The 72,089-nt window shown below is 33.2% G+C and overlaps 2 protein-coding genes and 1 pseudogene across 2 annotated transcripts; 2 read left to right on the top strand and 1 right to left on the bottom strand.

Moving 5' to 3' along the window:
• Nucleotides 1–42,366: 42,366 nt before the first annotated feature.
• LOC150023065 (uncharacterized) lies at nucleotides 42,367–42,979 on the bottom strand (annotated as a pseudogene).
• A 1,491-nt stretch (nucleotides 42,980–44,470) lies between these two features.
• On the top strand, nucleotides 44,471–46,078 carry LOC137834200 (uncharacterized). The gene has a single exon (XM_068642265.2). It carries the CDS (start codon nucleotides 44,681–44,683, stop codon nucleotides 45,776–45,778), a length of 1,098 nt encoding a protein of 365 aa, XP_068498366.2. The 5' UTR covers nucleotides 44,471–44,680; the 3' UTR covers nucleotides 45,779–46,078.
• Nucleotides 46,079–70,302: 24,224 nt separating this feature from the next.
• On the top strand, nucleotides 70,303–70,917 carry LOC137826347 (dirigent protein 23). Its single transcript, XM_068632285.2, has one exon. The coding sequence runs from the start codon at nucleotides 70,311–70,313 to the stop codon at nucleotides 70,839–70,841; it is 531 nt and encodes a 176-aa protein (XP_068488386.1). The 5' UTR covers nucleotides 70,303–70,310; the 3' UTR covers nucleotides 70,842–70,917.
• The last annotated feature ends 1,172 nt before the right edge of the window (nucleotides 70,918–72,089 follow it).

Raw genomic sequence — 72,089 nt, 5'->3', positions numbered from 1 at the left:
TACAATTTAATAAGTAATAATGTGAAGAAAGAAATTAAAAATAATAAGAAAATACATTAAAATCTAAAGAATAGTAATAGAAAAAAATTAAAATAAGTTATAAGTTGCATATTACTTGAAGTATTGAAATTTATAAATTATAAGTTATTAAAATAAGCTACATTGAAGTATTACCAAATTCTTCTTTATCAAACTAGCTTATAAGATGGCTAAATAAGCTAGTAGTTGGCTTATTGATATTAACAAATACATTCTAAATCTTAATATACTAGTTTGTAAAATAAAAGATTATTTTTTATCTCTTTCCAACATATAATACCAGTTTGTAAAATAAAGGTGTTTTTTTTTCAACACATTTTTTTGTTTTGTTTTTTGTTTTCCTTTCATTCCATGTCATTTATGCATATATGGAGCAATCTTGTAAATGGAAGAGTTTATATTATCTTATGATGACTATATGGAGTGTGTTTGATAAAGCTACTAAGTTATTACTTATTTAACAAGCTAATTCGACCAACACAAAAGAATTTGAATTATTAAGTTATTTTTACTATAAAAAACATTAAATTAAAATTATTTTTTTAAAAAGTAATTAGTTATTATATTAATTAAGTTAAATATTATTTTAAAAATTAAAATGATTAAATTTGGATACTAATAATTTTTTAATCTTTATAGCAATTAATTATTATTTTTTGAAATTATTTTTTATTTAATGATTTTTTTATAGTGTTTATAAACTTCTAACTTATAAAATAAAATTATTTGAGCTATTTTTAATTTGTAACTTATTTAATTTTTATTTTTCATTATAGTATGCATTGTTATTTAAGGGGAAAGATACCATACATTAAAGGGGGAAAATAACTTTATTTATTATTTATACCCAATAGTATTATTGTTGAGACACTTTAAAGGTTCATGCTGGTAATTGATATTTAGATTTGGTCATCAATAAGACATGGTTATGTCCTCTTAAATCTTGTAATAAGCTTAGAATTAACTTGAACTTAGAAAGAAATCAAAACATAGTTTTTATTTTATTTTATTTAGTTTTACAAAATCATATATAAGTTTTAAAACATATTGGTTTGTACTGTTCAGGGTTAAAGTATTAGTTATACTAAGTATTAGTCATACTGATAACAAGAGAGTACCACAACTATCAAATTAATCATGTTTAAGTTTTGATATGTTTAATAGGTTCACATTACTTGAGATCAACAGTAATTTAAACACATTTTTTTTCCTTAACATTTAGATACGCCTTTTAAGAAAAAAAACTATGATGAAACTTTGAATTCCAAAGCAGATAATACTTTGAATACAGTGATTGCCCTTAACGATGTTATCTCAACGGACTTAAGATCAAACTATTGGCATCATTTGTGGGAATGGAAATGCAGTTCCAAAGATGAATCCTTATTCCTTTAGTCTTAGATTGGAAGGAACGGAAAGGTGGTCCAAAAAATAAACCCTCGTTCTCCTTGGACCTCAACTTGGGAGCTTGTTCTGGTATGTCCAATAGTCTCACATCATCTAGGAAGTGCAATTTAAATACATCTTTTTCCCTTAACTCTCTAAGGAACCTTTTAAGGACAAAACAGTGATGGAGCTCTGATCGTGGACAGTACATTGATCCTAAAGATGTTATCTCAACGGATTTTGGATAAGAACATTATCGTCATCTGTGGGAATACAAAAGTTTCTTAAAAGAAAAATCATTGTTCCCTCAACCCTTGACTGGGAAGAATGGAAAAGTGGTTCTAAAGATAAACTTGAGCACCTCATGCTTAGTCTCGATAAGGACATTTGGCGTCCACTATGAAACATGAGTAAAAATATTCTCAGACCATAGGTCTTAAGGTACTTTACTAGAAGCGGGACTATCACATCAACATCATCGTATCATGAGATGGATCCATCAACCCTCAATACACTCAAAGCCTACATGGAGACTATCCTAAAAAAATGAAGAAAATGTCCAAAATGTTATAACTAGCATGCAAGACAATTCAATAAGGATCTTAAACTATTATCGAATCAACATTGTGTCAAGTTAGACCCAACACCAACAACTTGCCATATTGCACTAAGATTGAACCACACACAAATTGAGTAGAATTTGCAAGCACGAACTCAACATACTAAGAAGGTCGCTAAGTCTCTCACTACAAAAAAAAAATCACTTTTAGCGACTACCAAATTCGGTCGCTAAAAGCACTATAATTGGTCACTAAACATATTCGCAACCGAAACGGTCACCGAATAAAGATGGAAACGAAAAACCCTAGTCGCAAAGCATTTAGATACCGAATTATAAATTAGTCGCAAATTTGTGATCGAAATTTTGGTTGTTATTCCGTCGTAGAAAAAATTAGTGACCAAATTTTTATAAAAAATTGGTAGCTGAAATAAAAGGTGATACCGACCATCATTTTTGGTCGCTAATGGATTAAATTAATTAATTAAAAAAAATTGTGGTGGCTAATTCGGTGACTAAATGGAGACTCCTATAATTTCGGTGGCTAAATATTTTTTTTTTAATTGCAGCAACCAATTATGTTTCGTTCTCTAAACAACAACTTTGTAAATATAGTCACCAAATCAATTTCGGTGCCTATTTTTATATGTTTTATTAATACCTATTTAAAATAGTATTTTGACCTGTTTATAAAAAAAATTCAAACCTGCTTATAGATGCTCAAAATTCATTCAAGCTAAATAGGAATGAACTTCAAATACATAGTTTGAGAAAAAGTTGTACACAAATTAAAAGTAAATCATATTACACAACGAAAACTATTGAAAACAAGTTAAAAAAAGTCAAATTTATTATATAAATCAACATAAAACTAATTTATTCATTTGAATGTGTTGTTTGCGGATCAACTTATCTTGTTTGTGCATGCGTTCACTTTGCTTTTCATTACTTTTCATCAATACCTCCATCTTTTATTCAAGTGTTTGCTCCTTGGCATCTTTTGCCATAAGTTCATCATTTAGCTTTTGAATAATCTTACACATTTTTTCTATTTGATGGGCTACTGGAGCTTGACTTATAGCAAAGTGAATAAAACAGTGCCTACTAAATAACATTCTTCAGCTATGATTATTGATGTTGATCATTTGTAAGCAGTATCTTCAGGATCTTATTTAAAGATAAAAAATAACCTTTCGTTTATTAAATATTTTATTAATGTATCTCGATATAATTTCTAATACAATTTTAATCAATGATAAAGAAATTTGGTTTCATTAACTCCATGACTAGGATTATTTTTTGACAAAATATAATTTTTTAGCAATTATATTGTTTAAGTTAGTTGAAGATATAAAAGTGGTTTAATTTGTCTTAATAATAATTAATTGTATGCTATGTAGTACAAATATTGACACATACACTGATGCGATAGAGATGCGTGTAATCTCTAAAATGTAGGACGCAGAGACACAAATCTATATATTATATACTTATGAATTATATAAATTAACAATAAAGATTTATGTCTACAAGTATGTTTCATATTTGTTTTGGAGTAGAAAAATGTTTTTCATAGCTGGTTCAAAATGATTTATTCTTTATTTTTATAATCATAATAAAAATATATACAATAACTTTGAATTTTTAGAAAATTAATGTATTTCTGCTTTTTAAAATTACTTAGAACCTTGTTAAAATTATCAGAAATATAACAAATATTTTTTAATTGAATTTTTCACCGATACGTATCGTACGAGTGTCGATATTAAATACGTGTATCCTATGTAGCACAGACACTAACACGAACACTGATACGACACAGACACGGACACGGATACAGATACGGAGATACGTAAAATCTCTAAATTGTAGGATATAGGGACACAGATCTATATATTATATAATTATGAATTATATAAATTGACAATAAAAATTTATGTGTACAAATATGTTCTAGATTATTTTTTTGGAACAGAAAGATGTTTTTCATTACTGATTCACAATGATTTGTTTCTTAGTTTTATAATCATAATAACAATTTATACAATAAAGTTTGAATTTAGAGAAAATTAATGTATTTTTCCTTTTTAAAATTGTGTTAGAACCGTACTAGAATTTTATCAGAAATTTAACAAATACTTTTTGAATTGGACACTTCACGGATATGTGTCCTACAGGTGTCATACGAGTGTCGGTGTCCAACGCAAATATCGAACACCGATATGCCATTTAAGATGAGTGTATGAGTTTCATAGCATGTATCTGATCCGGACACACCACATCTAATAGAAGTGTCAGAGTCTACTATGTGGTTTCAGATACCAACTTTCTCAGCAGAGTTTGATTTTTCGTTTATCTTCAATTTTCTCCAACTGCAAAAATCTCGGAAAATACAAATGAAATTTACCTGCCAAATTCCAGGACTATTAAAGTTACGCTATTCCATTGTGCCTTTATCCAACATACGAGGCTGCTATTAAGAGACTATGAAACCGGGCCCCACCAGGTAATTGATAGATATCGCTTCTAGATCTCAGGAGGATTCAATTTAAAGGATCAAAAAGCCTTGATATTTTCTCTGATCATAATTTTTTATATGATAATTTAGAAATAAATATATATAATAAAAAGTAAATTTATAATTAAATAATATAAAAAATATTAAAATAATAATATTGAGAGTTGTAATATGATTTTATAAAATTTTTGGATTTTCGATATATCATTATCCAAATTTCACAATGACATTATCTTACTTGATAGCCATGCAATTCATTCTCACCATGGATCTAATGTAGTATACAAGTCTCCTAGTACATATACTAACTTCAATTTGAAAGTGGAACGAACTTAATCTGAAGCATAACTATTAAGTTAGAATGCCACAAAGATACCTTCCAAACCATGATTAGTCGCTTAGTTCTTTAGTGGCTATAGCCTATAAGTAAATGGGGGAAAGATGTATTACAAAATGAACTTTAAACTTAACTCAATCCCATAAAATTGGCTTATGCGGTTGCCAATTCGTGTGTGGAACTATATATTATGAGTGGTCCGATAGCGGCCCGTTAGCGGGTGGCACGATAGGCCCAACACAAACATTCGCTAGTATAGACTCGAAATGACTCTGATACCATATTACAAAGTGGACTTTAAGTCTAACTCAACCTCATAAAACTGGCTCATACGGTTGAGGTTTGCACTCACTTATATACAATGAAAGACTTTAATCTCTAATTGAGATCTCCAGGATGTCGTTATAGAATGTACACGAGATGGAAAAACATAGTCAATACAAGTATATCTATCAAGGAAGTCGAAAATTGTGGCATATTCATATTTTATGCGTGGTAATGTAACTCGGCAACTGGATGAAATTAAAGATCAAGATGAACATATACACAGTCCTATAGGCTATATGACTTTAACATCTTCAAAATTTTAAGATTTGCATGATTTCTTACCTCATAACCAATGTGTTCACGCAGTAATATTGCAATTGTAATTGATAGTAATCACTTTACCTAGTACTATGTTGATAATTTGTGAAGGAGACACCTTGTTGATAAAAGCATAACACACATTACTCTTATTCTGCAAGAAAAAACAGACATTAAGAAGAATTAAGTCATCCTAGGATGAAAAATCCCCCAATCTTAATAAAAAAAAAATGTAGGATGTGTATACCTTAAATTCAATTGACAAGTAAAGAAAGGCATATGTACCCTGTGATTCTCATCAGTTGCAGCAAGCAACATGTTTGAGGTATACCTTAAAACCAATAAGAATAACACAAAATCATCAAGAAATTCACCAATATCATCCTTGTTAAATGAGTAGTCAATAACATTTTTGGAACCCCATCTGTCTAGACATTATACTGCACCTAATTGGCTATGTTTCCAACTCCATATTTCAACACCTAACTGGAACAACATTTTGACGTTCTGCATGGGTACTGTTCTTGAGTGCAGAGGCAAAGGTAGAAGAAGATGAATAGTAGGAAGGAGAGAGAAACTGAATATTTTATCTTTTATTGAGTAGAATGCTTTTTACAAGTTTTCTTATTTTACATCTTTCATGGGTATATACACGAAGAGTGCTTCTTCGTGCAACTCCATCCCTTCTTCAGCCACCTCCATACACTTTTAAGATTTTAAAATTGTCCTTCACTAAAAAAGATAAAAATAGAAAATTTGTTTTACCTTTCTTCGCATAGTGAAAACGAAGGTGTTTGGTCCTTGGTGCTTGGTGCTTGTTGTTGCTGTAGTCGTGGTGATAGTGGTGCTTGTGGTGGTAGTGGCAGTGGTAATCGTGGTGGTGGTGTCAGTAGTGTTGTTGTGGTGGTGGTCTTCACGACTTGTATTCTCAGGTCGTCATTCTTTGGTCTTCATTCTAAGGTAAGTCTTCGATGCTTTAAACACTTATTTTTTTGGATTGGGTTAATCCGCTAGATCATCGGATTGTATAATCCGTAACAATTTATGCAAAGCAATGAACTTCATGTTCTCCACCCCTATAATCTGGAATGTTTTTACAATCCATAAGACAACATTAAAGTGATCCGGATTAGTTAAACCGGAGGTATATCGGATCCGGAACAAACATACTCACTTTTCCGAATTGTGTAATATGGTACAAAATGAACTATGGATTACATAATCCGGAAGTCATTTTAGAACTTCAAATATGACTTATGGATTATGTAATCCAGAATGCAATTTGTTGTTTTAATTTGATTTATAGATTACACAATCCGGAAGTCACTTTGAAGTTGTGAAATGCATTACGGATTATCTAATCCGGAAGGTACTATTTGACTTAAGGATTACACAATCCAGAAGGGTAATTGAATGTTGTTTTTATTTTGCATACTTGTGTGAATTTATGAAAATTAGAATAAAATAGAAATTTATGTTTTATGAATGAAGGTGTAAGTATGGACATGGAGGTTGGATTGATTACAAAAAGATCGGATGAAGTAGAAATGGTATATATGGAAGAATTAATGATATCTGTGCATCAACATGAATTAGTTGGAGAGGATTATGGTACTCATTTTACAACAAATGAGGTGAATAAAATTTCATTCTATTTATGTTTATTGCTTTATAATTTGAAGAAGTGATTTTGTAATATTGTTGGAATAACTTTGTGTAGGTTTTTCCTTCGCGAGAAGACTTACTTGAATGGGTCCGTAGGGTTGCTTATAGACTTGGTTTTGTTATTGTCATTATTAGGTCTGACATAGCAAATGGAAAGCAAGGGAGAAAAACATATGTCTTGTTAGGCTGTGAAAGGGGGGGTAGTTATAGAAAGTACAAGGATGGTTTGGAGGTTACTGTAACTGGTACTCGAAAATGTCAATGTCCCTTTAAATTGCAAAGTAAACCTATTGGAAAGGGTCAAGGTTGGGTACTTAAGGTAATATGTGGTACTCATAATCATGACTTGTATGATACATTAGTTGTGATCGAGTCAATGATGTGGGGTTTGATAGTGAATGTTGTGGATGTGTACTTAGAAGGACTCACAGATTACCATGTGCTTGTCAATTAGCTAGATATGCTATGGGTGTCATTCCTCTTAATGAAGTTCATGTTATGTGGACGAGACTGAGCTTTTCAGATTTATCTGAATGTGATTCATCATCTGAGTTGTCAATTCAACAAGAATGGGATGTCATTCTATCCCGATTCAAACAGGTTGACATGTGTGGCAAAGTGACAATTAAAAACAAGTTGCGTGAAATTGCCTACCCAGACATGACAACATTTTGTGCACCACTTAATGTAGTTAAGACAAAAGGATCCCAAAAGAGTCAAGCAAACAAATTTCAGAGGTCTACAAAACGCATCCCTTCATATTTTGAGCATGTAGATCGCATCCATCTTGTAAACGATAGCTCATCATCTTTGAAGACTCCTAAGGGAAAGGTTAAGGTGACGACCAACACCAATGCAATTCCCATGCTTAATCAATTTCATCCGAAATGTCACCCTTATATTTTGGATGTAATAAATGTTAAAGCGGATGAACATTATGGGTTTCGTGCTATTGCCTCCTTGCTGGGGATGGGTGAAGAGTCATGGCCACTTATCAGAATGGATTTATTCAAAGAAATGTCTCAGTGGCGTGAAGAATAGGCAACATTGTTAGGTGGTCATCAACGGGTAGAACATATCAAGAGATCCCTACTAGTGGATGAATTGTTAGTGGTAAGTGTATATTCATAAGAGTCATTGCATTGATTAATTGAACTTGCATGCTATCTAATTTCATTATTGTATTTTGCAGGCTAGTGTTGACAAATGGATGACAATACCAGATATGGGATACTTAATAACAAGCAGATACAATATTATCTTAGTCTGTTTGTCTTTGAAACAAAATATTACTATTTTCCCATTGCATACTGCACCCCCTACCGATGTTAGTCTACATCGATTACTATGTATTGGCCATGTATATGATTCACACTTTGTGCAGGTAAAAATGGTTGATGATTGTTTCATACCTACCGCTGACATTTTAAGGTGTACACATTGTTACCCAGAGGCAAGGTTTTGGTTATCATATTACGTTAGTCGGATACAATCTTTTACCCAATTAATTAGTATTAGTCTGACATATGTGAACCTTGGAGACGATTGATGTAGACATAATTTATTATGTGGGGTTCTTATTCATAATTTATTACTTAACTTCTGATTCATAATTTATTACTTCAGTTCCGATTCATAACGAATTCGTGTTTATGCCAGACAAAAATAAAATTGCAAACACTACAACATAAATTAATTAAACCATATTGTACACATACAAAGTTACTATTATTACAATCATGTAATAAAAAAAATATCAACGACGTCCACGAACATTACGTGATCATCTAGTGTACACCACCCCGTCACCTGTCACACTTCGGGCTAAATGCAGAGCTGCCTATGTACTTTCATATGCGTCAGTGCCTTCAGTGACCTGACGACAATCTATCATGCGTTGGAGAATACTAACAACGCGCCTAAATATACTCTGCACCAACTTCAAAATAAATTAAACTTCTTAAATATATTGTTTAATCACATAACAATAAAAAAAAACTTACCGAATGTGCACGCTCATCTTGAGACGAGAGACCTGCCTGCTCAGCATTTGGACTACGAAGGCGACGACGTGGTACAACACTAGGTCAATCTTCAAGCTCACCTCTGCAAATGTATGGGTGTGACACCGTCCTAAACCAAGACATGTACTCAGGAACACATGCAGATGGACTAGAAGCATTTGTCAAACCTGTCACCAAGTGATGATCAAATTGCAACCACCTTTGATCAATGACATGTGCACTAGGACTCTCATTCGATATCAGTGATGGTGGAATGCTCTGCTCGTAGCCAAATTGGCGCAACACACACTCGGGCATATGTCTCTGTGATAAGCTGCCCAATCATAGGTGATCCGAGAATAAATAAATGGTCTGCTTAATCTGTGGTCCTCATATGGAGTCCAAATGACATCATCGTGTGTAAGCCCATCCAACTACACCCGCACATCACCAACCACACAAATCTAATGGGCAACAACGTATCGTGCTACCCGCGGATGTACCTCGTCATATGAGGGATTAATATCCCTTCCCATGCCCGAGAAGTGCTCATAAATCCATGCCTGCGTAATTCGATCATATTAATTATAAAATATTTAATACAAAAAATTATGGAATGTAACATGTGTTGCTAATTATTTGTATGGTTTTCATACCTGAACAAGTGTCACATAATTGCCAAACTGCTTTGTGTTAAAGTAGGAAGCATCCCTCAACTGCTCATATAGATGTGTAAGTGTTGTTGCTCCCCATGCATATCCACCGCACATACGAAGATTGTTGAATGACAACAAGTACGAAACATATACCAATGTGGCACTTTTATCTGCAAAAATAGTGCATCCAACAACATGCAACAAGTAAGCTCTAGCAGCACACTCCCAAGCCTCTTGAGCGCAACATCCTGCATATATATCTCGAAGCCAACTCAATCGTACGTGGACGCCTCGATACTGCCTATTCTCAACCTTCCCACGAGCCTCCTCCACCCCTAGTAACTCAGTTAAAATAGTTGCAGCTCAGTTGTACTCTAAGGGCACATAATTGACCCAAAATGGGGAGGTGTAAAAGAGATGACACATCATCAAGTGTGATGGTCATCTCACCTATGGGAAGGTGGAAGGAGTTTGTCTTAGCATGCCACCTTTCAACAAAGGCTGAAATCAACTCCCTGTCCCCCACCTCATAGCTTATATTGCATAGACTAAATAATCCAGAATCTTGTATAAGAACCTCAATCTCAGCATGAGGCATCCCAAATTTACTTAATTTTCTACCGTGGGATACCAATTTAAGTTCTCTCCGATCCTAATACAAAATTTGTATATATTTAATATAATTAAATCAATTTAAACAATAATTAACAAAGACAATTTAATTGAAGGTTTTTTCGTTCTTACCTCACCCTCCCAAAGCTTAACAACATGGTAAGCAAAATTTACCAACAAAGACATATCAAAAGGTCCTCCAGGAAATCCTTCTCCCTGGTCCACTTGCCCATCATCATGTAATTCTTGTTGATTATCATTATCAATATGAACATCAACATCAATTCTTTCCTCGACAACACCTCGATCTCTTCTACAAACGGATGTCGTCGGTCTTATGCGATCATGACCATGAGATCCACCACCTCTTGTTTTAGCCATATCTGTCATAGTTGAACCATGAAACATAATCTAAAAAAAGGTTCTTCAGCGGGAAACAAAATAAACTAAACACGGATTGCATAGGTGAAACTCCAAAAAAAAGTCACTTCCGGATTAGCTAATCCAAAATCGTAAAACTAATATTATAGGATTACCTAATCCGAAACCAACTTAAACAACAACACTAATACATAATCCGAAACATTCAAAAACACATACCAAATTATATAATCCGGAACTAATTAAACACTACCAGATTATTTAATCTGAAAACCTATGTAATCCGGAACTCACGCAATTTGGAACTATTGAAAAAGACTACCGGATTATTAAATACGGAAACTACACACTACCGGATTTAAGAATCTGTATGATGCAAAACAAAGAGAATGCATCTTTTAAAACAGTTCCTCTACAAAGAATCCGGAACTAACCTTTTCAGTGTTGGATGAAGAGGCTCAATGCTTGAATAGTGATTTGGAGTTTAAAATGGAAGTGAGTGGTGCTGCTTTGAAGGGGAGGATGGGGGCTGCTGGGAGAGGATGAACGTTTGTTGGTGGTTTGAAGAAAAGGGGGTAAACGTGTTGGTTCTTTGAAGGAGAGGGGTGGGTGCCGCCGCGCTTGTGCTGCTGTTGGGTAAAAGGCAAAGTGTTAAAACAAAATGTGGAAAGGTAAAATTAGGTTTACTTTTAATTTTTTAATATTATTTACTGAGTGGCATAATAGTAAAATCAAGTTTACTATGGGGATGGTTGAAGAAGGGATGGAGGTGCAGGAAGAAACACTCATACACGAAAAGAAAAGAAAAAGTAAGGGCTCAACCCAACTAACTCATAGGAGGGCCCAACAGGAAAAACAAAAACATCAAAACACCCCCATCAAGCTGGTGGGTGAATATTTAACATACCAAGCTTGGAAAGGAACTTGTAAAATATCTCTTTGTTAAGAGATTTGGTAAGAAGGTCAACCGGTTGATTTTTTGTGATGATAGGCAGCAAATGCAAAAGACTCTAACGAAGCTTCTTCCTCACAACATGACAATCTATTTCTATATGTTTAGTTCTCATGGAAGTTGATATTTTGTGCTATATGCCTTGCTGATTGACTATCACAGAATAAGCTAGCAATTCCATTAGAGGCAACATTAACATCTTCAAGCAAGAAACTCAGCCACTGAATTTCACAGTTAGTAGCTACAAGAGCTCGGTATTCTTCTACTGATGAAGAATGAGATATGGTGCTCTGCTTCTTGTTTCTCCATGATATCAAAGATTCACCAATGAAAATACAAAAACTTGTGGTTGAACGACGTGTTGTGATGCACGATGCTTAATATGAATCACTGAATGCCTTGATTTGTAGGCTCGTATCTTTGGGATAGAATAATCCTTATGTTGGAGAAGCTTTTATGTAACGAAGTATTCTCTATGCAGCTTGATGATGTGCCTTTGTAGGTGCTTGTGCAAACTGATTGAGGAACTGCACAAAAAAAGCTGATGTCGGGCCTTGTATTTACCAAGTAAAACAATCTTCCAATGATTCTCTTATATACAGAGATATCATGAATTGTTGTATCTTTGTCAAACAGTTTTTCATAATTTTGCACCATGGGTGTAGTTGCTGGTTTTGCACTCAGCATTCCTGCATCTGCCAAAATTTCAAGAGCATACTTGTGTTGACAAATATGTGTTCCTTTCGTAGTCCTAACAACCTCTAGTCATAGGAAGAATTTTAAATGACCTAAGTCTTTTATTTTAAAAGTTGCATTTAAGGAGTCCTTTACAATATTAATATCTTTAGCATTGTTTCTAGCAATAAGGATGTCATCTACGTATATAAGAAGCGCAATGAAAGAACCCTCAATGTTTCTCACAAAAAGAGAATTATTAGCTTTTGAACGAGTGAAATTAATGGAATGAAGGAAAAAAGTGAGCTTATCATACTAGCGTTTACTCGCTTGTTTTAAACCATAGAGAGACTTCATAAAACGACATACATGATGTGCCTTTTTGGAGACAATTCCTGGTGGTAATTCCATATAGATTTCTTCTTCTAAGTCACCATGAAAATATGCATTGTTAACATCAAGTTGTTCAAGGTACCAATTCATGGTGGCTGCTACTGCAAGAATAGTACGTATCATGGTGAGTCTTCCCACGGGTGAGTATGTCTCCATGTAATCAATACCTTCATGTTGAGTGTAGCCCTTTGCCACAAGCCTTACTTTGTATCTCTCTATGTCTCTATTAGCTTTTCGTTTAATTATGAATACCCACTTGCATCCTATGACTGTCTTGTTTGGTGGGAGTTCCATTACTTTCCAAGTTTTGTTTTCTTCAAAAGCCTTTATTTATGCTTCATCCACTTAGGATATTGATTTGCTTCCTCATAGTTTCGAGGTTCAATTTGACATGAAACAAACAAATCATATTTTAAATAGTTTTATGCTAAACCCTTGTAAGATATGACAGAGCTAAGAGGATATGTTACCTTGTTCTTCTGTGTCATATTACTACATGGTGATGTCATTATGTTGTGATGATAATCCTCTAGATAAGTTGGTGGCTTCTTGATTCTTGTGGATCTCCTAGGCCCTTCTTGTTCAATACTTTCCTCGGTTATAGTTGGTTTAGAAGAAGCAACATCATACATTATAAAACCAACATCTTCTGGTGCAATTTCATCATCGTTTTCGTTTCTTGAGTTACAAAAATAGGTTTCATAAAATATCACATTTTGTGATACAAAGATTTCTCTTAAATGAATGTCCATTACCATATAACCTTTAGTACCGTGCTTGAAACCAAGGAAGATGCACTTACGTGCCCTGGGATCAAACTTATGTCTACTTTGCTCAAGAGTAGAAGCAAAACAAAGGCATCCAAACACTTTAATGTCATATAGACCAGACACACTTTCATACAAAAATTTATATGGACATTCGTTTTGAATTACAGAGGAAGGAAAATGATTTGAGGTGCATAGAATGTAAAACAGCATAAGACCAGAAAGTCTTGGGCAAATTAGATTGATATAAAATGCAATGAGCAATATTAAGGATATGCTAATGCTTTCTTTTCATAGTGGAATTTTGTTGTGCTGTTTCATTACAAGATATTTGGTGAATTAGGCCATGTTCATCATAAAAATCGTTCCAACAGAACTATTTTCCATTATCGGTTCTAATAGCTTTTAAACCTTTATTAAACTGATTCTTAATGTCAGCAATGAAACATTGCATGTAATCTCTAGTTTCACTCTTACTTTTCATTAGATGAATCCATGTATATCTACTATAATCGTCCACAATAGTTAAAAAATATTTGTATCCATGCAGAGAATGAACATTCAAAGGACCCCATATGTCCATGTGAATCAAATCAAAAGCATGTTCACTACTTATTTTGCTTAACGGGAAAGGTAGCTTATGTTGTTTAGAAAGATGATACGGAATGCACACACCTATATCAACAGAGTGTATATCAGTGTATTGCTTAGTAAGTTTTTCTTATACCTTTTTTATGGATGACCCATTCTATAACTATTCAAGATGGATGACCCTTAGTAAGTTTCTTCATTCAATATTTCTTAACAATTTGATAACTATACTTCAGATTATCCAGCTTTTTCTAGTTCAGATTTTTTGAAGTCTTCTCTCAATCCACCTTAGACAGTTCACCCCCAGTCTCCGTAAAAACAATAAGTATAAAAATAGTAAAAAATTATTTCAAACTATTTTTTATTTATTTTCATATTGTAATTTTTAAATTATTATATAATAATTTTCAATTTTTCATAAATTTTCATTTATAGAAATAGATAGAATAGAAATAGAAACTAGATCAAATATAGAAATATTAAACAAATGGAATTAGTTCGTGGATGTAATATAATGAAATAAAAGGTAGATTGAGATAGCCTATGAAATGAGTTACGGAAAAAGTCAGTCCAACAAATTTTAGGAGGTACGAAGAAAACTTTCAACTCTTATTAATCATGGGTTGAGAATGACGATTGAACTATAAAAAGAGAATTAAACATTTATTTCCTTACCCTATTAATCAAGGAAGAAATTTCCAAAATTTTGTTTCAATAAAGTTTTTATATGTATATAAATTTTATTTTTGATTTAAATGTATTTTTAATTAAAGATATTAAATTTTGTTTCAATAAATTTTTTACAAATATATATATATATATATATATATATATATGTTTTTTTGTTTTAAATGTATTTTTAATTAAAAATCAAATCGAATCGAATTGCACCATAAACACCATATCCAACTACTAATTCAATTTTACATTGAGTTTAGTTGTCAATTTACTCTTACTAACACTTGCTTCTATTTTTAACTCTTAAATAGTTTTAAGTTATATATGTTTTTTTATGTATAAAGAGACAACTACAAAGTTTAACTTAGAAGTCTATGCAAATTATCCAAAACTTATCACCAATTAATCAATTTCGGTGTTTTCTTAATTTTGTTATTCAGTCATTTGAGTGTGATATTTTTTCACAAAAGAATAATACTCAGCAACTAAATTGAGAATTTACAATTTATATATTTAACAAGTTGTCAAGCCTAAAAACTCATTTAGGAGAGGCTAACATCCCTTTTCACATGGCTGTATGTATTGAATCAAAATTTAAATTTCTAACTAATTTTATTTATTTATTTGGTATTTACAATTCTTCAAACAAATTGTCTATAAAAGAGCTACTCTTACACTTTTTTTTTTAAATAAGTATTAATAAGTTACATAAGCTATGTTTAGTAACACTAACAAGTTAATTACATTTTTTTTTAACTATTAAGTTAATTTGACAATCAATATAAAAGTATTTGATAAGTATATCAAGGTAACTACTATTTTAGAAGTTTTAACTTATTATACTTTGTAATTTATTTAATTTAATTTTATATTTTAATATATTTCTTTGTTATCTTTAATGTACTTTCACCTGTTATTATGAAGACAGTTAATTATTATAATATTTTTAATATTTGTTGGGTTATTTTAATTTTTTACGTAGTTTAAATTGAAAATGAATTAAAATTTTAAATAGATCTAATTAATATTGCATTATGTATTTATTATACTCTTATATTTTAATAAATTTTCATATTAAACTTTATTTTATTTTAGTTAACTATTTATTGTATTATTTTTTTAAGTTTTTTATTCAGATCAAACTAAAAAAATAAATATTACAAATTAAAGTAACAGAGGTTTTTTTACTCTTTAAGTTCTAAAGGTTATTCAAAAATCTCAGCAAAAGATTGGAGAATTTTTTAACCTTCATTAAATTTTAAAGCCTTATTTCAAAATCTCAAGAAAATAACGGAAGTTTTTTTTAACTTTCGTTAAATTCCAAATGTTTATTCTAAAATTTTAGCAAAATAACGAAAGTTTTTTTAACATTAGTTAGATTTCAAATGTTTTTTCTAAAACCTTAGCAAAATAACAGAAGTTATTTTAACCTTTGTTAAATTCAAAAGGTTTTTTTCTAAAACCTCAACAAAATAATGGAGGTTTTTTTAACCTTCGTTAAATTCCAAAGATTCATTGTAAAACCTCAATAAAACACTCAAGTTTTTCAAACTCAATAAATAAATATAATTAAGTATATTTATAAATAAATAATTAAAAACTACATAGTTTTAATATATTTAATAAATTTTATAATTAAATTGTATAAAATTTTGAAAGTGTAATTACAAATAAGTTTTCTAAAGTTTCAAAAATTTATTTTAAAAACTCAACAAATAACCTTGGATAATAAGTATATCAACAACTAATCTTGGATAATAAGTATTTCAACAGTATTTACATATTTTTTATGATTGATGATAGTTGGTTTATATAATTCCTAATTTTTTTTGTTACGAGTTCATACTTTTGAAAACTTGATTTATTTTGATATACGTATATTTTATGAGCAATTTTAGTTAGTTATAAATGTTAATATTTAATTCTCATATTTTGAAATATTTTAAATTAAGGTCTTTATTTTAAAGTATATTTAATAATTAATTCACTGTGAAAATGAGAAGTGATAAAATTAATTTCTTCTTGCAATCTTTACCCAAGAACACACATGACTTTGAAGTCGACATCTGATAGATAATGTAATTATTTAGGATATATAAAACAGTGATAAACACTTGTTGTTGTCGAGTTAGGTAACAGTGACTTATGACCCAAGTTGGGGCAATAAGGTGATGGAAGAAGCAACATTGGAGTAAGACAAAGATATATAATGCCTTATTTAGTGTTTCTTCTCCTTAGATATAATATACATAAGTGTGGCTGAATTGTGATTCCTTGTTAGGATTGTTGTCGGTGTTGGAAATCCCACATCGACTAAAGATGAAAATATTTCATTGTATATAAATGTGTGCAAACCACACCCCATGAGCTGGTTTTATGAGGGTGAGTTAGGTTTAAAGTCCACTTCACTAGGATAGACTTTAAATGACTTTGATACCATATTACGAAGTGAACTTTAAGTCTAACTCATGATATTTTACTAAGGTTGTTAAACCCATGGTATTTACAAAGGTTTTAAAACCCATTATATTTACGAGGAAACTATCTAAAAATATGTAATGTAATATCATTCTCTACAATGATATGAATCTAACGTTTTGTGTAGATCGGATGAAAACAAAATATTACCCTAAGATTTTTACAAGTTTCAGCATTATCGAATATCTCCTTAATGGCGTAATGGATATAGATTCCACAAACATTCTTTTAACACAATTAATATAATACAAAATTTTATCTAAAATTTAATGGTTAATCTGAACCTATCTTAATCATACAGCAGTCATCAGCCAAAATATTTATTACACTCAATTATTTTATATTAAACAGTAACTTAACATCAAAATACTTTTTTGCATATATATACCACTTACATGAACCAAAAACTAAAAATCGCGTGAAATTTTCAACTAGAATCAACATTATTTTAGATAGCTGAATAGGGAACACTGCAATTGGTAAAGCTTCTTGCAGTGAACACTGGTAATTCTGTGTGATGCAGCAGCAGGAGTCAACGAAGACTCCATCATTATAAAATGGTTTTGTAAATTTATGTTTTTCCATGACTGCCCATTCAGAGTTGTCAGTTGTCAGAGCAAATTTCTTTCTTTTTGACTTAAAAAGATAGAATTTAATTCTACGCAGAGAGGTAGATAGGTAGCTCAGATGATACGCGTCGGTGGAGTTGACTGATGGTTTTCCGTGTGTATGAAACCAAATCTCAAATATATATCTTTCCTTCGCACTTACTACCAACTACTATTATGGGCTCTTGCGAGTGAGAGAGTTTAATATTTAGTAATAAAAGCAAATTTTATAACATAACTAATTTTATTAATTATATTGAAATAATAATAATAATAATAATAATAATAATAATTTTATAAATTAATTAATAATAAAAATGCCACAAAATTAATATATTAATTTGAATTATTATTATTTTCTTCACAATCATTTAACATAATGTGAAGTGTAGAATTTGAAATAGATTGAACAAATAAATGTCATGTGTGAACAAATTATTATATATTAATTGTAATAAATATTTTAATAATTTTTTAATATAACCAATTCAATTTAAAAAAAAATAAAAATTTGAATGCAATAAGTGACCGTGATTAAAAATATTTACCGTAGAACTAGAATAATTGTGTTGTTAATAAAGTATTGATTTTGAACCAATATTAATGTAAGAAATTAAATCAATTTTTAGTATATATACATGTTTTGTCACCAATATTTTTATCTTTAATGACTGTAACAAAAATAATACTTTCCTTATCATTTGTTTGTAAACTTGTTCCATTAAAAACTATTTGTTTGATATTTTTAAAATCATTATACGTCCACCTACTTACAATTTAAGTGCATGATTTAAAATTACTCAACATTTAATATCATTAAAAAATCCTGATGTCAACTATCCACCTTGAATGTTGTGGGCTTATTTGACTTGCAACGTGTTTTTTTTAACTTAAATAAGTTTTTTCTTCATCAAATATTAAAGATGAAATCAAATCATTTGCTTGTTTAGTAGATTAATTGTATCACAAAATACTATTTCATCATAAAAAAATCCCAGGAGACATCATATTATCCAAAAAAAAATAAAAAAAATAGACAAACTCAACCAATGAGAGTAAATGTGATTCATTGTTTTCAACTACCATCTTCATTTAAATCCATGTCTCCATATCCAATGTTAAGAATCTAATCAACAAATTCTTTTATTTCTTTTTCAGTATTTAATCTCATATTTTATGAAAGTTTTAAAACTTTGCAATTTTCCATAATTCAAAACAATTTATTAATGACTTGATAACATTATATCTTGATCCCTTCCAACACATAAAGTTTGCCTAAAATCACCTCCTAAAACAAAATTTTATACAAAACAATCTTTCACTATTATCTTAATTTACAACTTTCATAACATATATCTCAAGTTTGATCAAATGCTTTAAAGAATAATGTTTTCATCCTTAGTGCTTTATCTCATGTAATCATATTGATTTTCATCAAAAACTTAACTGGAAGACTTCATTGAACTATGTTGAAAGTTAATTACTCATTTATTAACAATGGTGTGCAAAAGTGTAGATTAAAGAAGTAATTTCAATTGAAGTTACATTCAAAATAATCATGCCCTTAAATCATAACCATATCAAGAAAATTCTTCTACTCCTAAAAATATTGTTTTCATGATGTCTTCATACACATGTAGTTGTTTATCACTCAATAATTGCAATAGTGACATATGTTCTTGTGTCGTGTCTTTTTTTCTATAATTCAACTCATCAATAATAAACCTATTTTGAAATTTGAATGAATCTAAAACATGAGAAGGTTGGGGTAGAGACTTATAATATTTTAAGGACCTGCAGTTCCGACCTCAAGTCAGAGAGATAACATCGCTAGGGTCAATCACCGCATCCGAGGTATTGTCCTCTTTGGAGGTCGGTGCTCCGTCACGATTTTGTATTTAAAATGCGTCTCAGAGGATTGAGGGAGGAGGGAGTATTTAAACTGCCCTTCCCTCGACTCCTGAGCGATGTGAGACTATATTAGCGGTACCAGAACAAGCCCCCCAGTCGAGGGCTAAAGGAAAGCCTTTACGATTCCCACAGATAGCGTCAATGTTCCGACCTCAAGTCTAAGAGATAGCATCGCTAGGGTCAATCATCACATCCGAGGGATGTCCGCTTTGGAGGTCACTGCTCCGTCACGATTTTGTCTTTAAAAGGCGCCTCAAAGAATTGAGGGAGGAGGGAGTATTTAAACTGCCATTCCCTCGATTCCTGAGCGATGTGTGACTATATTGGCGGTACCGGATGCCCTTAAATCTGATAACAGCTAACCGAGTTTTCCACATAAATGTCTATCATATACCACTGTAACCATATCAAGAAAATCCTTTTACTTCTAAAAATATTGTTGTCATGATGTCTTCATACACATGTAGTTGTTTATCACTTAATAATTGCAATAATGACATATGTTCTTGTGTTGTGTCTTCTTTTCTACAATTCAACTCATCAATAATAAACCTATTTTTAAATTTGAATGAATCTAAAACATGAGAAGGTTGGGGTAGAGACTTATAATGTTTAAAATTTAATATTTTTTCCAAAAGAGATTAACTTTTAGCCGTGAAAATAAAATCATAAAGAATACCAGCTAAAGATTTATATTTTTTTTCCCAAAGAAGAGAAAATTTAAGTCATATAAAAGAATACTGCAAACCATAATAAGGTAAAAGTTCATTCTTTGACCAAAAAAATCATAACAAGAACAACATAAACAAAGTTTAAATTGTACTTCAAACCATAATCAACATCACACAACGAGAAAATATTTAATTTGGAAGTTAAAATTTTAAAATAGAATGAATGTTAGGTTTAGATCTTACCGATTCTCGTTCCAAAAAGTCTAGTTCTTGCCATTTTTGGTGACTGCTAGAGTGAAACAACAACCTCAATACCAAATGTTGTATCGGTTTGGTAAGGTATAATAGTGCATCATTGATGAACATAGTTTTACTCACACTTTTAAGATTTGATCATATATTTCTTGGACTGTAGTCATGAATAAATATACTACTTTAATTAGAGTTCATCTAATTGGGTCTTTTGGGCCTAAATTGCTATTTATGCTAATCATGTGCTTTTGGTCACAGTAGACGATCTAATATTTCAAAGGATATGGAGTAGATGGTCCAATAACACATATGCCAAGGTTTAGCTAAAGAAAATACCTAAAAAACATCAAGTGTAATGAAGACGAAGGTGTAGAAAAAGCATATGCAAATTACAACGATTAGTCAATCTGGTAGACGAACTGAAGGAAACATCTACCACTGATCAAACAAAAGTCCAATTGGCTTCTTTGAATAAAAATGGAAGCAAAATCTGAGTAGGTGAATAAGAGAATGAAATGTACAAAATCTAAAAAGATGCAAGCATTAAGGAGAATGGAGAGATTATTTGTTGGATATCTCAAAGCTACCCAACTATATATGTTTGATGAAGCAATAGACCTTAAAGAGAAGTGGATGTTGTCATAAGCCTTAAAGAGAAGGGGATACTGCCAAAAGCCTTGAAGAAAAGAATTGGTGCCTCATAAAGTGTCTAGGTACCTAAGGTAGATTAGACTAAGTGTTTTGATGTCTTGATATATCCCTTGTCTTAAATCTATGATGATGAGCCAAAGCACAAAGTATTTTGAAAATAAGTTAAACTATTTTTAAACTACTCAGAGGTTTTCAATCTGTTAAAAGGTTTTTCAACCTATTTAAGTTTATGTTTTACATACTCTGTAGCTTTTTTAGTTGGTTATTTAAGAAACAATTTGATGGCATTTTCATGTGTTCTTCTTGAATCAAAGTAGAAAATAAGGTGCGGAAGCAATGAGTGAGATGATCAAGACCCTCCTAGGAGTTGTGTTGGCCTTGTAGGTGCATGATGAGTATGGTGTTTGAGTGGTTCGGCCAGCTCAAGGGAGAAGGTGAAGGGATTGAAGTTTAGAGCCTAGATTTCTAGGAGAAGTAAAGCTTGTGCACAAAAATGGCAGCATAACCTTACTCAATTAAACTTGAAAAATACAATGAGATAGCCTTCCTATTTATAGGCTATCTTGGACGTAAATGTTAAGCTGAATTCTAAGGAAAAGAAAACCAAAATTAAATCTAAATTCTAAGCCATGTGCAATGACCGGCCACACAACCCTAGATTCTAGAATGTTTCCATCCAAAAGTGCTTTCTACACTATCCTATCTACTAAGTACCCCTAATGGGCCTTTATGCAACAAAGCCTTCTCTTCACAAAACCGTAGCTTGGCCCATGTATATGTGAAGCTAGACGGTCTAGGACTCTTCATAGATGCTCCTTATGTAGCCGCTCCACTTCATGGCCTAGACGCTCCTCATCATAGCTAGACGCTCCTTTTTGAGGCTAGACGCTCCCATCATGGCTAGACGGTCTTAGTCTTGGAAGCTTGGCTTTCATAGTGTGGTGAGGTTGGGCCTTCCTCCATCATCCCCTCCCTCTTGAAAAGGATTTGTCCTCAAATCCAAGGCTTTTGCTAAGGGAATGGTTGTGGCTGGATGGTGTCCATCATCTCCTCCGTCTTGAGAAGATCTATCCTCAGATTTGCTTTCTTGATCTCGGATAGCAGCCTCTTGCTTCGTCAAGATGTGTCCTCCAGGATCAAATATCAACCTATGTGAATCTTGAAACAAAGCAAAGGAGTTAGGTTGAGCCTTTGGAGAACAAAGAAGTGTGTGAAGTTGCCATTTTTGTTTTTCTCTTGTTTTGGCCAACTTCTCACAATACCTCTCTTTTGAGGGTTGTAGGTACTCTCTAATCCTCTTATATTTTCTAAAATTTCCAAAAGTAGTTACTTATCCTTTAGGCATAAGCCTTTTAAGAGATGGTAACAACTTTAAAATGGTAAGAGGACATTGGGCACATACAACTTCAAATGGAGAAATATGAGTAATCTTGTGGACTACTCCATTGTATGCATGCTTATAAGGAAAAGGATTCTTATCCCAAGATTTGTGAGTGTCTTTCATGATTTCGTGAAGCATAAAAAGAAGAGCTATGTTTGCAAATGTTGTAGCTCTTTCATTTGAGAATAAATCATGGAAGCTTGTCACGTTTCTTAGGATGAGTTTATCCACATCCATGAAAAATGAAATAAGACCTTTTATCGTCCTAGGAAGATCTAATTTGAAATGTGTGTCTTCCCAAGGATTTTTTACAAAAGGTGAAGGAGGATAGAGTTCTTGGGACTTCGCTTTAGGTGTAGTTTGAAAACAAGAGGTATACCTAAAGTAATGTCTTTGAACTTCTTTTCTCATGGGTGACAAAAGTTTTCCTCTTAAAAGCTCTAGAGTTTTATCAACTCTCATTTGTCCCATGAGTTCTCCTTCTTGTAGACTTTTTCTCTTATGTGCAAAGAGAGTCTCGTTGGTACAACCATGGTTTATGAAAATTTGTACATTTTGCAATGGTTGTCTCAATAAGACATGGCAAGTTGTTCTAGGCACTACTTCATACAAAAATTGGTAGGTGCTTATGGATAACTTGTCATTCCCTTGGGGATATCTTAACACATTTGAGAAATAGTCTTGATCTATGCAAGCTTCTTTTAAAGACTTTTCTTTTGTGCTTATGCTTGCAAGTGTTCCTTTACAAAAGGAAAGGCTAGGTTGTTCAACAAGAAGCATGTTTGTAAAGGTATTTTCTATGTGCTTGACTTGTTGAATGACCTTGTGGGAAGGAACACTATTCTCCCACGCCTTTTGTTTCCCAAAATTTTTCTCTTTTTCTATTTTTTCTTCATCCCTTTTGTGTTTCATTTGTATTTGGTCTTTTACCACTTGGGAATGTGGTAAAGGACTAAGTACAAACCTTTTGTGCTTGTGGATGAAAGAAATCTCGTTAGTTAGACCATTATGCGAGGTTTTCTTATCAAATTGCCATGGTCTACCTAATAAGATGTGGCAAGCTTCCATAGGTACTACATCACATAAAACATTGTCTTTGTAGTTACCTATAGAAAACTCGATTTCCACTCGTTTGTCTACACGTAGTTCTCCATCCTCATTGATCCATTGTAAATTGTACGGTTTTGGATGAGGAACTACTTGTAGTTTTAGTTTTTCAATCAATCTAGTGCTACAGCAATTGCAGCATGATCCACCATCCACAATAAGAGAGCATATATTTTCTAAAATATTGCATCTAGTATGAAAAATGTTCTCTCGTTGTGTCTCAATGGATGCACTAGGTTGATTGTGGAGGATTCTTTGAATCATCAATAAGTCCCCCTCCAAAGGATTTATCCTCTCTCCTTCCCCCTTTCCTTGTGTACTAGGTTCATCCTCACCACTTGTGTACTCATCTCTTCCCTTTAAAAACAAAACCCTTTGGTTTGGACATTGTGCTTGCACATGCCCTCTTCCAAAACATTTAAAACACTTGGTGTCCCTAGCACGGATGTATGGGGTGGAGGCATCTTTCACTAAGGGTTTGGTAGTTTCTTTGGATTCGTCTCTAGGTGTACTACCCTCCCTTTTAAAGTCTTTCTTGGGATAAGAGTTGGAGTAAGAACCCACCCTTTGACTTGAAGTTTTGCGCAAATTTTGTTGTTCAACTTTAATGCAAAGTTGAACCAAATCATTCAAGTCTTGGTAGGGTAATAGTTCTACTCTATCCCTTATCTCAAGATTGAGCCCACTTAGAAACCTAGATATGGTGGTGGTTTCTTCCTCTCTAATGGATGCTCTCATCATGTAGAGCTCCATTTTCTGCCTATACTCTTCCACACTTAAGTTCTTTTGTTGGAGTCTTTGGAGCTTGTCCATCAACTCCCTATGGTAGTAGGAAGGTATGTGGCGACGTCTTAGGGCTCCCCTAAGGTCATTCCAATATTCTATGGAAGGCTCCCTATGAAGACGTCGGTCTCTCTCTAAAGAGGTCCACCAATACATGGCATTGCTTTGGAAACTAAGGGTTGCTAAGGGTACCTTCCTCTCTTCACTCACCCTATGGCAAGTAAAGAGTTGCTCTACTTTCATCTCCCAATCTAGGTAGGCCTCTACATCTTCCTTACCATAGAAATGGGGTAGGTCTACCCTTACTTCCTTTGGGCTCTCTTGCTCCCTTTGTCTAATTCTTCTAGGGGGTGGTTGGTAATAGTCATTAATTCTAAGGCTTCCCTCCCCTAGAGTCTCATTACTTTTAGAATGGGATGCATGAGTTTTTTTTTATTTTTGTGAATTTTGTGATTTCTCTTCTTGAGCTTTAGCCAACTCATTGATTTTGTTCTCATTCTCCAATTGTCTAAAAGATATCAATTGTACCGCTTGGGATACTTCTTTTAAAAGAGTTTTCAAAGATTTTACTTCGCTTTCTATAGACTTTGGAGAGTGAGAAGAAGAAGACAAGGCTAAAACTTTGTGTATATAGGTGTTTTACTTTGAGAAAATTTAGGAAAGTTAAAGAAGGTAGTTTTCCAGGTAAGGGAGGTGAGTCACAAAGGACTACTTAAGTACCAAGCCTTTTCCTTGCCAAAAACTATCCCCCAATATCTTCACACAAGACTTTCTCTTAGTGAAACACTTAGAACACAAATAAGTTGAGAAATAAATGCAAGAAAACAATGCAAGCTAACTATGCAATCAAAGCTAGTCGGTTTAGCACACAAGTTAAACAAAAATAAACATGCAAAACGTAGCTATGAAAGCAAAAGAAAAGCAATTACAAACAAGTAACAATTACTAATCAAGAATGCTATACTATTCGGCCATAGGTGAGGCTTCTTGGACACTTTGAGCCCTTGAAGACACACTCACCGTCTAAACGTAATTAACAAGGTAATTAACAATAAACCAAGTTGCAAAGGAAATAAGAGAAAACTCCCTTTGTTGTTCCTCCTTTTGGTTAGTGCACTTCTTTGTTGTCTTGATTGTTGATCTCCTAAGTGTTTGTAGTGTTTGTTTCAAGAAAGCTTGTTTCGGCTTTGGCTTTGTCTCCTCCTTAGAATGTTGGCTTTAATTCTCCAATTTCCAGCACCTATTCACAAGGGCTAAACCTTAAACCAAGTCAAATTCCATGCACATAAGCACCAAGGGAGAAATTAAATTCCAGCACCCAAAAAGAGAGGTCAAGGAACAAAAGCAAGAAACAAATTTAATTGAAAGAAAACAGTACCACCAAAAGGATTTATAATATGACAACTTAGAAAGAGATTCAAGAAATTAAAGCAAACAATTAAAGGTACTCAATAAAAGGTTGGCACACAAAAGAATTCCTAAAGAAAAACACTAGATTAGATGACCAAATAAAAAAACAGCACCACTGGAAAATGTTGTGGGCCAGAAAACGTGTTTGTTCCCCGATTTATGCTGATCTGTATTTTTGGAATTTGGCTCTGAAATTTGTTATGCAAGATATTCAGGATCTTATCTAAAATCTGGCTTTGGATTCACTCAAAACGGATGCACCATTTTTTTTAATAAATTTTGCAAAATTGGTGTTCGGTTATGCCAGCTGGAGCGCTTCAGATTTGCACTCTGATCTTAAAAGATTTATCATTTTTTATCTGTTGCTTCTTTTGACCTAATTCTTTTTTTGTCTTTTCTATAACACTTTAAACTTGCATTTTCCAGAAAATCAGAATTTTCCTATGGGTGGAAATATTTTTCTGGGTTAAAACAGCCAAAACAGAGAAGGTGAAAACAGGAGAATCTGAAAACTGGAAACAAAAACAGCAAGATACCAAAGTTTAGACACAATGGAAATTTGTGAAATAGAATTGTGTATGATCTAAACACAATATGAATTCAAACTAAAAATTAAAAAAGGCACCAAAGGAACAAAGAACAGCAGATTCAAGCAAATAAAGAGACCCAAAATCAAGAAACAATTAAGCCAAATAAAAGGACTACTATGAATTGTTGACAATATGGATGGACATGACTTGACAAAACATGTATAGATTCAGAAAATTAAAGACTCAAAGCATAATATGAACCAAAATAATGAAAGCAATAAAGACTCAAAGCCTAAAAGAAAATGGCAACACAAAGGTGTATGGAATCCTATCACAAATTGCACAAGAACTTGTTCAAGATCAAATGAACAAGAGTGCTTCGGTTGGATCTTCCACAAAGCACACCAAGAACAAATTAAAATGTAAAAAACAGCAAGACAAGTAAGGAAAGTAAATGACAATATGAAATAAAGAAGAACTAAAATTTAAAAGACAAGGAGCTACTCATCTTGAAGAACCAAAGCTCATGATACCAAATGATGGCATTTTCATGTGTTCTTCTTGAATCAAAGTAGAAAATAAGGTGCGGAAGCAATGGGTGAGATGATCAAGACCCTCCTAGGAGTTGTGTTGGCCTTGTAGGTGCATGATGAGTATGGTGTTTGAGTGGTTCGGCCAACTCAAGGGAGAAGGTGAAAGGATTGAAGTTTAGAGCCTAGATTTCTAGGAGAAGTAAAGCTTGTGCACAAAAATGGCAGCATAACCTTACTCAATTAAACTTGAAAAATACAATGAGATAGCCTTCCTATTTATAGGCTATCTTGGACGTAAATGTTAAGCTGAATTCTAAGGAAAAGAAAACCAAAATTAAATCTAAATTCTAAGCCATCTGCCATGTGCAATGACCGACCACACAACCCTAGATTCTAGAATGTTTCCATCCAAAAGTGCTTTCTACACTATCCTATCTACTAAGTACCCCTAATGGGCCTTTATGCAACAAAGCCTTCTCTTCACAAAACCGTAGCTTGGCCCATGTATATGTGAAGCTAGACGGTCTAGGACTCTTCATAGATGCTCCTTATGTAGCCGCTCCACTTCATGGCCTAGACGCTCCTCATCATAGCTAGACGCTCCTTTTTGAGGCTAGACGCTCCCATCATGGCTAGACGGTCTTAGTCTTGGAAGCTTGGCTTTCATAGTGTGGTGAGCTTGGGCCTTCCTCCATCACAATTGACTAAATGTTTTCTTATGTAAAAGATGTTTGAAGTTTGTTTTGTTTCCAAAGTCTGTTTTGTTTCCACATTCAGTTTTCAAACTTCTCAAAAATATGTTTTGATTCTACTTAGTGTATTTTAGAAAATTAACTTGTTATTTTAGCCTTTAAGGATTTGTTTTCTTAACTGATTTTCAAATCTGTTTCTGTTATAAAATCTATAAAAGGAGAATGGTTTTCTAAATCAAATATAACTAGAATACATACAATCTTACTATTTTTTAAAATGAGAAGTTCTTTTAGGAATTTGGTTTTTTGGAGAGTTCTTTGAAACTTTGTGAGTTCTTTGTGTTATCATTTTCATCATTAGTTTGTGATAAAGGAATTCATAAAGGTGTTGTAGTTTGGAGGACCCTAGTTGTGTCTTCTAGAAATAAGGTGTATTCATTTCATACTTCTTCTATGGTGTAAAGTTGTGTTTTTAAGATAGGATTTCTTGAAGCATAAGATTGAATGTAATAGTGTTTTTCAATGTGTGCTTGTAGCTCTTGTAGGATTCAAGAGTTTTTCTTGACAAATATTTTGCAAAAGATACTTTTGATATAGTGAAATCCATCTTAGTGTGAGATGAGACTGGATGTAGCTCAGTTTTGAGTGAACCAATATAAATTTGAGTGCTTCTCTGCTTCAATATTCATTGCTTTGAAGTTTTGAAAAATCTGTAAGAACTAGTATAAAAAGTAATCTGTTGTTTTAAAGATCAATCAATTGTTTTTATTGCAGTATTTGTTTTTCCAGTTTTCTGATAATATAATCAGTTTCTCGCAGAATCAGTGTTTATCACAGTTTACAGAAAATAAATCGATTTATTTGGAAATGGACAAATTTATTTTGGCACTGGTTGTGTTTGAAAAAAATGTTTATACAGCCAGGTTAATCACAAGATTATGCAGATTGATTTTCCAGATACACACTGATATTAGAAAGAAAACAGTGAATCACAAAACAACAAGCTTCAATTTTAAGCTAGTGATTAAGGTTCAATTGACAGCTTGACAATTAATTGAGTAACCTATCACAATCAATCTGGTCTAGAGGCTTTTAACAGATTGATATGTTCTTTTCAGAATCAAACAGTTTTTCCAGAAACTAAGAACAATATGTAACAAGCCGAGAAAGAACATATTTATTATTAGTTGAACAGATTTATTTCTTGATAGTTTAACAGTTATGCAGAAATTTAAGTGCAGAGATTAAGGGAGAATGAACACAAGGCAATTATACTGGTTCACTCAACTGAGCTACATCCAGTCTTCACCTAAACCAAGGTGAAATTCACTAAAACACAATTCAAACAAACACAAATCCCACTGTTCTTGAACCCTACAAGAACTTAGGTACACTTGCTGAAAATCCCTATTTCAGCATCCACACTCTTCAAGAAACCCTATCAAGAAGAGTTTACAACCACACTTTTACAAGAAAAGAAATGTGAAACGAATACACCTGATAGAGGATGCAGAAAACTGCCTTAAACCAGTAGAACAGATCGCTAAAACTGTAGCAGCACCTCTCACCAAGCTTTGGAACCAAACAAGAACAAGCACACTTTTGATTTTTGAAATCTTTCAAGAACACGTGCTAATTCTATGTAAATCCTTAATTCTCTGATGTAAAATCTGATTTCTCAAATGTATGATTCGATCATTAAACTCAGAAACAAGAAAGTTTTCTTCTTATAGAAAACCAACTTATAACAGATTTTTGAAAAACAGTTAAAGTTGTTATAAAAAAACAGATTGAAAATAAAATGAACAGATTTATTTTCAAAAACAGTTAGAGAATTTGTTATGTGAGGAGACTTAGTCAGGCATTCTGGTGCAGGGACAAAACTGAAAACCGTTTAAGATAGCCATGGCACCAGAGTAAAAAAGAATCTATTCATTTACAGATGAACAGATTTATTTTTCAAAACGATAACAGAAAAAGCTTAACTATTAGAACACAGTCGTTTTGAAAGGTAGAAGACTTAGTCAAAATACTTGATGCACAAAATCTAATTTTCACAAGACTTAGCCAAGGCATCAGTTTAAAAATGAATCTGTTTATTTAGAAAAGAACAGATTTATTTTTATGCAGTAAACGTGTTTTTTTGTAAAACATGTGAAAAACAGTTTAAGAAATTTTGTGCTTGCTCTTATCACATGGTCAGTGGTTAAGAGGTGAGTTACCTAGCAAAAAGCCTACTCTTAAACAACCTCTAAACACTACCTAAGACATTCTTAAAGCAAAAAAAAATATACAAGAATTGTACATAAAAGTCTTCATCAAACACATGTCTTGAACGGGCAGCAACCATCTTCAACAAGTTTGCTTAGTTCAAGAGGTATAAGAGAAATGTCTGACGAGTAGATGCTTGGAAACGAGTGAGACGCTGAATATATTAGTAATGCTTGTTTTTACTAATAGAGATTCTATTGAATTTGATCAACACTTATTTGATTAAGTTTGATTATGTGTGAGAATTAAAAGGATATTAATATAAAGAAAATCAATTGCTAGTTTTTGATGAGTTGCAGCAGCTTCTTCATGCACATATTGGGGAGCAGGTGAGTCTCCTCTGACTTCTACAGATGGAGAACTTATCCTTTGATTTCTAGCATGTTCAACAGATTGTTCTGCTGCTTGAACTGTGTCATCCTCCATGGGAACAACTTCATCCTCATCCTCATTCTTGAGGTTTGAGGCTCCATGTTCTGCTTGAGGGTTCTTGCCTTTGAGAACCACCCAATTTTCCTCTATTTTGTGAAATCCCATCTTTGTGAGGGTTGAATTTTCAATCTCACTTACAGCCTTGATGGGGTCGTTTCTCTCATTTGAAGCATCAACACCAAAGAAATCAATCAATTTTGAAACAAGTATAGCATAAGGAAAGCGATAATCAACCAACCTTTTGGATTTCAGCATGTGTTCATTGATAATGAAAACCCACTTTACCTTAATCTGGTTCATGATGCAATATAGAAGGATTAAATCCTCTTCATGTAAAACAGCATGATTTGTACCTCTTGGGATGAGCTGCCATGCTATAATGTAGGCTACAAGACGTGGTGTTAGGTTCAAATGTACTGTATGGAACCTGCTTATGCTCTGGGTAGGGTTCCTCATACAGCTCTTGTAATATTGCAGTTTATTGAATTCCAGTCACAGAATTCCAAACATCACTTGTGATCTTCATTTTGATCCCTTTCACATAAGAGACAATGTTCTTTCCATCCAAGGTTAGATTAGTGTAAAACACCTTAACTAAATCAGGATATACATTACCCGTTAATTTCAGCAGCATTTTTAGTTTCTGGTGCTTCAATACAGCCCTTGTTTCTGCCATTTTTTCTGATTTCAGCCAGTTGAAATCCAGCACCTTGGGTATATTAATATGCTTTATGCTTGTCTCGTGGATGTAGGCATTAATACCTTCTTCATTTCCAGCGAACCAACCTTCTAGCACACCTTGAAAGGTGCTTTGCTTGCCCTAATTTTTCTGTTTCTATCTTGAAGAAGAAGCCATGGTTGAACCAGAATTTTCTCTTGTTTCAAATGGTGAGAACCGAAAATAGGTAGCCAATGTGGGTAGCAGATTTTCACACAGATTTATATTGAGAAATGAATAGGTTGATATGGCAGTTATGAATGGATATGCATGAAGATTTTATGCTCTGAAATTGTGCAGAGAATCTTTGAAAATATGCAGCAAATATTTAGGGTCACGATGCACACAACTCATACCTTTATTGAGCATCCAAAGCATCAAATCGGTTACATAACCATGACCAAAACCGTCAAAGGTACAAAGGTTAATGCCCACTAAGTCAGTCAAGTAGTCAAAGATCAGAATTTCTCTTTCCTAATCATCAATGCATATTAGTACCAAAAATAAACACATTCAATTACAAATAAACAAATTTAATTTTTCACTGCTAGGCACAATTGACATTTATAATACCCAATTAATTAAGCAGAAAATTAAACCTATCTTTAGCCAATGGTTTTGAGAACAAGTCAGCAAACTGTAAATCTGTACCAATGAACTTAATCTCACATGTTCCATTTGAAATGTGTTCCCTTAGGAAATGATGCCTAATTTCAATGTGTTTGGTTCTTGAATGCATGCAGGATTTTTGGTTAAGTTGATTGCACTTGTGTTATCACACAGTAGAGGTATATGGTTAAGTAAGATACTAAAATCATTTAATTGTTGTCTTAGCCATATAGTTTGAGCATAACAACTCCCTACTGCAATGTACTCTGCTTCAACCGTGGAGAGAGCTACACAAACCTGCTTTTTGCATTGCCATGAGATCAAGCTTGATCCAAGCAAGTGACAGGTTCCACTTGTGCTCTTCCTATCAATTTTGCAACCTGCAAAATCTGAATCAGAATATCCAGTTAAACTTAATGAGATGTTACCTGGATACCACAAGCCAACTTCTTTAGTTCCTTGCAAATACTTCAAAATCCTTTTGGCAGCATTGTAGTGTGATTCTTTAGGAGCAGATTGAAACTGAGCACACATGCACACTGTAAACATTATGTCAGGCCAGCTGGCAGTGAGATACAGTAGTGATCCTATGAGTCCTCTGTATTTGGTTTCATCAACAGCAATTCCAGCTTCATCATGATCCAAGTTACAACTAGTTGAGAAGGGTGTGTTGATTGGTTTGCACTTGTCCATTTCAAATTTCTTCAGCAGATCCTTGTAGTACTTAGCTTTATTCAAGAAAATGCCATCCTTGAGTTGTTTGACCTGCAAGCCTAGAAAATAGTTCAACTCACCCATCATTGACATTTCAAACTCACTCTTCATGACTTTCACAAAAGTTTCACACAATTCTCCATTGTTCGATCCAAAAATAATGTCATCCACATATACTTGTACTATAATTGTGTCATCTCCTTTTTTTCTTAATGAACAAGGTCTTATCTGATGTGCCTCTGTCATAGCCTTGTGAGGTGAGAAAATCACTTAGCCTCTCATACCATTGCCTAGGAGCTTGCTTGAGCCCATAGAGAGCCTTTTTGAGTTTGAACACGTATTCTGGATGCTGATGGTCTTCAAAACCTGGTGGTTGTGAAACAAATACCTCTTCATTTATATAACCATTCAAGAAGGCACTCTTCACATCCATTTGGAATAGCTTGAACCCTTTGATGCAGGAGAAGGCAAGTAACAATCTGACAGCTTCTAACCGAGCCACTGGTACATATGTCTCATCATAGTCTATTCCTTCTTCTTAATTATACCCTTTAGCCGCTAACCTAGCCTTATTTATGGTAATCACCCCGTGCTCATCCATTTTGTTTCTGAATACCCATTTTGTTCCAATTATAATCACCTCAGGTATTCTAGGAACAAGAGTCCAGACCTCATTAAGAGCAAATTGATTCAGTTCCTCTTGCATGGCTAAAATCCAGTTGTTGTCCTTGAGAGCTTCATTCAGATTCTTGGGTTGCACTTGAGATACAAAGGCCATTGCTTCAAAGAAGTTGTTCAAGGATTTCCTAGTTGATACTCCTTTCTCAATGTTCCCAATGACATTATCAAGGGTTAGGTCTCTAGGGGTTTTCCACTCTTTTGGCAAACCTGCAGGCACAATAGATTCTTGCATAGCATGGTATCAGCAGTATCAAAATGAATCGATTCATTTTGATTTAAAACAGATTTAAATTCATTACTGTCAAGGTCATCATCAGCAGTTTTAGATATGTTATGATCAGTTTCATCAAATACAACATGCATTGATTCTTCTACTATGAGCAACCTTTTATTGAAGACTCTATATGGAAGACCATTCAAAGCATAACCAATGTGCACACCTTCATCAGATTTAGCATCAAACTTACCAAGATTTTCTTTGCCATTATTCAATACAAAGCATTTACACCCGAATACCCTAAGGTGGCTCACACTAGGTTTTCTGCCCTTATACAATTCATATGGAGTTTTCTTAAGAATGGTTCTAATTAAGGTTCAATTAAACACATAAGCTGCAGTATAGACTGCATCTGCCCAACAATACTTAGGGAGCATAGATTCATTTAACATGGTTCTAGCTAGTTCCTCTAGTGATCTGTTTTTCCTTTCAACTACACCATTTTGTTGGGGTGTCCTAGGGGCTGAAAAGGTGTGTGATATCCCATGCTTCTCACAGAACCTCTCAAATCTAGCATTCTGAAACTTTCCCCCATGATCACTTCGAATTGATTTAATGCAGCAACCATTTTCATTTTGCAGAACCTTTGCCAATTTCTTAAAAGCAATGTAAGCATCATTTTTATGTGCAAGAAACAAAGTCCATGTAAATCTAGAGTAATCATCCACAACAACTAAAGCATACAAATTTCCAGCTAAGCTAGCAACTCTAGATGGTCCAAATAAGTCCATGTGTAATACATCCAATGGATTTTTTTGTAGAAACAATATCTTTTAAATTGAAAGAGGATCTGATTTGTTTACCTTTCACACAATCTTCACAGAGCCTGTTATCCTGAAATTTAATGTTAGGTAAACCAGAAACTAGATCTTTAGATTTCAGTTTATTTAAGTGATTAGTGTGTATGTGAGCTAACCTCCTGTGCCACAACCAAGACTCATCACTTCTAGACAGCAAACACTCATTTGAAGAGTTAGTTTCCATGATATTCAAAAGATATATGTTATTCACTCTCTTACCAGTAAACAGTACCTTAGCAGATGAATCACTTGATATTGTGCAGCCCTTTGACTTAAAGTTCACCTTGTATCCTTTGTCACAAAGTTGACTTATGCTGAGAAGGCTATGCTTGAGTCCTTCTACATAAAGCACATTCTCAATAGTGGTTGAATTCCCTGTTCCAACAGTGCCTCTGCCCAAAATTCTTCCTCGGTTATTATCACCATAGGTTATATGTCCTTCTGCTTTGAGCTTCAAGCTAGTGAATTTTGTAATATCTCCAGTCGTATGCTTGGAACAACCACTGTCCAAGTACCACTGATTTTTCTTGTTGCTCATCTGCAAAACAGAATAAAAATGATACAAATGGCACCCTTCTCAATATAGGGTCCAACACAGATTAAAACCTTCTCTTTGGTAGCCATTTTGCTAAATTCTTAGGAACAAGATGCTTTCTAGCAATGCATGACCTAGAGGTATGACCAGATTTCATGCAGTAAAAACAGGTTACATGAGATGCCTTTTTGCCACTGTTAAAAGCTGAAAAACCTGATTTTGCTGGAACAAGAAAACTTGAAAGCTTTTTGACATTGGTTACATTTCCAGGGATATAACCAAGACCATTTTTATTGAAAACAACATTCTGTGAGCCAAGAAGAGACTCAAGGTTTTCTCTTCCCTTGGTGAAATTGGAAAGGGTTTTTAGCAAATACTCCACTTGCTTTTCCAATTTTTTGCAGTTTTCATAGGTTTTAATAGAGGCATGCAAGCATGTTAGTTCAAGGCTTACCAAATCTGTTTTGGCCTTATGCAGTTCTTCCTCAAGAGGTTTTACTTTAGGTGCAAGCACATTATTTACCTTTTGCAACTTACTGCATATTACAGCTAGCCTATTTGCTTCATCATGTGTTTCCTTGAAAGCAACAAGCAATTGATCATAGTTATCATAATCCACAGAAAATTCACTTACTGAATCAGAGATTGACTCTTCATCCTTCATCATGAAGCACAAATTGTTTTCCTCACTCTCAGTTGAAGAGCTGCTGGTTGAAGACACTTCATTTTCTTCCCATGAGATGTAAGCTCTTCTCCCCTTGCTCCTTTCAACTTTCTTGCTAGCAGATTTGTCCTTTGCTTGATTGTTTGGACAGTCCATTTTGATGTGCCTTGTTTTGCCACAGCCAAAGCAAGTATAGTTAGAGGAATTTGAGTCATTAGGTTTAGGATACCTTCTTTTCTGCTGGTTCCTATCTCTGCTTTTCTTCTTCAAGAATTTGCTGAATCTCTTTGTAAGAAGACTGATTGTATCATCATTTTCAGCATCTTCTTTTTCTTCCTTGATCTCACTCTGTTCGCTTGCTTTCAGTGCAAGTCCTTTGGATTTTCTTTCCACTGTTTCCTGCTCTTTGAGTCTCTTGAGCTCCATCTCATGCTCCATTAGCTTTCCAAAGAGTGCAACACTTCCCAGCTTTGACAGATCACGACTTACTGATATGGCAGTCACCTTTGGTTGTCAGCTTCTGTCGAGGCACTTCAATATCTTTATGTTGAGTTCCTCTCTGTCAAATTCTTTTCTCAAACCAGTAAGGTGATTCACAATATGAGTGAACCTTTTCTACACATCAACAATGCTCTCCTCAGGTTGCATTCTAAACAATTTATATTCTTGGATGAGAGAATGTTTTCTTGACCTCTTCACATCTTCAATACCCTCATGAGTGACTTCTAAGACTTCCCACATCTCCTTAACTGAATTACATAGGAATATCCTAAAGAATTCATCCATTGTTAATGCAGAGGTTATGATGTTCTTGGCCACAAGATCATATTGAGCCTTCCTCCTTTCGGTCTCATTCCATTCAGATCTTGGCTTTACCACTTCTTCATCCTTGACAACCTGCATTGGCACATAGGGTCCATGGACCACAACTTCCCAAATTAATGCATCAATAGATTCCATGAAAATTCGCATTCTAACTTTCCAAAATGCATAATTCATTCCATTGAACATAAATGGTCTATTAACAGCAGATCCCTCGGCAAAAAGCACTTTAAACTCAGACATTATTACAAACAAACTTGATTAAAATACAAGTCCTAGCTTTTGATACCAATTGTTGGGTTTAATAGTGCCAAAGTTCAAGAGGGGGGGTGAATTGACCTTTTAAAAGTTTCTCGCAGAATCAGTGTTTATCACAGTTTACAGAAAATAAATCGATTTATTTGGAAATGGACAAATTTATTTTGGCACTGGTTGTGTTTGAAAAAAATGTTTATACAGCCAGGTTAATCACAAGATTATGCAGATTGATTTTCCAGATACACACACTGATATTAGAAAGAAAACAGTAAATCACAAAACAACAAGCTTCAATTTTAAGCTAGTGATTAAGGTTCAATTGACAGCTTGACAATTAATTGAGTAACCTATCACAATCAATCTGGTCTAGAGGCTTTTAACAGATTATATATGTTCTTTTCAGAATCAAACAGTTTTTCCAGAAACTAAGAACAATATGTAACAAGCCGAGAAAGAACATATTTATTATTAGTTGAACAGATTTATTTCTTGATAGTTTAACAGTTATGCAGAAATTTAAGTGCAGAGATTAAGGGAGAATGAACACAAGGCAATTATACTGGTTCACTCAACTGAGCTACATCCAGTCTTCACCTAAACCAAGGTGAAATTCACTAAAACACAATTCAAACAAACACAAATCCCACTGTTCTTGAACCCTACAAGAACTTAGGTACACTTGCTGAAAATCTCTATTTCAGCATACACACTCTTCAAGAAACCCTATCAAGAAGAGTTTACAACCACACTTTTACAAGAAAAGAAATGTGAAACGAATACACCTGATAGAGGATGCAGAAAACTGCCTTAAACCAGTAGAACAGATCGCTAAAACTGTAGCAGCACCTCTCACCAAGCTTTGGAACCAAACAAGAACAAGCACACTTTTGATTTTTGAAATCTTTCAAGAACACGTGCTAATTCTATGTAAATCCTTAATTCTCTGATGTAAAATCTGATTTCTCAAATGTATGATTCGATCATTAAACTCAGAAACAAGAAAGTTTTCTTCTTATAGAAAACCAACTTATAACAGATTTTTGAAAAACAGTTAAAGCTGTTATAAAAAAACAGATTGAAAATAAAATGAACAGATTTATTTTCAAAAACAATTAGAGAATTTGTTATGTGAGGAGACTTAGTCAGCCATTCTGGTGCAGGAACAAAACTGAAAACCGATTAAGATAGCCATGGCACCAGAGTAAAAAAGAATTTATTCATTTACAGATGAACAAATTTATTTTTCAAAACGATAACAGAAAAAGCTTAACTATTAGAACACAGTCGTTTTGAAAGGTAGAAGACTTAGTCAAAATACTTGATGCACAAAATCTAATTTTCACAAGACTTAGCCAAGGCATCAGTTTAAAAATGAATCTGTTTATTTAGAAAAGAACAGATTTATTTTTATGCAGTAAACGTGTTTTTTGTAAAACATGTGAAAAACAGTTTAAGAAATTTTGTGCTTGCTCTTATCACATGGTCAGTGGTTAAGAGGTGAGTTACCCAGCAAAAAGCCTACTCTTAAACAACCTCTAAACACTACCTAAGACATTCTTAAAGCAAAAAGAAATATACAAGAATTGTACATAAAAGTCTTCATCAAACACATGTCTTGAACGGGCAATAACCATCTTCAACAAGTTTGCTTAGTTCAAGAGGTATAAGAGAAATGTCTGACGAGTAGATGCTTGGAAACGAGTGAGACGCTGAATATATTAGTAATGCTTGTTTTTACTAATAGAGATTCTATTGAATTTGATCAACACTTATTTGATTAAGTTTGATTATGTGTGAGAATTAAAAGGATATTAATATAAAGAAAATCAATTGCTAGTTTTTGAAAGAACTTCAGTGTCAACCTATTTCTTTTCTTATTTTTAAGCATGTATTTTACTCTTTTTTTTATAAAAATCTTGAAACCCTCATTTTTTATCTTTATTGTATTTATAACATAGTTCGGAGATACACTTTGCAAATAAATTGGATTCACTATTGGATTCGTTGGAAGATGACTTGGGGTCATCTGACCTTATCTATACTATTATTTATTTTGTGTTAGACGGTCTAGTATTGTGTTAGATGGTATTCACTAAAATCATTTTTATTTTTCTGCTAAATGACAACTATTAGCCACGAAGAGAGTTCATAAAGTAGGGTTTCAGAGAGGTGAAAGTAGTGTATGTTTTTAGAGATAGGAAGGCACTTTACAATGCATTGTAACACCATTTCGACAAATCTTGAAACAAAAGATGGTGAACCGTAGGGTTTCAAAGTGATAAAGCCATGAAATAGTTGGTGAGTGAAAGAGGTAGTGTGGTTTGGGTATGAGAGTGAGAAAGAGGAAACGTAGGGGTTTATCGAGTGTGAGACGTGCATGTATGGGAAATGAGAGAAATTGAGGGTTTGAGGAATGAGAAAGGCAACATAGGTTGTTAATGAGGAAGAGGAAGCGTATGATTTGGATAGTGAAGAGGAAAATGAGAGACACAAAGGTATTTTTTTTAAGCACCACACACGTTAGTTACTGAGTGAGACACGTGGCATGCATAGGGAGAACCACATGGCGTCCATAGAATAGGTCACATTTATTTATTTTTTCCTTTATTAACAAACTTTATTTTGAATTTTGCTTTTGATTTTTTTTTTCTTTTAAATTTTCTATATTAGGTTCTTTTAGTGACAGGATGTGGCATAATTCATTTTTTGTATTAGGTTCTTAAGGGGACAAGTGGTGTGGTATATCAATATTAATAGCCAAACCTTCGATCTCGATCAACATAATTTTTTTCATACTCAAAGTTTTAATCATATATTATTGGACTATATTAATAAATAAATTCATTGTTTAAATTAAGATTCATATAATTGGGTTTATTTGGGCCTTAACTATTATTTTTGTTATTTTTTTGTTTGTAGGGAAAATGGTCTGAAGGGAATGTCTACCTTTGTAAATGGGTCAAATATGCAAAAGTCCAAGTTGTTTCTTTGAATCAAAACATAAGAAAATATATGAGAGGATTTTGTTCAAAGTGGGAGAGATTTTCTCCACCTAAGTAAGACTTGGATTTTCTCCACGGTCTTCTCCATCATTTTCTCCACCAAAATCTGTGCCTCCAGCATGGAATATGGAGGAGGTTGCTTGGAGCATGCCTATTTAAGAAGAGTCAGAGAAACATGTAGAAGACACCAATCTCTTTGAGTGCAAAACTTCTTCCTTTGTTTATTTTTCTGCATTTTTATCTTTGTATTTTTGCCTCTGTATGGAAAGCTAAACCTTTTTGGTTAATTTCTTTGTAATTCCCTATTGATTTATGAGGTTTTTAGGCAATAAAAGTTCTATTTTTAGATTCTCTATTATAGTTGTGTTAGATCGTCTAATCTTTTGGAAAACTAGTTTTTGTAAGATGTTGTACTTGAATGCATGATTGAGAGTCTTCCTTGTCTTAAACTTTTGTTTTTTAGTTAGTTTTCATTGTTCTAATTAATTTCTTGAGTGCATGATTCAAGAGAGAGGAGATAAACATTCGCATGGAGTATATGCATGGAACAAAGTGGGTACTGATTAAATTAGTGGACACATCCTTTATTTGTGAGCTTCAAGTTGAATTAGATTGACAAAAGTTCAATATGGTTTAGCTCTGCCTGAGGATTGAGAAAATGACTAATATTTAGAGAATTTATGAGGAATTCATTGGTGGAAAAACTTGGGAGTCAACCTGTTTCTTTTTACTATTTTATAATCTCTACTTTATCTTTTTACACAACTATCTCAACCCCATATTTTTCTTTATTGTTATTGCTAACTTTTCTTGCAGATAGATTCTGAACACTACTTATTTCACTATTGAATTCATTGGGAGATGACTTGGAATTATCTGACCATAATTATACTATCATCTCTCTAGCGTTGAACATGTCTATGCTAGAATCATTATCATTGCACAATAGCTAAAAATTGTGTTTTGTACCGAGTCTCAATCATTTTTTAATTTTTTGAAGAAACAACTTCATCAAATCAATGTTGCAAATCACAGTAATTCACCGTTGTAACCTTGGAGAATCCCATACATCAGAGTGAATGATCATAGAAGGCGAAATTTTTTTATTTGAAATCAAAGTAAAATAAGTTTTGTGACTCTTTACAAGCTCACAAGCATCACATTACAAAGTTGAAGTGTTTACTTGGTCAAATACATTTGGAAATAATTTTTTTATGTAATGATTTTTTTTTAAACTATAGTACAAACAATGTTCCTTGCCTAATACCACAACCAACCCTCTTCCTTGTTTGAATGTCCTTAAAAACACAAGTGTTGGGCCAAAAAATTACAATAGATAATAAAGTTTTGGTTATTTGAGAGTCTGACAATAAATTATATTTTAGAGAAGGAACAACAACAATATCAAGGTTCAAATAATTTGAAATAGAGACATTTCTGTCTCCAATGATAGTGGATTTGTTGTCATTAGCTCTGGAAATAATTTTTTGTGAGGAAGGTTTAAGATTTTTTATCTGTCTAACATTAAAGGTCACATGACCAAAACATGTAAAGTCAATTATCCATGCATTAGTAAAAACAATCTTTTTTTATCAGCTATGAATGAATTAAATAAAGGGGACACTTTAGGGGTGTCCCAACCCTTATACAAGATCCTAAACAAACAGAGCAAATAGATTACAAATATTTATTTATTGCCATAACAAGCACCCAAACTAAATCACATATATATGGCTCTGCTCATCCTGTTTTTTGCTCCATAGAAATTTCTGCATTGACACCTTCTACTGCCTCCACTACTTCCCCATCTTACTTATACCCATCCTAGAGCACTACACCACAGAGAACAACCTACCCCCTGCCTATACAATTAGAAATCAGTTAAGGTATGGTGCCCTGCAGAATCTATGAATGCTATTATTCTCCCAAAACCTGCAAAAACTCCACTTGACAGAGAACTCAAAGCAGCTTCTATTTTAGCTGTATTAAAATCTCTTGTCATATAATTTATAGAATTGTTGTATTTCTCTTTATCATTCAGTCCCATAATCACCACCATTGCAATCAGGGTTAAACCAAGAAGAATATCGACATGGGGCCTTTGTCCCTATTGCATAACCCTTAATGTTGTAAGTCCATGGCTTTTTCAAAGTTATCCAGTTCTTCACTCTATCTCCAAGTTCCTTGCAGCAAAGTTCTACATAGTTTTGAAAAACTTTTCACAATGCGAGTACTTAAGAAGCCACCGTATTCATCTTCCAAGTTTGAGGAAGACCCCAAAGGGAAAGAGTCACAAATGGTTCTAAACCATTTGTGAGTAGCTCATTGATAGTCAATTCCTTCTTGGTTTATTCCTCCATTTAGTTTTCCATTCGGAAGTATTCTTGACCATGATATGAAAAATCTATAAGCATCCACATTCATATCCTCCGTAATCTGAACATCTTCATTTTACTTCACAATCCCATCCTTTTGATCCTTCACAACCTGCATATATGAATATCCTTTCCTAGCCTTTAGCTAAGACAATGTCATATTGTTAAGACTAAAAGAAAACATCACACATAACAGGTGCATTACTGGCGTTTGTTCATCCCTGAACAACCTTAAATAATACTCTCATCCTATTCTTTATCTAAGACTTTAAACCAATTTTTACATTAAAGATAGCATACACATTTTCCCCTTGTATACGTTCTTAGTTGTCCCTACCCCGCATTAGTATATGTGCTTATTAACATCACTACTTACCGTTGTAGCAAGCATTGTAATTATGGAATTAGAAATTGTATCTTCTATTTTCGACATTGTTCACTGAACTGTCTCTATAAATCAATATATAACATTCTTCTAAATCAGGTGTCACTTCCTTACATAAGAATTCTTCACTAACTTGTTCAAAATCATCATCTAGTCCATCAAGAAATGTATGGACTATCAATATTTCAATTGACTTCTTATATCACACCATCAGGGTCCTTCATGATCTACTTTGTTATGATGATCCAATTCCCTAAAAATTTCAACCAACTCACCATAATATTCAGTTAAGGTTTTTTTTAGGGAATTCAATCTAAACCCTATAACTCATCACTTCCATCTTAAAAAGCTTCTAACAAAGCAATCCAAATATTGGGGCAATGCCTTTTCACAATTTCTAGTTTCATGGGCAACATCAACCATCTTTTTTGGCTTTTAACATACCATTTTTCATATCCTTCTTCTTGTAGTGTTGGAGGTTTCACCTTTCCACGGATGTAGGAGAATTTTTTCCTTTCTACGATATGCATCTCCATTAATTGTGACCATACATAGTTAGATTCATTTAGGATGATATTTATGATAAAGATACCTTCAAATTGAACTACTACTGGAATTAGTTTCTCTATCATCTCTCTATCTAAGTTCTTCAAAAATTAATTAGAGAAAGAGAAAAAAATAAATCATAAGCTCTAGTACCAAATTAAAAAAAGGAGTTCACTTTATAATTTTCATTCATATAATTTGTATATAGATACATTGTTCATTGTTCTTATAGTATTTTACTCCTAGAAATCATGAACTAAGGAAGTTTAGAAATCATGAGCTAAGTAAGAAGTTCAGAAATCATGATCTACATAAAAAAGTTTATAAATCAAAACTAAATTAAAGAATTAATTTAGTCAATCAAATATTTTCTTCTCAATAAAATCAATATAACTCTGTAACTAAATAAAGTTTTCCACAAATGATTTTTTTAAACTATAGCACAAACAGTGTACACGATGAGTAAACTTCTTATTCTTAGGCTATAAAGTCTAGAGCAATTTATATCGGAGGTCAGATGCATTAGTGTATGACCACTTTTATTTGTAGAAAAAATATATTCTAATTTTTTTCTCTTACTTCTACTTTATAATCATTTTTAATAATAAAATATTATATTATTTTAATAAAAAATAATATAAATAAAATTTTAAAATAAAATAATAGTATATTTGATTGTAGGGAATGTGGATTTCATCTAAATTTCAGTCTATCATTGCTCATAAGCATTCAACCACAAAGGAAGGGCAGGGTAACTGAATGGTATGGGCAATACGCCATCTCAGAAATGGTGGAGAGCAAATTTGAAGGAACAAATTGGAAGAAGGGATGCAGCAGAACCACTATTATCACAACCATATAATGAATTAGAGGGAGCACATAACCACCTAGTTTGCTTCAAGTTTTAAAGTTACTACAAACTACATTTGCAAAACGTGTAGCTGTTTTAGAGTGGATGAATAAGAATGCTATGCAAAAGGTAGTTGACAATGCAGTAAAAAAGATATAACAAACCTGCAAGAGTCTCCAATTGCTGAAAGCAAGGTGTTTAAGAAGTAATTGTTGGAAGGTGAAATGATATTGCTCAATATGAATGCTTCAGTAAATATTGTACTGATTGCATACCATCTTTGATATTGATAAATTCTGAATGCTATAGATGTGTAGAGTGAATGTTTAAGGTCCCCTTTAGATTAGTAGACAAGATAAACTTTATGCTCGCTGTTAAGGTTTAACCTTAGGAAATAGGAGATTGATGGTGATGCAAACTAGCATAGGTTTTAGGGTGTTAGACTAGATTCTAATTTTTTTATCCAAAAAATAATAATAAAAATTGAGATATTTCATAAATATCTCAACTTTTATATAAAAACATCGACATCCTTTAATTTATCATTCGTATTGTGAATTTCCTGGTTTTAGGGTGATAGACCCAATTTACCTCCAAGTACATTTAGTTTTAATATTTTTATCTCAAAGTGTTTTACTGAATAGTTAATTTTCTCCTCCTTTATATAAAAAGTTGTAAGAGAGGAAGTGTGAAGATACAATTTGCAAGATTGAAACAGCAAAACATAAATGCATCTATCTATGGAGCACCAAATTAAAGTCCTGTTTGACCTTAGACTTTGATATTTCCACATGTCATCGTTTAATGTTGGTTCCAATTCCCCAACTGTTCATAGCATGCACCATTAATACCATTGTCTAGTGGACAAAGCCTATATAATGCGCACTCATAATTTCTGCCAGAGCAGCAAAGTGTGATTATATTGTCTTTTTTGACAATGGCTACTAATTTCCATAGGAAATGGGTTTCCGTGAGTGTTCTTGTTTTGTGCATTGTTCTTGAGTTGACTGTGATCAGTGTTTTAGGTGATGAGAAGCTTGACCCACAAAGGTATGGAGACGATTGTCGATTTGGACGTGGACCACGGTGCAGGGGTTGGAGGGGCCGACGTGACCGTGGTGGTGGAATAGGGGGCGGAGGAGGGTTTGGCGGTGGTGGAGGTCTTGGTGGTGGTAGAGGTGGTGGAGGTCTTGGTGGGGGTAGAGGTGGTGGAGTAGGGGGTGGAGGAGGATTTGGTGGTGGTGGTGGTCTTGGTGGCGGGGGAGGTGGTGGTCTTGGTGGTGGAGGAGGTCATGGCGGAGGTCTTGGTGGTGGAGGAGGTCATGGCGGAGGTCTTGGCGGTGGTGGAGGTTTTGGAGGCGGTGGAGGAGGTGGGACAGGTCATGGTGGAGGTTTTGGTGCTGGAGGAGGTGTAGGTGGCGGAGCAGGAGGAGGCATTGGTGGTGGTGGCGGCGGAGGCGGAGGAGGGGGTGGTGGGGGTGGATTGGGTGGTGGATCAGGCCATGGTGGAGGGTTTGGAGCTGGTGGTGGTGTTGGTGGAGGCTTGGGTGGTGGAGCAGGTGGAGGGGGAGGAGGAGGAGGTGGTGGTGGTGGTTTGGGAGGAGGTTCAGGCCATGGTGGAGGATTTGGTGCTGGTGGTGGTATAGGAGGTGGTGCTGGTGGGGGAGCAGGAGGAGGAGGTGGTGGTGGAGCAGGAGGTGGAATAGGTGGAGGTTCAGGTCATGGTGGGGGCTTTGGTGCAGGAGGTGGTGTTGGAGGAGGATTAGGTGGTGGTGGTGGTGTAGGAGGAGGTGGAGGTGGTGGTGGAGGAGGAGGAATAGGTGGAGGTTCAGGTCACGGCGGAGGCTTTGGTGCAGGTGGTGGTGTAGGAAGTGGAGGTGGGGCAGGTATAGGTGGAGGTGGCGGCGGTGGTCATGGCGGCGGTGGAGGCATTGGTATTGGAATTGGCATTGGAGTAGGAGTTGGTCATGGTTCCGGCAGTGGTTCTGGTGTTGGAGTTGGTGGAGGAGGAGGAGGAGGTGGGGGTAAACATTAGGGTTTAAGCATGCATGCATGAGGTTAATTATGGAGATTTATCTAACAATATTTGGATATTCCTAAAGAAAGTGGTTTATGTAAGGATTATGATAGAGTCCATGTTATGTTGTGTTGTTAGTAAAAAGCTTTGGAAAAATCCTATTACAATATTATGGAATTTACTAGTCAAAAGTCATGGATATTGAGAAAAGTGTGATAAATTACTTATTTGCACGCAAAGGAGGTCTTGCTCAAATTCTGGCTTGATATTGAATTTTGGCATTTATATATCACAAGAAGCTTCATCCTTATCTGTTAATGTGGAGTAGCTAGATGGTATTCAAATTGTTTGGTAAAGTCACCAAAAATATATTAATTCAACAAGTTAGTATTGCTATGAGTAAGTTTCAAACTTTATGGGCATTGTCGCCATGAGTGGCTCAGCCAACCATTACTCTTGTTAAACACATTTATTGTGCATCGTACATTTCTACCTCAAAATAAATTAAGCATAACAAAAAATATAAAACGCATCACATTATATGTTTTTAAATTTAATACAGAAATTGTATTATAAAGAAGTTAACTCAATATACGACAAAAAAATATTTGTGATGAGAAAATAATTTATCTATAAAAAGATATAAATTATGTTCTCCAATTCAATTTCAAAAATTTGTGTCATAACAAAACAAGTTGATTGTATTAGAGAAATCATTTTTTAAGTATTGGAGTAAGTTAAAAAATGATTTTTCTTGAAAATTGTTTGGTATAGAAATTATTTTAAACTTTTTTCTGGAATTTAAATTTTATAAGTAAATGAAAATTTTCAGACAATCCAAAACAAAACCATTCAGATTAATTTCTATTTCAACTAATCAATTTTCAATTTAAAATAATCATTTAAAAATCAATTCAAATCCTCCACAAAAAAATAATTTAATTTAAAATATTAATTGTAATACAAAATTTAATAAGAACTTGCAATTCAAAATCAAAATTTAATAATAAAAAGAATCATGTTATAATTATTTAACATTTTTAACTTAATTTGTTAATGTACTAATTAATTGATTCCTATTATGTTTGTTCTTGTTTAATTCAAGTTCACCTCAAATATAAGTAGGCTAGTCCCAACAGAAAATTTCAAATTCAGAAACAAGCTTAAAATTGAAAAAAAAAAATTATACAAATCACCTTTCAGCTAGTTGAAATTAGCAAGGGCACTCCACCAATTTAAACGAACCCATGAGGACTTAAAAAAAATACAAATGGATCTTGGGTGTAGTTGGGGAAAGAAGAAAATGGAGAGCAAAAGGAGACGCACCTGCACAGGGAAGAGTTGGGAGGAGGAGGCGCGAAGGAGAGCAGCTTGAAATGCAAAATTCACCTCAGGGTTTCAAATTGGAAAACCTATGAAAAAATTGATTTGAATTTGGCTATAACACATACGAGTCTCGATATATTGACACGTGTGTGCACACTAACACACATTTGACGTGACAATGACGTAATAGATTGAGATTGCGTTCGATGATGTGATAAGTATAAAATAGAGTAGTAGTGCGAATGAGTAGTGAAGCGAAAGCTTTAAAATAGGGTAAGTAATCTAATCGGTGTAATATATTGTCTATATTAAAAAAAAATATGAAGTGTGGGTGACCATAAACGTCATAGAAGTGACCACTTACAACAATTACAACCACACGAGTAACTAGTTTTGTGTGTGCCATTACATGTGAAGGAACTTGTGGCTGGGTAACCAGTTATGATAGGGTGGATGTTCAGGTCTGTCACGAGTAACTACATGGTTAGCCCAAAGGGTTGTAATGACGAAATTGAAAGTGATTGAGGAGTAAGGGTAAGTTTTTAATGTTGTGGGGGTGATGCATAAGTAATTCCTGACTCATTTGAGACAGTTGCCATAAACATAATACAGGTGACCACTTACACTCACGGGTAATCACTTTGAGTGTGTGAATGAGCAGTGAAGCGAGAGCTTTAAAATAGGGCAAGTCATCTAATCGGTGTAATATATTGTCTATATTAAAAACAAATCATGAAGTGTGGGTGACCATAAACGTCATAGAAGTGACCACTTACAACACTTACAACCACACGAGTAACTAGTTTTGCGTGTGTCATTACATGTGAAAGAACATGTGGCTGGGTAACCAGTTCTGATAGGGTGGATGTTCAGGTATGTCATGAGTAACTACATGGTTAGCCCAAAGGGTTGTAATGACGAAATTGAAAGTGATTGAGAAGTAAGGGTAAGTTTTTAATGTTGTGGGGTGATGCATAAGTAATTCCTGACTCATTTGAGACAGTTGCCATAAACATAATACAGGTGACCACTTACACTCACGGGTAACCACTTTGACTGTGACAGTAGGTTGCTCGACTGGTGTTATATGTGATCATACCGGTTACTCGAGTCAACCGGTGTAATATAGGGGCTTAAATGTACAGTTGGTAAGTCAATATATTACACTGGTTGGCTCAATTAACCGGTTTAATATAGGACCAATTATGATTGATGAGTGAAGCCAATGACGCTAAATACTTGAACAACAAACAAAGAAGAAGCAACGATCGCACAAAAAAGACGTTTATGGTTTGTGTTCCGCATGTTCTACTGTGATTCGTGCTTCCTACTGCTTCTTTCTCTCTTTTTTTTCGACATTTCCTTTCATTCGAAATTCTCTCGTTTCCGCACCCACACAACTCTTACAAAATTATTTTCAGTTCCACATCACTCCTCCCTTCAAAATTACAAAAAATCTCACAATGATGTCCTCACCCAATACCACATCTATAGCATCAAATATATGAGACCGAAAGTGTTAATAAAACATTTTCGAACACTTATTTAACGTCGGCCCATACATAACTTGACACCTTACCATAATTAATTAGCCTAGCATGACAGACACAAACCACAATAAATTATTATTCATTATAACAATTTAATGTCATTTTATTTATTGTATAAAAATAACAATTAAATATATTATTAATAGTATTAAATTGTGGTATAATAACACATCATTATGATAAAAATAAATACCATAAACTTTGGATTAATTTTCTTACAATTAACTAAATTATAATCTAATTATTTTAAATTTATTCTTGAATCATTATGTCGGAAAAAAAGTATATATATAATTTAATAAAGTATATTATAACAAAATTACTCTAATCAAAACATATACTAAAAAACTACTTTTCTTACAGTTAATTAAATTGAGATAGATTATTAAATTATAATCTAATTACTTAAAATTTATTCTTAAATTTCAATGCCTGAATACATATTTTAAGTATTGTAAACATCTGACATATGAAAATTGTATCATTATGAATTACTCTTCAGAACTTTCTTCTTGCATTTAATTCCAAAACCTAGATGATGAACAAAACTTTATTTTTTAGTAAATTGTTAATCCATGATAAAAATATGTATTAAAATATATATTAGACAATGCCTTATCATCCTTTTCCAATCATCAAATTATGTCATTTTGTTCATTATATAAAATAATATAATTAAAAATATTATTTATATATCTATTGTATTGAAGTTGTGATATAATAATAAAATTATTCTAATAAAAAATATACTACAAACTTGGGTTAATTTCCGCACAATTAATTAATTTGAGATAGATTATTAAATTATAATTTAATTGCTTTAAATTTATTCTTAGATTACTATGTCTCAATACATATCTTTAAGTAATAATATAAATTTGATAGAATAAAATATATTATATTTTAGTATAGTAACCTACTCATACGAAAATTGTATTATGAACATCTTACCCTTCACCACTTTCTTCTTGCATTGAATCCATCTTAAAAATATTACCAAAAGAAATCTTTAATCATGCACATTTTAAAATTTAATAAATTTTATTCATGTTATTTTTAATTTAATGTGAATTCTTTTTAATTTTTTTCATTTTAACAAATTGTTAATTCATGATAAAAATATGTATTAAAATATATATGTTTTAAAATCTATATATATATATATATATATATAGAGAGAGAGAGAGAGAGAGAGAGAGATAACTTACAATTATAACAAATTTTTTAACAAATTCAATTTCCTTTTAACAATTTATAACAACAATACAATTTAAATTATCAATTTATAGTTTCACTATTCAATTTCAATTTACTTACAACCTTAATATTAAACAACATCACACAAAATTTTTACTAAATATCAAATTAGTATTTTATATAAAAAAAAACTAAATTTAAAAATATTTTTTTATATTTTACGATAAATTTTATTTTATTTTTGATATATTACAAATTTTCCTAAATTTACTTTCCTCAAATATTTTTAAATGTTCTTTTTATTTATTATTTTTTTAATTTATTTGTTTTTACGTCTCTTATCATTTCTTTTTTAAGCTTTTTTATTTTTAATTTTAATAATTTTATAATGAAAAATCTTATTCTTACTACGCTTTCGTCCTCCACAAACCAAATTCCTCGTCCAGTGAATCATAATCTCCACGGTATCAGGTAATGCCAGTTATTTCTTCTTTTCTTTCGATTAATTTAAATACTTATAACTACATTACTGCAAATATATTTTTGATCTTGAAATATCTATTTCGCTTTTTCGCCATTTACGCTCTTTTCAGTGTGATCCTTTTAAAATTTACTCAGTAGAAAATAAAGAATTTCATTTTAGGATTTCTCGAGATTATAATTTAATGTTGGAATGTTAAATTTAATACTGATGAACTAGAAACTTCAATTAAAATGTGTATTTCCAATCAAAACAGTGCAAGAACTTTTTCAGGATAGTATACTAACCAAATAGCATTTATGTTCTTTTCAGTGTGATCCTCTTAAAATTTACTCAGTAGAAAATAATGTATTAAAAAATTTCATATTAGCATTTCTAGAGATTATAATCTAATGTTGGAATGTTAAATTTAATACTGATGAACTAGAAACCTCAATTAAAATGTATATATTTGAATGTAAAACAGTGCAAGAACTTTTTCAGGATATGCAGGGTACGGGTTAGTTTGAGCCCATACATAATGTAGTACCAAATAACATTTATGCTCTTTTCAGTGTGATCCTCTTAAAATTTACTCAGTATAAAATAATGTATTAAAGAATTTCATATTAGCATTTCTTGAGATTATAATCTAATGTTAGAATGTTAAATTTAATACTGAAGAACTAGAAACCTCCATTTAAAAAAGAAGGGGACAATAAAGACAAAAAGAAAAACAAAGCAGGAGACTCTATGACCGAGCATGAAACAAAGCAGTAGACTCTATAGCAAAACAGTGCAAGAACTTTTTCACGACATGCAGAGTAGGAGTTAGTTTGAGCCCATACACAATGTGTAGTTTCTCCTTTCATATTTCCCTTCACAGCTCAACTTCATTGAGCTAATAATCTATAATTCCAAATTATGTAAAACAAGTTGTCTTTATAAGTAAGAATAGAACCTAAATTCTCTTAGTGGCAAAAGAAGAAAGATAACTTACAATTATAACAAATTTTTTAACAAATTCAATTTCCTTTTAACAATTTATAACAACAATACAATTTAAATTATCAATTTATAGTTTCACTATTCAATTTCAATTTACTTACAACCTTAATATTAAACATCACACAAATTTTTTACTAAATATCAAATTAGTATTTTATATAAAAAAAACTAAATTTAAAAATAATTTTTTATATTTTACGATAAATTTTATTTTATTTTTGATATATTATAAATTTTCCTAAATTTACTTTCCTCAAATATTTTTAAATGTTCTTTTTATTTATTATTTTTTTTAATTTATTTGTTTTTACGTCTCTTATCCTTTCTTTTTTAAGCTTTTTTTATTTTTAATTTTAATAGTTTTATAATGAAAAATCTTATTCTTTCTACGCTTTCGTCCTCCACAAACCAAATTACTCCTCAATATTTATAGTTTATGAGAGAATTTTTTGTAAATCAACTTATACATAAGTTAGTTTCAATTAATTAAAAATAATTCTATTTTTTTTATATATGGCTTAATATTCTGATGCAAAAATTAGTTTAAAGAAACCCTATATTAATTTAAATGATAAATAAAAGAAAAAAAAATCCTGAATAGCTAAATTTCTAAATAAGTATAATTTTTTTAAATAAAAAGTAGTTATTGTACTAGTTAGACTTTTTCGGAGTACAACCCAAACACTTAATGATGCATTTCTTTAAATAGTACTTGACCTAACCAGATATATTAAAAAAATAACTAAAATAAAATGAATTGAATATTTTTTTTTTATCAGCAATAAAAAATCAATAAATGAGAACCACTTCAGGGGTGGTCCAACCCTTTTACAAACACACATACAATTTAACTCCTAACTCGACACCCAAAACCGCCGGTTAAAAGACCAACCAAACCAAGCGCTAACTAGCTTTACCGAATCAGCCGTATACAGGCCAAAGGATCCAGAACCCAACAGGGATAGGAAAAATAAACTTCGCGGGACTTTGCAGCAATCCAAGACCACACCTTTACTTGTGCTGAGGCAAAAACTTCTAACGCATCTGCCACTCCTCCATTAAAGACGACCGAGTTCCTATGCTTCCAAATTTCACTCAAAATTCCAACCCAAATTGCCCCCCAAACATCATTAACCGAAACAGATGCCTGACTCAACCTGAATTGAATAAAATTTTGCATTGGATCCGAATGGATTACGAACGACACTCCAAGCCACTCAAAGCAAAGGCACCATACCCTCCAAGCAAAGTCACAAACGGCGAACAAGTGACTCGACGACTCATCGACCTTCCCACACAAGCAACATACAGGATTTTCAACCACCATCCCGCGCCTTACCAAATTAACCCTAGTTGCAATCCTATTTTCCAAAACTCTCCAGGCCAAGAATACAGCAGAAGGCAAGGCTTTACACCTCCACAACCTACAGTAGGTCGGAGAGGACTCCCCATCACTAACCCTCCTTACCTTGCTATAAGCTGAGTTAACAGTAAAACTTTGAGACCCCTCAGCCTTCCAGATCCAGCTATCCACCCCTCCCACATCCATCTTCACCCCTTGCAGCAACTGACTCAACTGCTCCTCCAACAACTTCTCCCAGTCAAAGAGGGATCTACGCCAGCACAAATGCCAAATCCAAACACCATTAAACCAGTTCCCGAACTCGGCCTCCTTAGCAGCTTTAGCCGTGCTAAGCGAATATAATCTCGGAAACATTCCCTTCAGAGCACCACAATTCAACCAGCTGTCCTCCCAGAATGAAATATTTCCTCCATCACCAACTTTCCACTCAACCCCATCTTCAAAACTTCTGCCCCAGCCCACCGAGGCCCAAACCTCCTTCAAGTCTCTCCACCAAAGAGAACCCCTACAGGGTTTACCTTCCGCTCTCAAATTCCTCCATCCACCATATTTAGAGTCAAGAATCTCTTTCCACAAACCTCCCTTGGCCGACCCCCACCTCCAAATCCACTTGCCTAGCAGGGCCAGGTTAAAAGTCTTTAAGTCAATGATTCCAAGACCCCCGTAGTCCCGAGGCTCGCAAACCTTATTCCAAGAGGCCCAAGCAATCTTCCTTCTGTCAGAACCCCACCCCCAAAGGAAATTTCTTTGGATCCGAACTAACTTGTCAACCACCCCAGATGGCAGTTTGAATAGGGACATAAAGAATAACGGAATTGAGGAGAGGACTGACTTAATCAAACAGATCCTCCCAGCCATCGACAAGCACCTGCCTTTCCACCTCGACAGCTTGCCCTGAACTCTCTCTAACACCCCGTTCCAGAAAACACTGCGCTTATGGCATCCTCCTACCGGTAACCCTAAATAGACAAAAGGAGTTACCATCACCTTACAGTTAAGAGTAGCTGCAAAACGCTGAAGCGAACATTGATCCAACCCCATCCCGCCAATACTGCTTTTTTAAAAATTCACCTTAAGCCCAGAAGCGAGCTCAAAGCAAAGCAAGATAGCCTTAATATTAAAAACACTTTTGGTATTCGCTTCGCAAAAGAATAATGTATCGTCAGCATATTGTAACATACTAACCTTCACCTTATCTCTTCCAACCTCCAGACTATCAATCAAATTCTTCTCTTCAGCCATCCTAGACACCCCAGCCAACCCTTCTGCAACTATAAGGAAGAGGAACGGAGCAAGCGGGTCACCTTGACGAAGTCCCCTCCGAGGAGTAAATTCCCCAGTTGGACTGCCATTCACTAATACAGAGACTGAAGCAGATTCTAAACAACACTTTATCCATCGAATCCATTGAGCACAAAAACCCAATCTTTCCAACATATAATATAGGAACTCCCAGCTAACCGAGTCATATGCTTTTTCATAGTCAACTTTGAAGAACACACAACTCTTCTTTTTCCTTCTATATTCTTCCAGCACCTCATTCGCTACCAGCACACTGTCCAACAAACCCCTACCTTCAAGAAAAGCAGACGGTCTATATATAACCGAATAAGTTAAGCATAGATATTTTCTTCTTCAATGCATGAGTTAACACGTATTATTCCTTGATTTGTATGGAAGTTTAAAATGAAAAATGAAGTTTTGAATACAACACATGCGGGGTTGAGCGCAGACCACACCTTTTTTCTCTTTCTCTATTTAGAACCTTTCTTCTATTCTCTTTTCTTTCTCTATTCAGACTCTTTCTTCTATTCTCAATCTCGTATACTCAACCCTACCCACCAAATTATCATGTCCAAACACATGCTAGAAGCTTCTCTCATAGGTATCTTTGAAAAACTTTTTTTTTTTGTTTTTAAACTTAAACATCTTTCAAGTTAAGTTGTTTGAGTTATTTATTTATTTTTGTGTACTAATTACTTATTGATTTATGGTTAGAGTGATTGTGGATTTTTTTAGAAAATTTCATTGTATTGTTTTTTTATAGTTTAATTACTTACTCATTTTATCTCTATCTTTATTTCTAAACCATCTTTATGTTTTAGTTCTTATATTTAAAAAGTACTTGATTTTGTCCTTACATATAATATGTATTTCCGTTTATATATTCTTATGTAATAATTGGGGTTGAGTATCAAGTGGGTTGTTTCAAACTTTCGTGTGAATGAGTTTTTATTTTGGGTGTAGAGTCTTAGAAAAGGGTTGTGGAATTACTGAAATGACCATCCGCTACTCTTATAAGAAAATTAGAACGAAAAGAGAGAAGAAGAAACCTGCAAGTGATGTGGTTTAGTTACCCAACTGGATTATTTATTTGTTTCATGATAATGCTTTCAAACTAGATGTCTGAAGAATGAAGTGATGGCTTCGTAGATTCGTGATATAAATAAATCATATAAGTGCATTTGTTTTCTTTGTGGAATAAATAATATAATATTATTTGATTATGTCAATGACTAGCTTGATTGACATTGTTTTTGTTTCCTTTTCAAATGTTTCAAACATCAACAAGAGCCTCTTTCCATTTTGTAAGACAGCTAAAGTATTCATTATGGCTAAACAATCTTATCTGTATGTACCACAACATCTTCACCTATGTTACATTTAGGTTATGCTCTTGTTGGTACTTTTTCACCCAACCCAACATCCCGCCTTACCACAAAAGGATTGCTGGTCTTATTTCTTAAAATTTTCCTTTTTGAGTTTAAGAACACCTGCCACACCTGTCAATCACAATAATACTTAACATTTTCTCCAAAGAAACCAACAGGCATGAATTCTATACTTCTATGTTTATGTGTATAGTAATAAACACAACTGTGTACTTGATTAACACTTATGAACAAAATTGTTTTGAATAGTGAGAGAAAACAATATATAATTTAACTAGTGTGATAAATTAACGTCTTTGAAATATAAATAACAACGTCACACTATAATAGTTGAAAAAATGGTAGGATGGATGCCCATTTTGTTACAAATGGGTATATATCCTGTTAATTGATATCTTTTATTTTATTTTCTTTTTTAAACTATTAAGTTTTAATAGTGTATTGTTTAATTTTATTCAACTGCATGATTATTAGATATTATATATGTCAGTTGTCTCGTGTATCGTTCTAATTGCTTCAAATCTTAGGTTTATAGTCGTCATTTTTGCCTTTTTTATCATAAACTATTTTAAATTTCGTCATATTTAGATTTTATTTGTTGTTATGGTTAGGTATGTTTTAAGTGTTTTCTGTGTGTCAAGAGTGCCGTGAGTTGGACGTTTCTTTATTTATTGGGTAGTCTTTTTGTATTCATGGTTCCATATAAAATGTGCAGGGATTTTGCTTTTCCTCTATAGATTGCATCACTACATAAGAAGTCTCCCCTTACTAAAGAAGACCATGGAAGATTTTAAGAAACTAAACGAACAGACTAAAGAAATTGTCACATTGACCGAAGAAATTGACACATTGAACTTCAAAATTGAGAATCTGAAATCTGTACGTGATTCAACCAGAAATGAAACTAAAAAGTAGTCAGAAGTTCTTGAAAAGCAAAAAAAGACTCTTTAAAAGCTAGTTGGATATTCTTAAAAAGTAATTGGAGGATTTCCTTATGAAATATGATCGTCTCTAAAAAAACAATTAGAATATTTAACATTACTTGACGTATGAGATGGTATCACCCCATTTGAGATCTGATTCTAGAGAATAATAAATATCCTTTTTTGTACTTAATCAACCCTTGAATTCAGTAAACTTTAAATCAGAAACTTTATTTGATGGATCATAATGTAAAACAAAGTGCATAATTATTGGCTTTTGTACCAAAATCATGATTTTGATATTGAAAAGATAAACACGTTTTCACATATTTGATCAAAAACGGAGGAACTACTAAATTTGTCCATTATCATTCTGTAAAAATGGGGACAGTTTGGATTTTAAAACAGCCTGGCCTATTTCTTTTATGGTTTGTTTTTAAACAATGTTTTTGAAAAGTAAATAGATTTTGGATGGAAAAATAACTGCGTTTAATGAAAATTTCTTTTCTAGAGACTGTTATTTTTGTACGGAAAGAAAACGAAATGTGTCCATTTATATTCACACTGTTTTAAAAAATGATTTTTTTCATTCATTTAAAAATGGAAAAGTAATAAGAAATTATGTTAATTAATTTCTACAAAGTGACTCATATAACTTAGAGTTTGTGTTTTGGATCCAAATATTATTTAATAATAATAATAAAATTAAAAGGTGTATTGGTTAACATGAGAATAAATATCTTATGATACCTAATCAAAAACTTTGGGAATTAAGGTTAATAGGGTTATGTCGTTGTTTCACTATTAACCATCACGAAAGTGTGTGACAAGAACGAAATTGCTAAGAAATAAATTGAGACAAAGGAGAAAAAGTAATTGTTCAAATAGGATCACTCATGGATCAAGATAAGTATCTATTTCTTCTTGATTGATTGGATAAAAGTGCGTGAGAATCATAATTTGAAAAGATCTATAAGTGAACATTATTGTTTGTGTTTAATTGTATGTTTATTCATGTTTTAATTTACAAAAGTGAGTGATATTTTTATTTCTACGAGGTTAATGTTAAGAAACAAAGGTTTGGTCTTGTTAGATTCATGGATGTTCAGAACGTAAGAGAGTAGAGAGTTGGAGATTGGAAAGTAAATGTTAATAGACCTAAGTACAATAGAATAGTAGAAATCAGAAAGGAATGGAATAATAATCTGAAAGCAAAGACAAAGGTGAAGAAAAGGCAGGTAAAAAAGTGTGGAGGGCAAAAGCTTCAAACCAATCTTTCGCAGAAGCTATTTTGAATGTAAATAAAGCACAACCAACTTAAGAAGGAGCGTGTAAATGCTATACAATTTACGGTGGGAGAAACATTCAAAGAATGGCTTAAACAGTGCTACAGTGTGAGGATTTCGGATTTAAGCAAAATTGGAGACTTGAACGAAAGCTTCATTCTAGGTGCTTATGGTTTCATAAAAGTCAAATACTTGGGCAGTTTTCACGTGCTTCTAAAGGGGAAGACGAAGCTAGAGTTAAAGAAGCTATTGAGGGGAATAAAGAATGGTTCGAAGAGCTATTTGACACCATTGTTGGGAAGATCAATTTGTAGTAGTTGATAAAATTGTGTGGGTTCGGTGTAAGGGTTTACCCTTAAAATTATGGAACGTGGAATTCTTCGAAAAGTTGCAGGTTTACTAGGAACCCTAGTTGAAGTGGACAAAGCTACGTTGGAGTTGGAAGAGCTTGAATATGCGAGATTTAGCATTAGAGTCTTGTTGGATGCGAAGCAAATATAACTTCTTATTTGAGGATTAATATTCTGTATCAGGTGTCTTTGGTAGAAGAGTGCACGGTACTAGAGCACCATTTTTGTCATGGGCAGTGGGAAGGAAACTCAGAAGAACACATGTCTGATCTTGAATCTCAAGCTTCACTCGTATCCGGCAGCCTCACGGTGTTGCGTCAACGGTGCTGAAACGGCAAAATTAAATGTGGATACCTATGTTCAAGAAAGTGATAAAGTGATTTGTGAAAAACCTTGGTCCCAATGGACTGAGTATGAAAGCAAAAAAGGCTCAATATGATTGTATTGCAAAGAATATTATTACATCTACTTTAAGTTCTGATGAGTTTTTCAGGGTGCCTCAATGTGAATCAGCAAAGGAAATGTGGGATACTCTAGAAGTCTCTTATGAAGGAACAAATGATGTGAAGGGAGCAAGAGGGCATGCTCTCATCCAAGAATATGAGATGTTTAGGATGTAGAAAGGGGAGACAATTGTTGAGGTGCAAAAGAGGTTTACTCATATTGCCAATCACCTCATGAGTCTTGGGAAGATGTTTGAAAAAGAGGAACTCAACATCAAAATCCTCAAGTGCCTAGATAGATCTTGGCAGCCCAAGGTCACTGCCATCTCTAAGTCTAAGGATTTAACCTCTATGATCATTGCCTCACTGTTTGGAAAGCTCAGAGAACATAAGTTAGAGATGAACAAACTAAATGTTCAAGATGTTAGAATATATGGCCTTAAACGAGAGGGGGGGGGGGGGGGGGTGAATTGTTTAAGAAGGATTTTTGAAAACTTTTAAGCTTAGAATGAAAATACTTCAGAAGAACCTTGATTGAGAATTCAGTTTTTCCAAAACTAACAGCAAAAGCACAAAGCGGGAAAAACAATCGGTTGTTTTAACGAAACAATCGGTTGTTTATACCAGTTCCAAAATATCAAACTGAATTAAAGAGATAGGGATAGAGAAATTGTACACAGTTGTTTATACTGGTTCACTCCAAACAAGGGCTACGTCCAGTCTTCTCAGAAACCCTGAGGATATCCACTAAGCAATCACCACTTGATCACTTACACCACAACCAAGAGAATGACCTTGAACACCTCAAGAAACACACTCTCATTGGCCAACACTAAGATTGCTGATCTTGAACACCTCAAGAACACACAGCCAATCTCAGCAACACACACAAACAAATTGTTCAACAGTTTACAAAGATTACACTTGTTATAGATGGAAATCTGAAATCAATACAAGTAGAATCCCTATTCAGCACCTTGATCAATCTCTGAACTCTTTAGCAATCTCAGAATACTTTGAAAAACTCTTCTTTGATCAAAACTATGTTTCAAGATTCTTAATATATCAAAACTGTTTTTCAGAATATATCTAAGAATATAGTTTGTTATCAAATCTTAACAAACTCTTAATTGCATTTAAAATAGATTGGTCAAAGCATTTAATAACTGGAGCGTATTCAGTTAAAGCATTTAAAGCTCAGTCAAAGAAAACAGTTTTTCTGTTATGGTTTTAAAACAAACAATCGATTGTTTCCTCGAATCAATCGGTTGTTTTATTACTTAACAAAATACACCATTCAAAAACAGTTTTCAAACTTTCTCAAAACACCTAAGTGTAAACAATCGGTTGTTTCGACAAAACAATCGGTTGTTTCAACTTAGTTTGAAAAACATTTTGCTTTGTTAAAATTGAGATGCTAATTGCTTTGAGATTTAATCTAAGTGTTGATTACAACATTGAACTACCCCAGAACAAGGCTAAAACCAGCACAGCAGCATCAAGCAAAGCAGAGGCTTCATCATCCTTCAAAGGATTTGGATTCTTCAAAACATTGAACACCACTTGGTTCAACAATCTCCCCCTATTTGATGAAGACAAATCCCTGGTGCTTGTATTGTACTGATTAAATCTGAAGTAGTTCCTGCAGAGAAAGCATTCATACTATCCAAAGCTTCTTACAGCAGCAAGTTGGATTTCACTCATTAAGCATAATAAACAATTCTCCATGTGCTGGTCATGTGAATTTTGTTCAAAGGCTGACGTAGGTCAGTTATTCCTCTTAACAGATTCTTTTTCTTGAAGAAATCAACCCACTAAAAGGTAAACTATGTAACTGTTTTTACTGCCTATATAACCATATTTGTTCAGTTGATTTTCTTCACAGAACCAACCCATTGATTACTCCTCTGCCTTCATATCAAATATATTGTCTTCTTCCTTTTGCTTATGAAATTTCTTCCTTTCTCCATGGATTCAACATCTCCATCCTCCAAAAGAATGAAGACTCGTGGTTTGAAAAGGGGTGGGCAACTAGAAAGTTGGTTTTCGGGAGAAGATGACAAGATTGAGAAATACCTACATGAAACAAGTAGGAAAGCCATCAACAATCCAAAACTCATCTCATTCAACTGGCTGAAAGAGCATAAGCTTACTGAAGTAAGGAGTCTCTTAAAAGAGCAGTTGCTGAAAGATTCTTGGAGATGTCAGGGAACATCTATCCTAACCTGGTAAGAGTCTTCTACACCAATCTCAAAATTGTTGACAATACCATCATTTCACATGTGAAAGGGTTTGATATGTTAATAACTTCTGAAGTCTGGACTACCATAACTGGTTTGAAGCATGTTGGTTTGAGGATAAATAAAGGGAATATTGGAGTGGTTGAAGATTTCAACAAAATGCAGTTCTATAGAAGCTATTTGAAGAATCCACAATCCAAAGTCAGAAACTTCTCTGTGGGAGGCTTGAGGCAAAATGAGAGGCTTATGGCCTTCATTGACTCCAAGAGGAAGTAATCACTATGTGTTGATTGACGAAGATCTTATGTTCATTTATTGCATCATGAACAAGGTCAAGATAAACTATATCCACATCATCAAAGAACATATGTTGAAATCCATGAGGTTAAGTGATTACCACTATCCATATGTCATCCTTATTTCTATATTTCTGCATAACTTTGAAGTTCATCTTGAGGAGGAGCAATTTGAAGTGGTCAAAACATCACTTGAAGTAAACAATGGCTCCACTAGAGGATCCAACTTGATCACCATCCTAGCTGACCAACTTTCCACCAATTTTGGTGAAACCCATCTTGCTAAGAGAGCCATTGTTTACTTCAAGTGATGTTTTGACCACTTCAGATTGCTCCTCCTTAAGATCAACTTCAAAATGTTGATGCTGGATTCCAAGTTGGAGATGATGATGTTAGGCCAAATGTTGGAATCATGGGAGAATGCATCACCTTTAAGTCTCCATTTGAAAGATTGATGATGAGAAGGATGGACAACTTTGCTGATGAACAAATGATTCATCATGAGTTCTGTGTGGCACGTTTTTAGAACCTTGATGAGCAAATTGAAGTTGTTCAAAATCAGTTTTTTGAGCTACAATATGCCAAAGTTGATTGAAGTCTTTTAGTGCTTTATTTTCATATTCCGTGTCAATTCTCTAAACAATTTTGTTGTTGTTGTTTTTATCTGTTGAATAATTTCTTTTAATCCCTTATTTTACTTTATTTGTGAAGATAAATAGGGGGAGATTATCTGGTTTGAATGTGGTTTGTATGATGATACATATGGTTTAAATCTGTTTAGTATGCTACTGCAGAAAACTCTGATTGTGCACCTCATTCACTGTTTTGTCACATTGATTTTGGTAGTTTTCTTTATGAAAATCATATGGTGAAAACTGGCTCAGTGGTGCAAGAGGAATTTTTTATGATTGCTCTCTGATACATGCCTTTTGTCTGTTTTATAGGTATTCTCAAATTCAAACAGATCAACACAAGCAAACCAGGGATTCATCTTCATCAAATAGGGGGAGATTGTTGAAGATAGGCTTTGATGTTTCCAAATCTATAAGGATTGATTGAAGGCATGGGTGCTGCTTGTGTGTGTGTGTTCTGGGTAGTTTGAATTTGTAAATCCACTCTTTGTTTTAATCAAGATCTTTTGAAAAAAAATAGTGTTTTCTAAAGAAGTGGAAAAACAACCATTTGTTTTATCGTTTCAATCAATTGTTTTACAGTTTGTGGTTTTTAAAAAGGATTTAAAAAGCTTGACTTTGTTTGACTTTGCTGTCACACCAATTCAACCGGTTGTTTTGAGAAATCAACCGATTGATTTTTAAAAATCCTTAACAGAATTTGTTAAGTTTGTTAAAATTGTCTTAAATGATTCAAAACTGATTTGGCTCTTGCATTAAATGTTTTTAACAGCTTTTTGGAGTATAAATAATTTGTTATACGCTTCTAGTTGTTATGAAAATCAGATTATACCTTTCAAATCAGTTTTCTCCAAGATTGCTTCAAGCTTTGGATTCTTTTAAAGAGTGGAATAAGATTGCTTTGTATTTTTCAATTCAATCTTTTGATTGTATCAGGTGTGATTTTTTCTTTTCTCTCTTGATCTTTATAATTTTGTAAAGACTGGTGTGTGCAGATCTAGAAGATGTTGATTTGTGGTGTGTTGTTAGCCAAATGAGGTGTATGTTCTTGAAGGATTCAAGATCACCTATTTGGTGTGTGGTTTGTAATCAAGGTTTTGATTGCTTAGTGATTGCTCAGAGGTTTCTGGAAACTGGATGTATCTCTTGGTTAAGAGTGAACCAGTATAAATTGGTTGTGTGATCTTTCTATCCCCTATCTCCTTTAAATCTGTTTTAGCTTGTTTTTATTCACTGCTGATAAAAACAATCGGTTGATTCACATAAACAATTGATTTATTTTTTGGAATCAACTTAAAACAGTTTTATTTGTTGGCTGATCTGGTTTCTTGTTCATTGATTCTTCTTTGAACTTCACTCTACCTTCAATATTTGCGGAAAAAAAAAACATTTATAAACAATTCACCCCCCCCTCCCCCCCCCCTCTTGTTTAAGACCTACAATTCCAATAGATATGCAGATGGAACTAGAGTGCACTGCAGTTTATAAATATCATGGACTGGCACACAGAAAACCAACAAGCATGGGTTTTGATGTTGTAGAAAATGGTGGTTTTTGTTTTATGGGTCTTGGGATTGTGTAGGCTCTTAAAGGGAATTCATAGAAGTAGATTTGTTGGTCCCTTATTTGTCTGCTTTTATTTATATTTACTATTTTTGTAAGCATGGAATGGACCTACTACTGGATAAGTGCTATTTGATTTTGATGAGTCGTGTAATACCAAATGGAATATCCTTTGGGTAGGCTGACTTGGAGTCTTAATGTATAAGGGTTGAGACACTCTTAAAGTGTCTCTTTTAATTATATTTATTCATTGTTGATAAAAAAATCTAATTGTGTTCTGCCAAAATATATTCTTATGAGATTAGATAATTACTGAATTTAAAGGGCTATATTGTGGATGCTATATTTGATGCTAAAGTCAAATATGTTGCAAACTTTTTGTATTGAACAAACCTGGAGGATACTTTTAGCTCTTGAGTTGGGTCTATATGCACAACAAATTCTTCTTTTACTACAATTGTGAAAACATGGTTATAAAACAAGGTTCAATTAAATTATAAAAACAGGTTTAATAGAATATTAAAAATTAAAAAACTTAATACTCGAATTACAATAGTTATAATTAACGTAAAATAATTCACAATAAAATAATTCAATATTTAATATAATAATGATGATTACAAATGTCTATAACGTATAAAGTGACGTTTAAAATTGTCATTATTTATATTTAAATTGTTTTACCTAATTAGAAACACAAGCCCATTGACTAATAACATTGTCCAACCTAAAACAACATTGACTAACACAAAGCTCAAAATTATACTTAACTATGCAGAAAGTTCATAGTAGGTCACCACCTATTCCTACTTAGGTCACCATTTACTTTGAATTACTCACTAAGATTACCATGGTATCTTACGCTAAGGTCACTTTAAACACACCTCATGCATTACCCCATACAAAATCAACACAAAGCTAAATTTTTTTAAAATTACTTAACTATAAACAAACTTAGTAGTAGGTCACCACTTATTCCTACATAGGTCACTCCTTAATGTGATTGTGACTAACTAACTACATTAACAATGAAATTATAGAACCTAACCTTCATGTCCTACACTTGGGTGACATTACCATCTCATGCACTGCACCACCCACACAAGAACAACATAGCTCAAAATTACTAAAACTACTTAACTAAGCAAAAAGTTGGTAACAAGTCACCATTTATTTCCACATAAGCCACCACTTACTCTAGCTTAATACTTTGAAACTAATTGTAACTTGGTTTCGTCTTCTGAGATTACCATCTGACACCTTATTCATCACCCTACATAAGATCAACAAAGACCTTAAAATTTCTATAATTACTTAACTATACAAAAACTTGTTATTAGGTCATCACATATTCCTACACAGGTCACCACCTAATGTGACTATCACTAAATACATCAACAATTAGATTAGAGAACTTGACATTAACAGTGCAGAAAATTTGTAGCAGGTCACCACCTATTACCACACAGGTCACCACTTACTATAACTAACTACATTGACACTGAAATTAGATAATTGTACCTTAGTATCCTGAGATCACTTTACACACACCTCATGCATCACCCCACACAAGAAGAACACAAAGGTAAATAATTTTAAAATTACTTAATTGTGTACAAACTTGATAGTAGGTCACCACTTAGGTTGTCAATTCCAATATTTTTTTCTTGCAGGATTTCTTATTTTGTTAGTATATTAGAATTTGATTGAGTTTAGAATGTGAAATGGTAAATGTGGCAGATGTTGTAGAATTATATTGGTTTTGATTTGAATAAGTAAATGAATGTATTTGAATAGTTTGATGAAACACTTAAAGGGTAACATTTGATGAGTATTGGTTGTTTGATTTTAGTTTAGAGATATTGGATATATGGCATTATAGATTTATAGAGTAATTATCCAACTCTAATTCACTTTAAATTAGTTAGTCACAGTCATATTAAGTGGTGACCTATGTAGGAATAAGTGGTAATCTGCTACCAAGTTTCTACACAGTAATTTTAAAAATTGAGCTTTGTTTTGTTCTTGGGTGGTGCATGACATGTTTTTAAATTGATCTTAGTGAAGAAAACCAAGGTCAAGTTCTCTAATCTAAGCGTCAATGTAGTCACATTAAAGGGTGCCTTTGTAAGAATAAGTGGTGATCTGCTACCCCCTTTCTGCACAATTATGTAATTTTAGTAATTTTGAGTTGTTTTGTTCTTGTGTGGGGTGGTGCATGAGGTTTCTACAAAGTGACTTAGTGGAGGACACCAAGGTACAATTATCTAATTTCAGTAGCAATGTAGTAAGTCAGACTAAGTGGTGACCTATGTAGGAATAAGTGGTGACCAACTACCGACTAACTTTTTGCACAATTAAGTAATTTTAGAAATTTTGAGTTGTGTTGTTCTTGTCTGGGATGGTGCAATGCATGAGGTTTCGTAAAGTCATCTCAGTGGGGGACACGAAGGTCATGTTCTATAATCTTATGGTTAATGTAGTTAGTTAGTCACATTCACATTAAGTGGTAACCTTTGTGAGAATAAGTGGTGATATGCTATCATGTTTCTGCATCGTTAATTAATTTTAGAAATTTTAAGTAGTGTTGTTCCTGTGTGGGGTGGTGTATGAGATGTGTGTAAAGTGACCTCCGTGGAGGAAACCAAGGTACAATTATCTAATCTCAGTTTTAATGTAGTTAGTCAGAATTATTGGTGACCTGTGTAGGAATAACTGGTGACCGATTACTTCTAACTTTTAAGTTTTCATGTTCTTGGGTGGGGGGTGCAATGCATGGGGTGTGTGTAAAGTCACCCTAGTGAAGGACATGATGGTCAAGTTCTCTAATGTCACTTTTAATGTAGTTAGCCACAGTAACATGAAGTGGTGACCTGATACGTTTCTGGACCGTGAAGTCATTTTAGAAATTTAGCTTTGTTTTGTTTTTGCATGATGCATGACATGTTTGTAAAGTGACCTCAATGGAGAAAACCAAGGTCAAATTCTCTAATCTCGGTGTCAATGTAATTAGTCACAGTAAGTGGTGACCTTTGTAGGAACAAGTGATGATCTGCTACCAACTTTTTGCATAGTGATGTAATTTTATAAATTTTGAGCTTTTTATTATTCATGTGTGGGGCAGTGCATGAGGTGTGTGCAAAGTGACTTTAGTGGAGGAAAACAAGGTAAAACAATCTAATCTTAATGTCAATAAGTCAGACTAAGTGGTGACTTGTGTAAGAATAAATGGTGACATGCTACCAATTTCCTATACAAATAAGTAATTTTAAAATTTAAAAAGTGTGTTGTTTCTGTATGGGGTGTGTAGTGCATGAGGTGTGTAAAGTCACCCCAGTGCAGAACACGAAGGTCATATTCTATAATATTATGATTAATGTAGTTAGTTAGTCAAGTCACATTAAGTGGTGACTTTTGTGTGAAGGTGGTGAACTACTACCACGTTTCTGCATAGTTAATTAATTGTAGAAATTTTAAGTTGTGCTCTTCTTGTGTGGGGTGTTGCATGAGATGTGTGTAAAGTGATCTTAATGGAGAACACCAATGTACATTTATTTAATCTCAGTGTCAATGTAGTTAGTCAGAGTAATTGATGACACGTGTAGGAATAAGTGATGACCTACTACTAACTTTCTACACAGTAATGTAATTTGAAAATTTTGAGTTGTCTTGTACTTGGGTGGGGTAGTGCAGTGCATGAAATGTGTGTAAAGTCATCCCAATAAAAAACATGATGGTCAAGTTCTTTAATGTCATTTTTAATGTAGTTAGTCATAGTATTAGTGATGACAAAAGTCGAGTCCAATTAGTCTGTATTCTCTTATTTAATCACTTAAATATAAACAAAGATCACAATTTTATGCAAAGAAAATATTTTATACAACATAAATATGAATAAAATAAATTTAATTGAATTCATAAATCACATATTTCATATATTTCAATGGTGTTCAAACTACATAATCAAAAACATTATCTAAAGCCATCAAATTTAAAACTACAAATCGCATAATCTCATATCTAAAATTTAACTTCATTCTTCTACAATATTATCATTGTTGTCGGATGTTTTCTTACTCCTACACAACAAAGCATTGATGTAGTTAAAAGACGCAAAAATGAAACAATATTATTAACCACAAAAAGGAGTAAGTGAACTTTGAACACCACGGACTTGTTAAAAGAGAATTAGATTTCCTTATTTAATACTGGAAACCAAATTAGGGTTTTGAACGATAAATCAAAAAATTAAAAGTAAAATGGCCTTCTATATAGCTCATAGTAGATTTGTAAAATGGTGCAATTTGTCCCTTTATCTCAATTCCTTTTTTTTACTCTCTTTGCCATTTGTATGTCGCTTTGGAACTGCGTTTTAACTCGCTTTTTCATCTCACAATTATTTGGATGTAGACACTTTTGTCCTTATCCACTATTAGTAAGAAAAATGCTTCAGCACTCTTATCTTTTTTTAATTACGTGCTTCCTTCTTCATTTCTTCATAATTTCATGTATTTATTTACTTTATGAATCCTTTCCTGATGTTTGAAGCATAGAACTAAAATTGAATATTGATACTCTATTATGTAAGTTGCATATTCCATCATCATTTCTTTGGTCAAATACCAAAGCCTTTCATCACTAGTTGTTCTGATCTAGACTTCTGCAGCTTTGTCAAGAAAAGTAAATAACAACTAATTTACTACTAAAATATTGATTAATAAATTTATTTTCTTTCATTTGTTTAATTATCAGTAGTTGTTGTTGCCTCAGCCAATGTGGAGAACACATTTGTTCTGTGGAAAGTAAAAGCTTATGGCAATAAGCCAAAGTGAAGTACATTGATCTTCACACAGGATTGTATATAATTAGTAATATACATGTGAATAAATTATGATGGTAGTTCAATTTGCTGCTGTAAGCCTGTTCACAACTTCCATTGAGTGTAGACTCATATCCATACTGACCAGTACTGTAAAGTATCTGTACCCATAAATAAGCAAATAGAAATACAGAAAATAATAGGAACAAGGTAATTTATATAATAGGAGGACAAAAAATTTTAACAGATAAAAAATGCTCTGATATTTCCGGAGACTTTATCAACACAGTGAGAACATCAACTGCAAAGGGGATTGTTTTCCACCAGTTCCTGGTTTTTAAAAAAAAACGAGAATAAAAGATCAAGACCTGACTTGGTCATCGATTCACCAAAAAGATTACAAAAACACATATGGGCAATTTCCTTGGTGTCAGTCCACAGTGATATACACGCTTTCGGTCATTTGGGACAACATTAAGAGTTTGGCTTTATTCAGACAAGGTATTTTCAAGTGGTTTATCTATTTATCCTTAGCAGAAATGCAAAGAAACTCAGTATCTTTGCTCCTACAATGTTTTCCTATTCTATCAAATAGTAATAATAGTAACCTCTTGTTGTGCCAGTGCAAGGCTCCCTTCAGACCTTTTGCAATTAAGTCCCTTACTGCAGCCCTCTGTTGGTATGAACATATATACAGTAGTCTCAAATAAGTTCATGATTCTCATCGGGGTTCAGCCAAACTAGCTTAAAAGGGTTCAGGGTTCAAAGTATAAATAGCTTTAATCATTAAGACTCAAGAATCAAATATGCAAGATACAAATATGCAGTACCCCCTCCATCAAGTATAGGCCTTGGTGGAAATGGTCTGATCCAATAAGTATTTAATCCTTCCAATGAAAGATTTAACAACAACCCAACTACTGCCTCTTCTTTATCTCCAGCACCATGTTTAAGTTTTGTTCCAGGGCATCCGAGCCCCACATTCTAATATTTTATTATATGTCGCTCCAACTCGGCAGGTGTGTAATTTGGCGCACCCACTCACTGGTCGTCAAATTATCGCTACTCTTGGAAGACTAGCCAGTTACCGGTCATTGAGCAGAGTTCTTTGCAATCTTGATAATAAAAGAATACATGATTGTTGAAATATCTAAACACTAAGTCTATTCTTTGTGTTTAACTCTTGTTTGAATTCTAGCCTGTGTTTAACTGTTTGAATGCCTCATATCATACTTTCTTTCTTAATGATATCACATTTATATAAGTGCTTGAAACAGATTAACTCTATTTAAGCAGCTCACATATATTATTATGTATATGTGAGTTGATCAGCCTATAGCCATATTCTTCATAAAGTAACGGATATTGATTGTGTAAGGTGAGTTTTAAGTTTTTATATTGGTGAATCTACCTCGTTTTACTGAGAGATTAGGTTACTTCATAGCAGAGTGTCTTGTTTACATTAGTATTTTTTATTTATTTATGAATTTTGTAGATTAAATTATTACTGTTCTAATTCATTATTCACTAAAATTGTTCTATTTGAATTGTATTTTTGAGATCCGATTCTAGAGAAGATTCCTTTTTAGTACTTAATTAACCCATCTACGAACGTTCCTATAAATATGACGATTGGGGAATCAAGTCTCTCCCGGCTGAAAATCACAAGTCTTCAAATCAGATATTACTGGTTTGGTTTAAAGTCAGTAAATTTTAAACCGAAATAATATCTATAGGCTTTTAGGTGCATTGGATTCCTCATTTTAGAAACTGTTTTTAGTTTTTTTAAATTGTAAAACAAAAAAACTTGTTTGATAGATCATATTATAAACACAAGAACCGAAAGTGCATAATTATAGACTTTTGGACCAAAATCATGATTTTGATATTGAAAAGATAAATACGTTTTCACATATTTGTTACTATTTGATCGAAAACAGAAAAACTGGTGAACTCATTTTGTTAAAACTTGGAATTTAAAACAACTTGAACTATTTCTGTTTTGTGGTTTATTATTAAATAATCTTTGAAAAGTAAATAGATTTTGGATGGAAAAGTAACTTATGTGTAATGAAAAGTTTTTAGAAACTGTTTTGTTTTTTTACAGATAGAAAGCAGTTTCTAAAACCAAAATGTGTAAAAGCAAAAGAAACGTGTCTATTTGTGCACATGCGGTCTTACACATACCTCTCACAATCCTCACTTTTTACGGTTACTAGTAAGGGCAAGCAAATTTCATTTCACGTGATACATTTTTATTTTTGAACATTTCTTACTATTACAATTGACTTTGACTCGCACCTGGCATGAAAAATCATTTAACTAATAACCTTTGCTTTAAACGTAATCTTGATCTTAGGGCTATAAATCCACTCAAACTTCACCATCCAAATTCATCTCAAACATTAGTAGTAACAAAAAAATGACATCATCCAAATTCTTCTCCTTTTCATTATTCTCTTTACTCTTGCTATCCACAACAGTGCTTTACGTAGCCGAAGCTGAAGAGCCTCTTCCAAAAACCATAGTTTTGTATCTCCAAGACACAGTAAAAGGACCCAACGCAACTGTTTCTCCGATTATTGGCCTCACCGGAAAGGATTGGTCCTTCGACCAATTTGGAACCATATTTGCAGTGGACGACCCTATTGTGCTGACCCCAAACCCATTCTCCTCTGCAGTGGGCAGGGCCCAAGGGATGCTTGTCGTGTCGGCCCGCGATGGTGCTAATGTATTTGTGGCACTTTCACTTGTGTTTACTAACTTTCAGTACAGTGGTAGTAGCATACAGATCCAAGGCGTGAGTCGTCAACATGAGAAATTTAGAGAGGTCTCTGTGGTGTCTGGAACTGGCAAATTTCGATTCGTAAAGGGCTATGCTGTATTTGAGACTGCATACTATGATGCCAACACTGCACACTCCATCATTTCTTTGACTGTAAATTTCCAATAATCTTCACAATATTTTAATATCCAATAATAAACTCATGTTCATTAATAGTTGCTTGTTAATGGTGTATCAAAAACAAACCCACAACGCTTAAATCATACAATCTCTTCTTGTTTAAATTTATGATTTTGGTATGTAAATAGCATTTAAAACAGCTTCAATATTAAATAATGTAGATAGAAAATTTTCGTATTTTTATGTCCACTGGTGCTTGGAATTTAATATATAGTTTTTATAATTGTTCTGTATACATAGTTATTATACTATATAGTTTAAAATTTCAAGTTAAATTTAACCCTATTTTCACATCTCTAATTAATTGTAAGAGTTAATAAAATTAGTGTTTAGGTGAAATTGTGGTGACTAGAGGGAAATGGTTGGAGTATAATGTAATAAATAGTACCCATAGATAATTATGATTAACAATTAAACTAACAATATTGAAGTATAACAGGCAATTATAGCAGTAAATAAGTGACCATAAATGTTGTCAAAGCAATGTAGTAATAAGTGGTGGTAATATAACAATATTAGGGTTAGAAAAGTGAAGAGAATAATTGTACAGTGATTAGAAATTAATTTGTAACTTGAATTAAAAAAATATCAAGTTTAATATATATTAGAAGTCTGTAAAATAGATTTTAGAATTTCCATTTTAAATTTCAAAAAGACATCCAAATTGTTATATCAGTAGTTTTTTTTGTTGTTGACATTTTTCCTTTGTAGCTAAATAATTAGTTCACAGAATCATTAGAAAAGGACAGAAAAGCTTAATAATTGGAAAATATCCAGTGAAAAAATATTTTTTAAATCTATTAAAATTCACTTCACCCTCACGTATTCATTTTAGGATCAGATTAATTTGATATTCATAAGTTATGAACAAATTATATAAAAATTACACCATTTTTAACTTAAAATATTAAAATAATAAATTTGTAAGTTTCTTTTTTATAATTTATTCATGTTGTTCATTCGTACTTAAATTATTTGAAATATTAAACGTGAATCCTCACTTAGCCAACTAGTTCAAGCTAAGATGATATTGGATGCCCAAACAAGAGAAAGAGTCGATTTTGACGTTGTTTTTGTGCCTCATCATCACACTCACTCAAATTACGTTAAACACTGTTTTGAAACCTCCCATTCAAACTGCCACTTAATGTAACCCCTCTTGTTTTTTCTGTACTTTTTTCCTTAGGAAATGCAAATCTTATTCACTTTCTGTTTCTATTCATTCATTGGAGTCAT

The sequence above is a fragment of the Phaseolus vulgaris genome, chromosome 11, assembly GCF_051622355.1.
Source record: "Phaseolus vulgaris cultivar YP4 chromosome 11, ASM5162235v1, whole genome shotgun sequence".
NCBI classification, from domain to species: Eukaryota; Viridiplantae; Streptophyta; class Magnoliopsida; order Fabales; family Fabaceae; genus Phaseolus; species Phaseolus vulgaris.
Note: the sequence above shows the minus strand (reverse complement) of the source record. Positions and strands in the feature narration are given on the sequence as shown.

Bases quoted from the DNA above. Each gene is read 5' to 3' on its own strand.
- LOC137834200 (XM_068642265.2), top strand. From the start codon at position 44,681: ATGGCTACTAATTTCCATAGGAAATGGGTTTCCGTGAGTGTTCTTGTT.
- LOC137826347 (XM_068632285.2), top strand. From the start codon at position 70,311: ATGACATCATCCAAATTCTTCTCCTTTTCATTATTCTCTTTACTCTTG.